Here is a 54,570-nt window from a genome sequence, read left to right on the forward strand (position 1 = left end):
CAGAAGACAAAGGTAACGATCAATAGCCTGGCAAGGAAACAAAAGTTCAGGATCGCCAGTCAACCTCCAGAGTTTGTGAAGCGGTACGTTTACCCAGGTCACATATTCACACGGGACCCTGATCATGCGAAGGAAATTTACAGAAGAATAAAGATGGGTTGGAGTGCTTACGGCAGACATTGTCAGATCCTGACTAGAAGCTTACCACTATCATTGAAAAGAAAGGTGTACGATCAATGCATTCTACCAGTGCTAACATATGAGGCAGAAACTTGGAGGTTGACAACGAAGCTCGAGGACAAGTTAAGGACAACGCAAAGAGCGATGGAATGAAGGATGCTAGGCGTAACGTTAAGAAACAGGAAGCGAGCGGTGTGGACTAGAGAGGAAACGGGGATAGCCGATATTCTAGTTGAAATTAAGATTTAAAAAATGGAGCTCGGCAGGGCATGTAATGCGTCGGACAGATAACCGGTGGACTCTTATAGTTACAGAATGGGTGCCAAGGGTAGCGTAGTCGAAGACGGGAGAAAATAAGGTGGGGGGATGACATTACTAAATTTGCAGGCGCAAGTTGGAACCACGGTAGACGCAGGACAGGTATGATTGGAGATAGTAGCTGTAGGGAGAAGCCTTTGTCCTGCAGTGGACACAAAATATGATGATGATGATGAATTTTTAAATTTTTTTTCAGCTTTATATACAGGTCAACTCTAACTGATACCATACAAAATTTTAAAAGGCACGACCGTGTTCATGACTCCTCTGATTACAATTCTTCCATACCACCTTTCAAAATCTCACCCCTCACTAGAGTTGGTCATTTTAAATAGACAAGCGCAGCGTGTGCAGTCGACCGATTCCTTGTGCCGATCGACTGGCCTAGACTGGCCAATGGGCTGGCGCCTTCTAACGGCGCGAAGCGACCGGATCAGCAAGGGTAGCGTATGCGCACCATGTTCACTCGAAGCGCATGTTTCGTTTTCCTACCTGCACGGCAAAGCGCCTGGCACGATTATTTCGGCGCAAGCTTACCGGCTTATTGGAGATGGCAGGAGTGTGTGCCCCTGGCTCACGTTTTTCTCTTTCTCTAAAAAAAAAAAAAATCTTGCGCTGTTCTAGTGCGCATGCATACGCAGGAAAATAGTGAACAAAATGTGCAAAGCTGCAAGCAACTGTATCATACGTTTCTTGCGCTCTTTGTTGTTTATCATATATGTTAGCATCAGGTTCACGCGCACTTGCTGTCTCCGATGAGCAGGGAAGCTACCAATGAGTTAATCGCGACAGGGCGGGCATAGAGGGCGGCGTCATGCCTGTGGGAAGAGCCTAGTAGACGAAACTTGCGCTTCGAGAGAACTTAGCGCGCATGCGCTTCGCTTCGCGCCGTTAGAAAGCGCTGGCCGGCCGTCGTCTCGTGTGCGTAGTACGTGCTGCTGCCATGGGAAGACCGAAGAAAGTCCGGACACCCGAAGAAGCGGCTTACCAGAAAGAGCGCCGTAAACCCAAGCGAGAAGCGATGCGTCGCCTCCGAGCTGATCCGGAACACCGCGCCGAAGCTGCGACTGAGAAGAGGCGACGCCAAGTCGAGGATACCGAATTTCAGTCCAGGGAACGCGAAAGTCGGTGCCTGAACGCTCGACGTCGCCGAGAAAGCAATCCGGGCCTGCGACTGCTCGAAAGCGTCAAGCCCGCCAAGACAACTTAGCGAAACCTAGCATAACCTCGCAAAACGTAGAAACAACTTAGCCAAGCCTACCACAAGTTCGAAAAACCTAGAAACGACTTAGCCAAGCCTACCAACAACTTGGCAAAACCTGGCAAAACCTAGCATAACCTCACGAAACCTACAAACAACTTAGGCAAACCACGTAAAAGCTAGGTGATCACGAGCTCTGCTGTTGACTCCAGCCTTGCACCGCTAGTGCAAACTTCGCAAGTGTTCTTTTTTTTATTTGTGTAGCACGACACTGTCACGTAGTAGTGACGGTGAAGAAAGCAGCAAAATTGGGAATGACGAAACTAGCGTTTTATTGGGTGAAGTTGTGCCCTCAAAAACAGGCTACACTCAAAGAACGGCGATAGCGGCGAACACAGTCGGCGATCGTCGAAAATCTGATCAGCCGGTCAAGCGCGTCAGCTTTTATACAAGAGCCATCGAACGTTCCAGAGTAACCGCTGGTGCCCGCGGGTCTTAATTCCAGAAAGTTCTACACCATTCGAGTCGCGCATACATGCAATCAGATTACACAAGGTTCGGCGACAACAGACAGCGGATAGAACCATCGACAACATTCAAGAAACTTCCGATACATGCAGGGGCGTCCTGCGCTGAGCAATAACATTCAAGGTTGTAACATTTGTTAGACGGTGAAAAGCGCTCACCCGTAAAAGATAAACAAGTTCGCGTGCCAATACACTGGATGCCGACGCATGGAAAATGTTTCGACACATAGTAATTTTTTGTTTGCCCGCCCCTTCCGCCTTACATAAATATAATGGCACATGTAGCTGGGTCAACTATATATATTTAGAACCAACAATAAAGCAGTTGCGAGTCCGCGCATGTGTTATGTATTTCTATCCTTCCTTGTATACCTCTTTACTCTACACGCAGTAAAAACAAAAAAAATATGGGGTTTGACGTGCCAAAACCACTTTCTGATAATGAGGCGCGCAGTAGTGGAGGACTCGGAATATTTCGACGACCTGGGGTTCTTTAACGTGCACCTAAATCTAAGTACACGGGTGTTTTCGCATTTCGCCCCCATCAAAATGCGGCCGCCGCGGCCGGGATTCGATCCCGCGACCTCGTGCTCAGCAGCCGCAGTAAAAACAAGAATTCGTAATAATTGGCCCGAATTTCAGTCCTTACCCATTCGATTATGTTTTAGGACTGTGCTGCAGTGACTGTATCGATTGGAAGATTAGTGCTAATGGGGCAGTGTCCCATTCTCGAGCTTTCCACGAGATTTGTTTTTGTGTTACCATGACTGTAGGTCCCTGTTATATGGTGTACAACTATCTACATTGTTGTGAATAGTACAGCGCAGCTGTATATGGCTAGATTCCAGAGGGTCGACGTCAGTAGGCCAAAAAACGTGGGCCGATCCCGAAGACAGTGCAATACCGGACCGACTGACGGAGGAGGTGAAGCACGCTTCAAGCAATACGCCTACTTGCAAAAGTAAATTTAATATCTTGGGGCCAAATACAACCCGTATCAGATATTAAGCTGATAAGAAGAGATACAACACTTTGACCCGCGTCGGCCGTGTCTACGTTCGCACCGCCCTCTCTTTGTCGGCGTTCCAAGCGCTTGCATACCTCCTCTCCTTTCCTTCCGCTCTCCCGAGGTGGCGGCCCCGCCGAAACGTCACGTGTGTCTAGTTTCCTCTGGCTCCTCGGGGCGGCGGCCCCACCGTCCACGCGAATGCATATAGCTATCACAGTCAATGAGTCCGTACCTATGTTCAAAATTCTGTGTCACCTCTGTGTCGTATGGTAAACAGTTTCGCTGGTCATCCACCCTCGCGGAGTAGAATGGCTCATGATTTTTTTTATTTAGTATGCCACATACATTTACCTGCAATTGTGTTGCTACTTGTTATATGAGGCGGTAAGAAATTAATTCGAGATACTTTTTTGTTCAATATATTGCTTCAGAGGATTCATATGCAACTAGAAATTTACTGGAAGAGAAACTGAGGTGCCTAATTTTATGTTACCCGCCGTGGTTGCTCAGCGGCTATGGTGTTGGGCTGCTGAGCACGAGGTCGCGGGATCGAATCCCGGCCACGGCGGCCGCATTTCGATGGGGGCGAAAACACCCGTGTGCTTAGATTTAGGTGCACGTAAAGAACCCCAGGTGGTCAAAATTTCCGGAGTCCTCCACTACGGCGTGCCTCAATCAGAAAGTGGTTTTGGCACGTAAAACCCCAAATATTATTATTCATTTTATGTTAATCAAAACCACATGGAGCCAATAAAAAAAAGTTTGGCACGCACCTTCAGGCTCTGGGCACTTGAAAGGATGAATTACAAGTTCAGCGCCTTTGTGCTCTTTGCAGAGGCTATTTTTTATTAGAAGTGGGGAGTCGGTTTTTGTAGCCTACAGTTGCTTTCATCTAGTTATGTATTTTTCCGAATGGCTGTCTCAATGTACTGTTATTCATTCTAGAAAAATCTATTAGGTTTAGGTAACCTGTGTTTTTGCCAAGGATTACAGCCTGCTACTTCTGTACTAGTAGTGACAAATTCTATTGAAAAGCTAAAGGTCTTTGTTGAAGATCAACCTTTCAAGTGTTCTATGAAAACTTGATGGCATTTTTTTTACTTGGTTGTAGTTTACCACACCATATTACTACAAGTTTCTGCTATTATGATTACTTTGAAGCCTTTTTACCTTTTTCTACATTTCCGATCTGCTGTGTTCGAGAACGACTGCGTTCATTTTCACATTGTCAGTGGTATAATAATTACACCGATGTACTGTAAGTGTTGCCAATTTGAAAATAAAATCATACTTCATCAATATCTGTTTGGGGATCTACTTATTACGGTGCAAGAGCTTCCTTTCGCACGTGCTGTTGCAAAGGTTAGGAAAGTGACCGCCGACCTGGGCAACGAAATTGCGATACGTGACGCTGTTGTGCCGGCGTATGCAGATAGCGAGAGTGCTGAGCTCTATCTCCAAGTTTGTTACGCGGCGAAATCAGAATTCATCGACAACGGCGGCCGCGCGATTACGGATATGTATCATAATCTGTTTAGCTCTGGTTCGTACGTTGGACCAGCCATCAAACCAAATAAGTACTTCCAAACCACAAGGGGTAGATCGAACTACCTTGGTGTGCGAAGAGTGGGAACGGCTCGACACGCTCGCTCCTTAGCCATGTGCCGCAATTTCGCTGCTCCAATCACCGGTTACTCGCGCTGATCTTTTTCCGTTTCCATTGTACAAAGAAAGTAAAGCTAGGCCGCAAAAACAAGAGCGAAACACTGAACTGGATTCTTCACGACGGTTCGAAAACCAATTCTGACAGCAGTTTCGGCGAGATTCTTTTGGTATTTGCAAACCCCTTTTCTAGAGGGGGTGTTTAGCGACGTTTTTAAAAATGGATTCAAGCCGGACATTAAGCTAGATATAAGACATTTCTAGAGTATGAGCTTCTATTCCGCGTCTTCTTTGGGCGTTTTCGTTGTCTCGGATGAAAGGTGAAAAAATAACGTAATGTGTCCCTTTTGTGCAACCTGGCTTATTCCAGGTAGCAGCGGGCCATGCTTATCTTCCGTGCCCGTTTGATGAGGCTGCGCTGTCTCTTCGGGTCCAGGTCTGATAGCTTGGCCTCCAACTGCTCTTCTGTTAGTGTTTGGGTGTCTACGGTTTCTTTTTTCCCGACACATCGCCGTACAATATGCAATAGGGTGTCTGGAACATTACAGTACATGCAGAAATATGAATGCTGAGTAGGTGAGATTCGGTGCAATAGGATACCGTGGACGCAGCTGTTGGTTTGCAATTTCCTGAGGGTTACTGCCTCTTCCCTAGTTAGGCTGGGATGAGGTGGCGGGTAAGTTCTACTGTCTAGCCTGTAGTGTTGCGGAATATCACTGTACTTTTGCAGGATCTCCTTGGTGCGTCCTGTGAGAAAGCCCGGTGAACGTGAGCTCGGGCGAAGTTCTCGGCTGCCTCATTCCCCGGCAGGGACTCGTGCGACCGAGTCCAAACGATGTGTATTTCTGGTGGATACTTCTTTGCCGTTTCCGCGAGGATTTGTAGGACCTGCCTAGATTCTCCCTTTCTGAAAATTCCGGCAAGCTGCTTGTGAATCTGTGAGTATTATTGCTCCCTCCCCACAGGTTCAGATGGCTAAGGGTATTGCCTTTTCTTCTGCCGTATCTATTTCTCTTGTTTAGCTGCCGTTCTCTCTTTACCCTTGCTGTCGACGACGCTGATCGCATGAGCCGCAGCTCCTGTACATTTCGCTGCATCGGCGTATCATGTGTCCGGATTTCGGCCATAGGATTTTCGGAGAGACTCTATTCTGGCTTTTCTTTTTCGTTCATGGTGGTTTGATGCATATTTCTTGGAATGGGGGCTGCAGAGATGTACTGTCGAATGTCTCTGGGATTATCTTTTTCTCGTCGAGCAGTTGCATAGCTTCGGCATGTGCTAATCTTCTGACTGTTACCCTTCCTGTTTCAATAAGTTCTCTAAAAGGACAAAAAATTTAAAAAAAAGGCCCGAGGACATCTAAGCACTTACTTGTGAATGCGAAAGCATTAATGTCCAATTGAACGCCGCTGAGCGCCCCTTCGAGTTACTAACTCCGCGGTCAAGCGAGCGCGTTGAGACATACATGCTTGCCACACTTTAATTTGGCCTTAACGAGGCGCAGTTAAACGCTGGCGAGAGCTTGAGCGGACAAAGGACGCGCGGATAACACCGGCTTCCGAGAGCGAGGGTTAAGTTTTACGTGCAAAAACCACGATTTGTTTATGAGGCAGGCCGTAAAGGGGGACTCTGGATTAATTTTAACCACCTGGGGTTCTTTAACGTGCACCTAAATCTAAGTATATTAGTGTTCTTTATATTTCACCCCCCATCGATATGCGGCCGCTGTGGCCGGGATTTGATCCCGGGACTTCGTGCTTAGCAGCGTAACACCAAAGCCACTAAGCAACCACGACGGGTCCGAGATCGAGGGTATAACATGGCGAGGCGGTGAAGCCGTCTTCCCTGACGCAAAACCTGGCGCGCTACCCTTCGCCCGTTCTGCGCCGTCGAGGTGCGCTCGTGCCGTGGCGTCGCAGCCAATGGCAACGGAAGCTTAGGTGCCGTTTCGCTGCTACAGACTCGAGACGCGAGGCTTTTTCACTCAATGAGCCATTTCACCCTTTCGCATCAAAAAGAAAAAAAAATCACGAGTTATACTCGCACTATAGCTGAGTTATTTGCAAAGCCCACGGGACACTTTCCGCATTTGCATGCACGCCGCTGCCTATGAAACCATGTTCATGGCCAAATCCCAAGAACCCTCGCTCTCGGACCCGTCGTGGTTGCTTAGTGGCTTTGGTGTTACGCTGCTAAGCACACTGACTGCATAGAAACCAAATGACCTTTTTTTTTATGCGTCAAGAAAAGCTCTCCAACCCATAATTTCCTTTCAAGTGACGAAGAAACCCACAGAACTTCTGAGGCAACCACCGTGCAATAACGGGAGCCGCACGTACACGCAGTGTCTGCGTCGGTGGAAAAATTGTGGAAAAAGTGACATATTAGGGTGCAACTACTAGCTGCCCTTCCTGCGGCGTGCTTCGGCGTTGTCCCTCGTAACCGAGCGAACGAACACAGCTAAGGATGAGAGCGAACGCGGAGCGCATGGAAAGATGAAAGACGGCGATAGCGAAAAGAGCACGAGGAGAAAATCGGAGGAGGATGCAGCGGAACCATGAGACGGAGGAGGAGTAGGGTATGAGAATAAAAGCATAATGTCATACAAGACGGCCTTTGCGGTGACGATGGCTTCGAAATAACGCCAGAGTAGCGCGCGTCGTCTGTATGGAAACAAAGCGCTGCATGAGCGGAGCCCTGTCTGCGGCGACTGTTGTGAATCGTGCCCACGCGTCACCCACGCATTGCCTCTCGCGATCTCCCGATTAGCGAGGCAGTAGCGTCACACATCGCTCCGTTTGCAACGTGCCGCAAAAGATAGTTTGTCCGCGCCAGCTAATATATCGCGATATGAAAACACCTATATGGCTGTGCTCACATTTCGGATTAGGGAATATTGAATCGTCGGTGTTCTTTTTTTTTCGCAGACAAAGAGGTTTTGGAACTGAACCACTTCGTACAATAAAGTTTTTTTTTTTTTTTCTCTCTCCTGCCGACTCTTCTCGCGGCCAGATCTGCACTCGGCCTACGAGCCTGGGAGCTAGGAGGAGACGAGGGCAAGTTGTGTGTGCACTTCAAAAACGCTTCCCAAGTCACCGTGGACGAAAGTGTGCATGGAGCAAACTTCTGGAATCTTACTTCATCAACAATTGCTTCTGGGCACAAGGGCACAATAGCCTAACCTGCTGGCTAGCTGGCATGCACTCATTATGTACCGTGCAAAGGACGCGAAACATCCCAAGGAAATCGGGGGAGCTATTAGTTGTTATAGTGTGAATGGGACTATGCATGGGAATATCAAAATAGCACACAGGCAGCAGAAAGGGGTTGGAGTTGGGGTATTCATTCATAAAATTAAGTATGATTTTACAAAGGGTCAAACAGGAATGCAAGGAGCACTCATGCCTAAAAGGGAAAGCAAGAAAATGGTAGAATGCATAGCAAGTAACATTAACGAGCTAAGAGAGTGCAAGATAATTAGACCTGGAGACATGAATGCGCACATAGAAGATATGGACAGTTACACAGGCTCAGACAACATGCTGCTGGATATGTGTGGAAGGCATGACTTAGCTGTATGTAACACTACTGAGAAGTGTGAAGGGCGTATAATATGGGAGGTAGGGAGCCTGCAGTCAATGACAGATTATGCACTAACGTCAAATAGGATGCATAAGCAAGGGGTAATGAACATAGATGAATGTGGCTCCAGAAGTCTAGGTAGTGATCACAAGTGTATCAAGCCGAGTTGTAGACGAGAAACGAAAGTAGGAAGGAAACAAGATGAACGACCAGATGAGGATTTTTTACTTGCAAAAGCAACTGTAGATAGCAACCAAATAAATTGAGGAAATAATTCCCGAGGATACTAAAGCAGAAAGAACATGCACAAATTTAATAGGGCTGTTTGAGCTAGATAGCGGTTGCCAAGGTCCAAGTCAAGCCCAAAGGGAAAAAATGCAAACTGAAGAGTTGGTGGATGAGGAGCCCATAAGGAAACATCAGGAAGCCAGATAACACCTAAGGAAGCCTTCAGGGAACCCAGATACTCTAAGCAGAGGGGTGATCCAGAAGCTGATGTTGACAAGAAACAGGATAACTTTTTAAACTGCAGAAGGGAAGCATCCCACTCGATCAATGAGAAGATTAGAAGAAAGGGGACCCAATAGTTGTCAGAAGTAAACAAAAAGAATAGAAATACAGCTATGAAATTTTGGAAACATCTGAACTCCTTGAGTAATAAGACTGGCCTAGAGCAGAGGTTCATAGGTACAGCTCAAGGTGTTCGGCTAGAATGGGATGAGGCAATGGAATATATAAGAACAATGACAGAAAATTTTAAAGAACAAAGAATGTTGCATGTACTTTATCAGATGAGGATAGACCAGTTAGTGCAGTGGCTCCAAGTGAACGATAGTGAGAAAGGGTAGAAAAGAGGGTTCCTAGCAGCACATCGACAGGTCCTGATTGCATCCCAATTGTGTTAACAAAAACATTTGGCCCAAAATCTAAGCAAACATTGAGAGGTAGTGAGCAAAACAATAATGCACAGTAAAACTCCCAATGGGTGGAGACTAAGCACGATGAGCATGATATATAAGAGAAAGCAGTGTATCAAAATAGCAGGAAAGGAACACAGGCCCCTATGGCTAGCATTTCTGGATATCAAGGGAGCCTATGACAGTGCAATCCAAGAGGATTTGTGAGACATACTGGACACACTAGATGTGGAAGCTGGAGTAACTAATCTTTTTAGAGGTATCTATAAAAGTAACGTGCTTATAAAATGGGAAAAAAGGTAACCGAGCCTATATACATATAGCAGGGGCTTAGGCATGGGTGCCCTCTCTCACCCTTGTTGTTCATGTTGTAGCTACAAGGATTACAGACCAAGTTAGAGAGGAGCAAACTTGGCTTCAACCTTACTTTTTTCAAGCAAGGACAATGGATTGAATAGCCATTACCAGGACTCATGTACATGGATGATATAGTACTAATGGATGACAACAAGGAAGATTGGCAGGGCCTGATGGACATCTGCGGTAAAGAGGGAGATAGATAAGGTTTGAAGTTTTTTAACGAAAAATCGGCAGTCATGATTTTCAATGATAATCAGGGCGGCAAGCATAGGATATAGGAGGTAGTGGCTGGAGGTAGTGGACAAGTACAAATATCTTGGCGTGTGGACGAACAATGGGGCTGAGTACCTAATGGAAACTAGAAAAATATGTAACGACTAAATGTAGCAGGAATGCAGCTGTGATGAGAAATAGGGCACTACGGAATTACAATAAGTACAAAGTGATGAGAGGGATTTGGAAAGCGGTGATGGTTTCTAGCCTGACTTTTGGAAATGCAATCCTGTGAATGAGATCAGAGGTTTGAGCAAGGTTGGAAATTAAGCAACATGGAGTAGATAGGCTTGTTTTGGGAGTACATGGAGATACACCAAATCAGGGGGTATAGGGTGACATGGGATGGACATCATTCGATGGCAAGCAAGCTAGCAGCAAGATAGAACTTGAGGAGCGAGAGAGAGAAATGGGGGAAAGTGGTGGGCCAGGAAAGTTTTTAGTTACTTGTACACGAGGTATGTTGACACAAAACGGAGGAAGCAAACCAGAAAATTGTCAAGCAAATATTTGGGCAGAGCAGGTGGGACAAACCAAGTGTCATCGGTTAAGAAACAGGCTAAAGAAATAGAAAGGGGTCTGTGGAAAATAGGGATGCAGACGAAATCAGCACTGAGAACATACAAAACTTTAAAGCAGAAAATTGCCAAAGAAAATATCTTCGATAATTCAAGGGGAAGCACTTACTGTATTTACTCGCATAACGATTGCACTTTTTTGTCCAAAAAAATTGACACAAATTCAGGGGTGCGATCATTACGCAGGTTAAATTTCCCGCAAAAAGAAAAAAAAATTTTTTTCATCTCGCATTTGCTGCAGGATGACAACAGGTCAACAAATAGGCGGCTGCCACTGTATGTAGTGCAGGACACACAAAAAAAAAAGGCGGCCAGCGGAGCAAGCCGAACGCGCCGAATGCAATTTTTTTTTTCTTCTTCTTGTGAGTATATTACGTGCATTGAAACAGTTTTTTTCCGTATCAGTAGCGAATAATATTGTTAATATCAGCAAGTTTGCGGCAAAGCGTAGCCCTGTCCACTTTGAGGGGACAGAAACAGATGGGCACGCTTAGCCGCCAGTGACATAGGAACACATGGCGGGCATGCTGCGGAAACTGCAGCATTTGTCTTCACTACTATCCTAATACGGCACGTTTCCACTAAGGGTGGGTGAATATCTTAGCTGTGTTACAAGCGTCGGCATATGATTAGGGTACACTTCAACATATCAGTGTAAACGTGGCTGCTATCGTTGCCGCTCGCGATTTGTTGCGTGCCCATGAGTGCAGACGAGAAGAATCGAAAGGAGCCTTTTTTGTTGTTGTTGACAACAACCATAACAAAGCCTACACATAATAAAGGCAAGTTTGGTCGTAGCTTTTTTTTTTTTTTTTGTCATGGAAATGCGGAAAGTGATGGAAGGAATGAAATGGGGTATTTGCTGAAGAATGTTTGGTGCATGCAGACCTTTTGGTTTGTCTTGAAGAGTCATTCGCGTAGCATTCGACAGATGGTAAGCGCGATCATTATTAGCTAGACTTGGCACACATCATATCGCTGCGGCAAGTTCAGGGTGCGATCATTCCACAGGAAATTTTAAAAATCGAATTTTGACGACAAAATTTAGGGGTGCGATCATTACGCGAGTGCAATCATTATGCAAGTAAATACGGTAGTTGTATGAAGCCAGGACGGCAGTATTGCAGACCAAAGTGTACCAAGTCAAATACCAAGCGATACACACGTTATGCACCGTGTGTGGCAGACGAGGAGGAAATGGCTAAACACCTTATACTTTCCTGTAAAGGGCCTCACCCTACAGTTCAAAGCAATGGAGCTGATTTTTTTCATAGCATTGGGGTTTAGGGACAGTGGCAGCAAAATAGACTTTAAGTGGGCAGAAATATACCAAATTAAGGTTATCTGACTAGTGGCTCAAATCAAGGAGTGAAATTTCATCCTCTACTAAGTAGTACTTTATTTCATTATATATTACTAGTCACATCTAGGTGGCGTGAGCCGCCACCCAATTGAAAGGGTTCAGCCTTATCCATCTATCGTGAACAGTAGACCAAACAGCCCCTCTTTCATTCTCCCTGTAATTGACTTTCCCCAACATGTCTTCCCGTTGGCTGCACCTTACGTTTCCAGCAGTTGTTCAGGTGTCAGCCGTACCCAGCACTTCCTTCCTTCCTTCCTTTTTCTTTCTTTCTTTCAGCAGCCTTTGCAGCTGTGGTTGTGAACACATGTGCTTGAAGGAATGTCGGGTAGGCGCAGCAACTAGACTGAGCCAAGCTTTGAAATCTGGAGAAAAATCTGTTTTACCAGCTTGGATGGATGGATGCTATGAGCTTTGCAATGTTTAGTGCTGCCACATTTGAGAAATGCCTGAAATGACATGAAACAGCTTTATTTCTTTTTTTCTTTTTGCACAGATGGTGACCATCAAAAAACGGTTGCGTGATTTATTTTCCATCTGAACTTTTTTTGTTTCAAGCACTGCTTCATAAAAATTGCGAGCGATAGTAATAAGTGTATGGCTCTACTAATGGGCAACACTTGTAGCGAATCAGCATGTATACGGAAAATAATGTCCATTTGCACAAACCGAGCCAGCAGAAAAATTTGCTTAATTCACTGCTCCATGTAGGTTCCCCAACAAAGTTAAGACAGCTTTTTTTCTCTTCATAGAATCTGAGAGAAGGGCTTGCTGTTTGATTAAAGAAAATTTCAGGATTTCAACTTGAAGTTTCGTCCCTTCTTCGGGAATGCGTGATTGAGTACAGCCACAAATTGCGAAGTTTAAATAATAATCACTCGTGACCTAATAGTCAGAATTGAAAACAACTTCGCACACATGATTAGTAAACTTTAGCCTAGAATGTAACTAAATACAGTAAAAGCTCGTTAATTCGAACCGCAAGGGGAAGCCGCTTCAGTCCGAATTAACGAAAGTTCGAACTAACGAAAGTGAAGGAGAGCAACCGTACACTGCAATTTGGAAGCAGTAGGGCATGTCAGAAATTTGGCATGTCAGAAAGTGATGGCGTGCGCCGCGGGCACACGCCATCTTCAAGCCGAAGCTCTGGGTCCGACTGTGCCACACCACCGATGTCCACCGAAACGAACGTTAGCCGAGGCTTAACACCATCACAATGAATCGCGACGGCCGATACCTCCTAAGCTGAAAACAGAGGTGCACAACCGATGAAGACTGCCGAGACAAAGACGCTGAACATGTGAAGGTGGCGAAGGCCCTGATTCGTTGGTTCTTGATTGCAAGCGCAGCTGCGACGTACTTGATTCGATGTGTTTTGGAGCTTGCCGGGCCATCTCCGCACAACATTAGGAGCTGTACAAGATTTGCAAAGCCTCCGAGATTCGCAACGGGCAAGAAGTCTCTGAGGTTACGTAAAATGGAGAGGCGGCAGCTGCCGTTGCCTTCTGGCTGACCCCGCGTCGGTTAGATTTTTTTCCGATTTTGCCTTCTCTCGCCGTTCTCTCCGTTTCGGAGGCAATACAGCCTTGTGTGTAGGCAGTAGGCGCGTTTCTCTGGCCGTGTGCCAGGCGAGCGTAGTTCGAATTATCCGTGAGGGAACCTTCTCGCATTCGAATTAACGGACTTTTTTATACATAGACTTCTGTGGAGCTTGGCCGGACCAAATCGTACAGTTCGAATTATCCATAAATTCGAATTAACGAGCTTTCACTGTATTTTAATTCTGCATTGAAAATGAAAAAAGATTCGTTTTAAAACAGTTACTTTACTGCCTATTTTTATTCGGACCTATATCAATTTCTAATCACTTTACACACAATATCTCTCCATAGAAATGTATGACAGTTCATCTAAAGGCATAATAAACCGCTGAACAATTCTGCCATAAACACAGTACAGCTGATGCTACAGTACAGCAAGAATGCCGCTTTGTGCTCATAATGTGTTGATTGCCATCGGGCACCGCTTTCTGCTAGGCGATACTACTAGGTGTCATTCAAAAGCACAGAAAGGAAAGTATCTAATGCAATATAGCTCTATCTGCCTAATGCGAGCCAAAAACACAGTGCATCCACGAACATTGCCTAAAATGCGGAGTGCGTGCCACTGGAGTGGGACCAGCAAGCATCCATAAATTAGTATCACGGTATTTCAGCATAAAATTGTGAAAAGTAATTGAATCAATCCCGCCAATAAAATTTCACTGCCAGTACATGATTACGTACTAGTATTAAAATTTTAGTGACTGCACAGCAAAGCACACAATGCGACGTAACTGTTCCCAGAAATGTCCAAGTTTATTCAAGCAAACCAAAGTTCCACTCAAGTTGGAACCATGGTTAAAAACTTGTATTTATTAACTGAAAATTGTATGTACATGATTTTATTTTAAAAAAAAACCCTACCATGCAAAGTCCTATTCTTGTGCAAGTACAGCAAGGCAGCATTTTTAGATAGCAATCAGCTTGTGTCTTGACATCATGCAGATAAGCTTTCCTCTGGCTCAATTCTTGCAGCTAATCAACAAACAAAAGTGACTGAATCATTCCAGTGGCAGTTGCCAGGGACAAGGTATATTACTCCTGAAAAGAAAAAAGAACGGTGAAGAGATGACAAACTAAAGTAATTCAACTTGCTTTTAGTGATGTTGATGGTGCAAGAAAGCCACAAAAACCATAAACAATTTCAATTACTTTACAGAACACAGTTCTGCAATACTACAGCTTTACATAGACATAGCAATGAGTATGAGTACTAAAAAAAAAAAAAAACTATCTCTCCACAAAAATATGCATAAGGAGTAGAAAATACTTTTCTCTTAATGCAGACATGTGATGTCAACTTTCAAGACAAATCTACACACACATCAAAAGGTACCCTTAAATCTCATATTCGTACTACTAATAGGTCGAGCACTTGCATAGTCAGATAAGGTGTCATTTAGCATGGCAAGACACTACAGACACTGGCCAAGTCGAAATATTACTGACATTTTAGGGTCCATGCATGTCTCATTTACAACAAACTGAACAGACGACTGCAATCAGCAGACATATCTTTAGTCATGAAACCACACCATACATTTTTGTGCAGCACCACTGATAAATTAGCATGTTGTATTCAATGTCTAAAACGTCTGAAAGGAAAGCCAAATGTGATACACAAAAGTGTATCATAAAGTCAGCCAACAGGATGAATTATAACAATATGACTTAGTTGGGTTGTCAACCACACTGTGGAAGAAAAGGATTCCAAGAATATTGGAACTGGACCGTGGAGGAAACTAGGGACATTCCTGGGGCCTAGAAGCGCATAATACCAGCAGCCCCTTGTTTCTTACACTCTATTGTCTTTGATGTTCATCATGTCAACAAACTGTTCAGTTTTGTAAAGCTATGTCACGTTAGTGCCTGGTCTCTCGACTACAGATGCCCGTGGTCAATCTCCTGCGGCCCACCTAGCATCTCATGACAATGGCCACTTCACAGTGCCACGTACGTGTAATCAAACTAATCTTTCTCGCAATGTTCAAAAGACATCACAGAAATTTCACGAGACATACTTTCATGCAACTGACAATAAAAAATAACATGAAAAATTATGCAGAGCTATGCTCTTGATTCGACACTGGATGTCAAAACCTCTTCACCAATAAAACATGTGGAGTGATGCATTTTCATTACCGAACGAATTATGTAGCTTCCACAGCATTGCATATCAAGTAAGAAATGGAGTATAGCAGGTGGTTGCCTGCCCCACCGTATACACTTGTGTGTTTCGCACATTTTTTTCTGGTCTAACTTCACTGAAATTCAACATGCCAACTTACTCGTGTGTGCTGCTATGCAAGCAGTATGTCTACTCAAGACAGTTCGTAAGGTACAGCGCTCAGTGATTCAAATGCGATACTAGGAACGCATGGCTGCCGGCGTTTTATGTGCAATCGGTGCGTGCTGGGTACACCGAGCTGATGCAGTGTGGTATACAATGAAGGCGAGAGCCTTTGTGACCCATCATGACTGCACTTGGCCCACCAATGATCACCCAGCATTGACCGGTGGCACGAAAAGCACTGGCCGCCATGTGGTCAGATTATTGCGTTTGAATTGCTGAGCGCTGTACATAAAAGTGTGCAACATTCAATATGGCATTCAATGCACCAACTTCACCTGTGACCTCGGCAGCTGTGTGACCATGCCAACCGTTCACTTGTATTTCAGGCTAATAATAACAGTTAGGTGTGGCAGCTTTGATTCACCAGTCACCAAGTACATCTGTGGGAATGTGTACAGCTCACACATGGTAGTTATATATTTTGTGCACTCATGAGCTACAGTACCATCATACTAACGAGCTGTGTGACTCGCCTAAAGCTGTGTAGATGACAGCAGTCACATTCCTTAAGTCAAGGATGAGATGCCAGGCAACGACATCCTGTGTATGCATAGGGTTGTTAGCATAATACAATAGACCTATAGCAATCAGGTAGAGAAGAGGAGGAAACTTTGCCCGCTAGTCAAGCCAACAATTAAAATTTCAACCTCCTAACTCAAAAGCTGTGCTATAGAGAGTGAGCAATGAATCCATCAATACAAGCACACCCTTGGAAGAGCTGCTGTAGCTGGCAGAGCATGTGGTACATTTGAGGAGAACAAATCCTATCCCGACAAGAAGTACGGAAAGTGTGAATAAAAAATTATTCGTTTAGTTCAACAACTGTGAGAACTATGATGATAATGATGAGACATGGCAGTAGCAGTGAATACTATTTCAGAGACACAGAAAATACTAACGATGACAACGAGAATACAATGGACTTCAAGAAAAAAGGAAGCCCGATATCATGCACATTTTGACAAACAGATAACAGAATGAAAGCGGACACAGTTAAAAGCAGCAGAGAAGTACTTTCACTGCAGCTCAAGGCATCTGCTGAAGTTGCCAGTTAACCCCTTAAAAGGCCACTTAGCAAATGTTGGCTATACTCTAGAAGTTGTTACGTGCACCCTCCTCCCCCCCCCCCCCCCCTCCGCAAGGAATGTTGTAGTTCTGCAATAATTTTTCAAATTAGCCCATTAATAACAGAGACAGAAATATTTGAAGTGCCATGAACCCATGATTTCAGGAGGCAAGCGTCACCGCCAACATAGACACTTTCCTCACTTGCCCCGTGTAGCCTCCCGAAACGAAATTCCTTCCCTGCATTCTCCCATACTACAGCCGGAGTACCGCGTGACAAATACGTCATGGGCCCTGCCTTTGTTTTCTTTCCTCTCTCTTGCGTTTTTGCAGACTGCACTTTTGGTGACGGTCTCACGCACAAACTGTTCTGTTCGTCTAGTTTCGCACAGCAGACGATTTGACGCACTCTGCACAACAACACCTGATTAGCAGTGCAAGTCAGTGCCACAATCACGAGCACTGAGGCAGATGTGAGAGTATGAAAGAGCATGATGCCGGCATTGGAACATGGTAGAAAATGAAATAGTTTCATTCTCTGCATGCGAGACTGCACGACATAGGAACAAGCAGACGAAACAGAAGTACCTCTTTTTTGCTACGGTAAGAAACAAAACAAAAACATGCACAGATTCGGTTTGTATGTTTCATTATTTCTCTAAACTTTAATTCGTCTATTTGAAGCAACAGATTAAACCAATAACTGATGTTGCCTTGAATAATTATCGAAGTCACGTGTCACTGTGAGTGACGTCACAGAACAACCATGTACATAGGCGTGCAAACTAATGGCGACTCTCCAGCAGGGAGCACTGCGCCTGTGAGGAGAAGGGCAAATGGTGTTTGGTTCAAAATTTCAGCTCTTTCCACGATGCGTAGGGATGTAATACTTAGCAGGCATGATCGTAAGTGCGCATTGTATGCCATGCACCTTTAATGAATACGATTTTTCACACTATATGGCAGCAGTCATTCCTTGTGTGAAGTGTAACTAGTAACTAGAAGTGTAATATAAAGTAACTGTGAGGTTGCCCTGTCTGCATGAGATTTTCCCACGATTTCAAAAAAATATGAAATCATCCATGCAGAACTACAGTATAGTAGATTGCTGACTGTCAGATGACATAATAGTGAAAGAGATGAGGATGTCAATCTTGTGTTTAATTCTTTTAAGTGAAGAACACAGTGACGCCACTCTGAACGATAGAGCCCAAAGAAAGTATGGCAGGTCCCGTGAATGGTGTCATATAGACCTCAACAATGTTCTAGCAAGACATCCATGGTTCTAATTCAAGGATTTATTGGGACTGGCCTTCACTGTAAGCTGTCTCCCACTGCTGCTAGAGCTATTTGAAGCTTACTTTTATAATCTCCTTGATGTTATTGTAGCTAATCCAAATGGGCATGCATCTTGATTTTTTGATGCCAAGGAAGCTGGGCAAGTATTCTCGCTTCCAGAAATGGTCTCCTGTCATGTTTGAAGAATTCCAATTGAACTGAATTTAATTCTGGGGCTTTTACGTACCAAAACCATGTTTTAGTATAAGGCATGCCATAGTGGAAGACTCTGGATGTATTTTGACAAGAGGATATTTAAGGGGGGACAAGACACATTAAATTTCTTTTTTGTTTTCTTAGAACATTAAATTTCTTTTTTGTTTTCTTAAACAATTTTAATGAAATTTGTGCAGTTAATGTATTTTTACCAGCTGAATTCAGAAAAGCAATTTTTTCCTCTATGATAAATATTTTTTATGATATCCAAAAGAGGATGTTATTTGTTTAGGGCCTGATGAGCTAATTAACAGCAACTTGCACAGTAAAATACAACACACTGAATCTATTCTGAATGTTCACAGTGTGTCATAAGCTATAAATCATTGTTTTAGGCCATTTTTGAGCGAAGTTATATGTTGTCAAACTTAGTCATAAAAAAGCCCACCTTGATAATAGAAAAATATAAAGTTGGGCTTTTCTTACGACTAAGTTTGACAACCTATAACTTCCCTTCAAAATGGCCTAAAGAGAAGCCCATAAAATCAAATTTGATAGGCAATAACTATGTGATGTCATCAAATAGACAGGTTGTGCAATATTCAAGAAAAAATGTTGCCTTGTGATCAAAGAAACCGAGAACAACAAGCACAAAGTCATTATTAAAGGAGACTGTTAGATCATATTTACTTGATTGTGATGTCAGCAGCGATATGCAATTGCACATGCTGCTTGAATATGCCTTGTTTCAAAATGTATCTTGTCCATACCTCGTGGCACACATCGAAACTATCGAGATGGGAAAATTCTTATGAAAGTGAGAGACATAATAAAGCTATTTTTAAAAGCATTCAGCTAGTGTTAATACAACAAGAACTGCTTTCAAATTCAATTTATGAAATATTATATAAGAATTAAGTACAGTACATAACTGGTAGTTCAGAAGCAAAGCTTTAGGCAATTGCTAGACGGCTCATCAAGCAATCAGCAGCAATAACCCCCTGCGAAAAAAGTGTAGCAACCAGGCTATTCTGATTCGTGTAAAAAAACATTATGCTTGTACTTAGACACAATGAATTAGTAAAGAAGGGGCACCAACTCCACAACCCTGTTAGCAAGCTTTAGAGACCAACTTCAAGAAGGCACTCAAGCCATATTAAGCTCTTGTAACTTCAGCCAATTAATCTGTTAAAAACAGACTGCAACCAAACATTAAATATCAATGAAATAGTTCATATATAAATGTTGAAGCCCTAATTTGGATGTGCAAATGTAGCACCAACTAAACTGCCTTTACAGAAAAAAGCCTGCTAAGCCAAATCTTCTGAACTCCGGGACTCTTTAGTATAGGATCCCAAGACACATACGCAAATCAAAGGATGTCATGCTTTTTCTCTATGAAACTGCACCATTCCAATCTGGAAGTCTAAATTATGACTGGCAGACAAATGCATGTGCAGCAGAGTGCAGCAAGACCAGGTACAATGTCATCTCCTGTCATCTCATCACACTCACACTGTAATATGTTAGCTGACCTATTCAGCTCAACACAAGCCCCCACTGTAAGAGCTTCCTTGCAGACCACTTGCACAATGTGTCAAACCCACTCTCATGGACTGTTTGCACTTAAGTGCATTACCAATCTCAACAAAACACGTCCATAAATGTCATACCACCAGCCCACAAGTCATTTGGGCATCACCAATCTCAACAAAACACGTCCCTAGATGTCATACCACCGGCCCACAAGCCATTTGGGCATTTGGGCGCACCGAGTCTCCACACTGTGAGGTGTGCAATGTGACTGAGACTATAGGTCATGTGCTTTGTGACTGCCCTAAGTACGTGGAAGAGTGTGAAAGGTTGGACAACGACCTTGTGCGTCTCGACAGCGCACCGTTGTCGGAGGACGTTATTTTAGGCCTTTGGCCAGATGCTCAATCGAGTTTCAAGGCCATACAGGCATTACTGAACTTTTTAAAAATTACGGGCCTGGATTGCAGACTTTGAGCATGCCAAATTGCTTGCCTTCTATCTTCCTTCTATCGTCATCATCACCCATCATGCACCTCTTTCTTCCCTCTTTCTTTCCCTCTTCCCCTTCCCCCAATGCCGAGTAGCTGGCTAGAGGAATATACCTCAGGCCGACCTCTCAGCATTTCGTATCATTAAACTCCTCTCTCTTTCTTGACATGGGACCCATTTCCCAACTTTCATTACGATGTGTCAGAGCAACTGATGGCATCTCTGGGCAATATTAGCCACCTGCTCAATCTCTCCAGCCCTGAAGCTACCATTTCAAGTTCACAGCACACACCGTCCTCTGAATCTTTCACGAACTACCAATGCATTACATAAAAACCATGTGCCTCTTGCAATTTTCTCTTGTGTGGGCACACAATGTTTTCCATCACACTTCAGCTTGTGGACAGTCTTCTCACATATTCTTACAACGAGAATGCCTCATACGTGTTAGCGTGCACAGGGTGATCTAATAAATTTTAACTCCAAGGGCACTGAAATTTGGTTTTTAAAAAGGAAGAGTTCGAACTAGTGAGAGTCCCTTCAATATTAAGCTATGAGGCACTGCTCAAGTTACCACATGATAAATACGTTAAATTCGCTTGAACGCAGGGCAGTAGGAGCCCTGCCACAAATTTCTTGTCTACAAAATGGCTACAATGTTTGCATGGAATCCACTTTTGAAAAACTGCTTAGGTTGGGAATGAAAACAGGAAGTAGCAAGGTGCATAGCATACAGACTGCAGTTTATGAGAATTTAGACCAATGCATGTAAAAGGGCCACCAGAAAGAAGAATGATTGTGTTATGTTACCACAAGCAGGGCAGTACACTGCCAATATACACATGCAAGCATGTTGCTCATGTGCACCCTTTGTGAACCTTGAGCACCACTGGGAGTGAGCTTGGTGGACTGCAAGTGCAAGGAGCAGAATTGGTGCTACATGGACCATGTTGTCTGCTTACGGAGCGGGCGCTTTGGGACTTGCTTAAAATAAAACATGAATTCGACCATTCACAGCAGTGGCAGCTCAACATGTTCACTCTTGATCAATAATAAGATTGCTGTCACTTTTCAAAGGATGATAAGGCATCTGGTCAGAAAAGTAAGCAAGCAATGCAGTTCTGCTGCATGCCTTGAAGCATCTGGCTTTTTAGCAGCAACCAATGATAGCTTTGGCCTACATTCACGTGACTCCAGCTGCTTACAGAGAATTCACAAACTGAAACCTGTAGCAGAGCACGCAAATGCAATGTAAGCAGGACGGTAAATGAAACTTTAGCAATGAAATGATCTTGCAGTACATATCAGGGAGCATGATTCGAGCATGCTCCAGATTGCTGAAGAGCAGTAGTGCTAAATGAATTTTTGTTATTGCACATTTTGAGGAAGTGGTCATTATCTTTTTTTTACAGAGCAAACAACTATGAAGAATGATGGCACTGCTTAACATTTTCTTGCTTTTGCTCCACGTAATAATTTTTTGTTACACAATCTGCAATTTGGCCAATAGTCAGAGTTACCATATAAGCAATGAAAGATGGCCGAGACAAAGTTGCAAGAACGCATGATCGAACTTTAGAGCTGCAAATTTCCTGCTGTGCAAAAGTTCGCAATTAATGGCACAGCTGTCCATAAAAGCATCTTATTGCAACTAATATGGTTTATTTATCAACCGAATGTGTTGCAGAACACCTTTGAAGGTGCCGAAATTATTCGAAACCTCTTGTTTAGATCATGATGAACATAAATCATGACAGATTCAACAAACTCATTTCTACTTACTGAAAGTGCTGCCTGCAAGCATCAAGAAACAGGCAATGTGAAAAGCAGTCATTTGTTCAAGAAGCCCACTTAGCAAGTTCCATCATGTCGGGATCTTCTTCATGCACTTTTGCTGCCTTGGATGGGGCTGCAGCTGTTGAGAAAGAAAAAAGAGAAAGAAATAGTGTCACGAAACATTGCACTGACCACAAATTAGCACAATGTTTTTCATCTAAATGAAGTGGAATGAAATGTAACAAAAAAATTCAACAGAGCACTTTCAATGCAAGTCACACAAGCAGGTCTCTATGACCAAAAATCAGTTGCACTATCTGTGGCAGGCAGCCGAATACTCTTGCTTATCCTTAAAAACAACTTAAACACAATCCCAAGCCTGCCATTCATTCTAAGCTTGTAGCTGCAAAGAACCTTTGAGCAACCAACCATATTGACAAAGGAAGCCAATGCATAAAGAAGGCTTCAGCACAACAGAAGCAAGACTTCAAAAAGAGATGTGCTTTAGTTTCCTTTGTCAATCATACACTACCTTTTACACCATAACATAGCCCTTCACACCAGCCCTCCTTTTCCTTAGCATGATTATAAAATGTATAAGGGGACATTGCACTAGCGCATAAAAAAGGACATGGATAAAATAAGCAAACTGCTCTTGGCGCTAGGTTAGCGAACACAAGAGATAGAAAAGCAGAAAACCAGAAGAATATATGTATACGACGCATGGCAAACAGTTTCACAACATATCATCCTGTCAGACCAACATAGTGAAATGGGGTGTGTAAATATACATCAGAAAAAAAAGCATCAGAAAACACATGCGCACAATCATGCAGGACAGGTTGAAAAAAGAAAAAATGAAGGGAGGGTAGTCGATAAGCCTCGCACATTTATATCACTTCTTTAAGCACTTTTAAAACTGAATCCACGGCATTACAGGCAGCTGCTGCAGGAGACAGTATATTCCATTCCGTAATAGTCTGAAGAAAATATGAATTTCTAAACACTTCAGTTTTGCAATGGTAATCTTTAAACTTTTTAGCATGGCTAGCCTGTAAGAGGAGGTGCCATCCACCTGTAGCAACCCAAAACTGAAACTGAGGTCCCTATCTGTTGCAAGATGAAAAAACGGTGCTATCTTCACAACTATCTTCATCACAACACTACTTGTCTTTCACAAATCAGCTAGCTAATCAGAGGTTCTGAAGTGCTGAATGGCCCATCTTGGAATATATAATAACCAGTGATAGTAGTAGCAGATGAGAGTTGGAGAAGTAAACAAATAGGAAAAGAGGACTATAGCCCTAACCTGAACCATATAAGGTTCTTTACCAAAACTAGGTTTTAGGTTTACCGAGACCTACAGCATCAAGAAAAACCACTCTTCCCCACTTAACAAAGCTAACATCTACTTAAAATCTAAGTGCCATAGCCATGAAAACTTATTTTGTGAGTAAAGAAGCCGCGGCTAGTGGTATCATGTTAATTATTATTATTACTATTAAATCACAGTTGACTAATTACTCATCAAAACACTAGGCCTAAATATGAGGCAGACTGTCCATAGAGCCAAGTATACCTCTGAAACAGGTCTGATGCAATTAAAAGATCAAGCATTGAGAAATTAAGAGAGACCACAAAGGCTCAGGGTAGCACCAACACGACAGAAGTGCTAACAGAAGGCTCACAATCTAGAAAAGATGCGCTTCATGCAGTCAAATCTGTTGAATCTGCCCTCTAGTTTGAACACAAAAGCCACCATGCTCCCAGCTTCTACATGGCATTTTCAAGAGGACATTTCTGATGTTCAATGCAGGTAGTATCTCAACTCAACATAAACAGATGCAGCTGATTAAAATTTTCAATTTTGCAATTCTAACTTCTAATTCAAATCCAGACATGGATTTCAAGGAGAGGGAAATAAACCTTATTCATATACATACACTAAAAAATAGTGAAAGATCCTCCTTCTTAGCTGCGATTTCTGGAGGCATTTCTGGAGCCTAGAGTTCGAAAATGGAGCCATGATGGCTGTGGTGTGAACTAGCAAAACAACAAAATAGTGGCACGGCCTAGCCGCTTAATCTGGCCTTTGTCTTGCTCCACAATGGCAATGGTGATTTAATTAAGCCTGTAGTTGGTAGCTGTGAACAAGCCACATAGTAATTGTTTAGTGATGCCCTTAAAAGAAAATCGCCAGGATGTTTTCCCCATAGACACTGTCCGTAGCACAGCCCCTATACGGATTTTCTTACTTTGAGTGCTCAAAAGTTGCCCCCAACACCAGTATTTAAGGTTTTCAAGGAGCACATTTATTTTCAGGGAGTTTTAAAGACCCTTGAATCTCTCCTTACAAATTCAAGGGTTTTCAAGGATTTCAAGGAGGTGGACAAACCCTGGTGAAAGTATTCCATCACGAAACACATGTGCACTCAGAGCAGGCAAAAGCCTTTTTTTGAAGTACTTCGTGCTGTAAGCAAGATCTTTTTGTAGCAGTGCCTAGAGCTTTTTAAGCAGGCAATATTACATGACCATTCTGTGTTAAATCCGACACTAAACATCCAAAAGCATTTTGCTGTTTCAATAGAGAAGTCAAATAACTTTCCACACAACCCATAAAGTAATGCAGAACTGGTATATGTTGCAGTGGCAACCCAATATGTTATCTGTTTCAGTCACACCTACCAGCACACTGAGGTTCCCAGAGCCTAAACATCTAGAAATTGGTTTTGGAATATTGCTAGCACCAGTGCTTACTACACTATGGCAGCAACCAGACCATTCATGATTTATATATAGGTCTAATGTGTTCAAGGGCAACTACAACGATTTTTTTAGGTCACCAGATCTCAGCGAGATTTGCTGACTATGTTCTTCTGTACACTTCCATCATTTCTTGAAAACATCAGGCTTGAGAGTTGTGCAGATTCTTTACAAATGAATTTCGCTAAGTCCGTCAGACCACCTACCTACCTCGCCTACTCCTCAACTACTGACCACATTGTGTTTTGATGTAAAAGACAGCATACACAGAGCATGCTGGGAAGGAATGGCAGATGACAGGGCCGAGGAGTGAGTTAGTGATAGTGGGGTAGTATTTGGCGCAAGAATTAAGTTGCCATCATGAAAAATTACGTTCTGTGTGGACGGGCAAGAGATGGTTGGCAAGTGGTGCTGCATTGTTAGCTGAACTAAATTCCACCCTTGCTATCCACACACAGTTTGAGTCAATGTCAACCACGTTCAGCCAAGATTAGGCCTTACACAGTCACTGAGTTCATGCGTCTACCACTGGCGAACCTCGAGAGACTGACTTGAAGCTAATTAAGCCATTACGATGAAGGAAACTGCATTTATAGATCAGTTTTGACCCTACTGATTTGAAGTAAACAATTCTTCATTTCGTACAGTGGACATGTAAAATGCTAGAAGTGTTTTATATGTCCACTTCATTCTTTTCATGTCTCCACACTTAATTCTTGAAAGCTGCCAGTCGCACTCGCTGACACTTCCCTAAGTTAAATGTGACTATGTACACAGGAGTACATATTTATGCATTGTTAAGCTGGCTCATTATTTGGCTTCCGAGGTGCACTGTTTGCCTCATAACCTAAATAGGCAGCAAGCGGATGCCCTTTCGATACAGCAGCGCCTCATTCAATTGCCTCGTTCAGCCGCCAGTGGTGTCAATAATGGCATCGGCGTTTCCGCAAGAAAACTGCGCAGTCTATAAATTAATGATCACACGTGCAAAGCCCTAATCTGTCTACTTTTGGAAACATTACTGTAAAATTCTTAATGTCGGCCAAAACTGTCTCCACTTCATGGTGACGGCCTTTCTTTGGCCCGCTAAATGCCATCCTCGTTGCGGCGCACGCAAAAAGCTGCTGTCGTTGTCCCCTTTAACGACGGACGTTTTTCTCATCGACGCCGAAGTCCCGCCCGGCTTGAAGGTTCGACGATGCCTCTGCGGCTATCACAACTTTTCGCTTGAAAGCGGCACTGTAGTGGCATCTCCTGCTTGGTGCCATCGCGATAACACCACGCTGCACACCGATACAGCCGACACAACAAGAGGTCAAAATGGCGACCTCGCCTGTGTACGGTTGGCTACTGGCATGGCTAGTAGTGGCTGCGATACTGACTTTTCTAGATGACGTGAGCTATGCACCATATTTAGCAGTTTCAATTGAAAAACACGTGTTCTTTAATATCCTCGAATCTAAGCCGACCCTAGAGTTTGGAATATGATTATTTGAAGAAAACTATCGGCCTAGATTCAAATAAATACGGTAATTGTGTACACGTTATGCTGACCAGCATGCTGTTATTTATTCAAATCCAACGCACACATTTTTCGCGACAAAACAGGTCCAAAAACTGTGTGCACGTTAGAATTGAGTACAACCATAAATCTGCATAACCATATCACCATCGGCCTTTCAATAAGGTCATCTCGTATGCAATTTGAGCCTAGTTGCCATAGCTTCCTCCATGTGCTGTAGTACATGTGCTTAGGTTGGTCCACAGTTTGTCTTCCCGTTTCTGCATTTGCTCTATCAGCACAGAAGTGCCGACTGCAAAGACAAGCCGAGTTCGTCGTGTTGCCGCAATTAAAAGGAAAGTGATCATGTGAGCGGAGACGGATGAAAATCGGGCAGCATCACCGGCGTTTGGAGTTCCTGAAACTTGCATGCAGGACTGGCGCAAACAGAATGAGAGGCGTTCTACTCTCACAGCTGCTGTGTACGGAGTGGCCACGCGGACCTTAGCTTGAAAGCTATCTGCGATGGGGACAGAGTCCAGAAGTCTAGGCGCACCCCACTCTGTTCTTGTCGCTTAGTTCGCACTGAAGTGAAAGGCAGCACAAAGGTAAATTCGCTCGCTCCTGCTACCACACTTCCTCACTCCAGCATACTGATATCAAGTGGTCATCAAGTGATGTGTTCGTGTTTGCTTGTGCACACGGGACAGCATGCTTCCTAATTGAGTTGGTAAGTGAATGTTTACAAGTTTATATGGATGATAAAATTACTATCCTTACTTCGTATAGCTGTCTATTAATTTGCTATCGCAATCGATGCTTTGCCTTTCGGGCAAGACAAACTTTTTTTCATTCATCGCAACTTTAGTGCTTTGGGAGTAAACCTTTGTTTTTCCAAATGACAGAAGTTGTATTTCTGTATGAAAGCATGAGGTGAGCAGTACTGTAGAGGAGTTTTCTTTTTTTAGCTCACGGCAAACAGGTGCACATTACAATGAGGGTGCTTTAGAATCGAGTAAATACGGTAGGCCCTTTATTACAAGATGCATGCGGTCTTGTCGCAAGAGCCACCAGTTTCCGATTTGATAGCCCAGCAAGCTAAGCCTACCGACTCCTAGTCATCGCCGGCTGTCAATAGAGCCGACACCGCAAAGGTGACCTTGCGGAAACACATCTACGCTGCTCGCATAGTCATGTTTGTATTGGCATCTTCTTTTAAGACGAGAGATCTGTGCAAACACATTTGTTTTCACTTGATTTGCAACGTCATTCCAAGCATCCATGCAGGGGCACCAGTTCTGGGCAGAGCTACACGCCGGACTCCGACTTCGCACATTTGACCAAAATGGGGACTGACGAGAGCCATGGCAATCAGTTCCCGCTTTGGCCATGAAGATACCTGGCTACGGTAAACTATCGGGCCTCGGCAGAAGTACAGCTAAATGCTAAACTTCTTTCTCACTAAACTGTGTCATGTTATGTAATTTAATATGCAATTTCGTAAAAAGTTAACAAAGAAACTGCAGCCAAGTGATCCAGTGAAAATGCATGAAGTGGTGAACAGGCTGAAGAAAGCGAGGGGGCGCTTGTTCAGCAGCTGGTGCCGATTTCAAATCACTCGAAAGTAGAGGGGAAGAACTTGCACGGGTAGGGGCGCTTGCTTAGGATTTTACGGTAATTGCATGCATGAAGAGAGTACAAAGAATGATAAGCAGACAGTATAACATTCCCGTACTATGGTCTCCTGCTCATTATTTTTTCGAAAGTATGTGGTCGATCATATCAACGGAACTTAAGAGTGATGCAACGACGCTTACATGCACAAAATCTGTGTTTTTTTGCTATGTTCTGACATTATTTGATGTTACTTATGCACGGTTACCATTATATTTCAAGCGAACGATGAGCGGTCGCTGTACAGCTGCCAATGTAAACAAATGCACCAGTCAGTGCTTTGGACTGTCAGTGGCGTTGTTTTGGGAGCAGTGCTCCACAACACATTATAGCAAGTATGTGGAGCACTTCCCTGAGAAGGGGTAAAACACTTAAAATAGCAGCAGCACATATAAAATCAATGGTTAGAGCTACTCTTGTTCTTCATGCTGCAGTACGGTACGTTGCACATGCGCAATAGCTTATATGGTGGCGGTTGAATGCGAATGGCAATTCGTAGCCATTGAATTCGCCAGAATTGTAGCAGTCACTGTTTGACAGATCCAAAGAGCTGTTGCAACTGGCACTGTCACCCAAAGGTCTGGCGCAGTCACGAATCAGCTGAAAATCTGCTCCTCGCCACTTTCATTCTTCCCATGGGTGAGACCAGCATGCCTTGCCCACCTTGCCCGCTGGTGTGTCACTCATGACGTCACACGAAGAGGCTCGGTCTGGTTTTGGTTTCGCACTTTCTTGCTTATTTAAATTATTTCCGAATTTTTGGAACAAATCTACTATCAGACACATGACAGGGGGGTCTTGGGAACCTAAGAATTTCATTACCTTGACATGGTCGAAAAATCGTCAAGAGTTGCACTTTAAATCACAAAGTCAATACATGAATACATTGTGGAAGAAATACCACATCTAGAAATTCCAGAAACTTATGGTACAATTCATTTTACCTTATCTAAAAATTGAACTTGAAACACCTTGTGAAAAAATTTTGTGCTGTCAAAATGAAATTTTATGCATCAACTACATGGCAGGGAAAACTATATTACATAATAATGAAGTGCCTCAAATGATGCAGTATGATGCAGTGAAACTACTTCAGCAAACATCACTCAAGTGAATTTTTATTTCAACAAAGCTCTGGAACACTTTACCAAAGCTTTGTTATTGTCCACTGAAATAAATTTCATTTTAATAAACTTCAGTCAGCACAACTTATTGTTGTACAAACCATTTCTACGATGCTACCTCACATATTCCAGGTCATAATTTTTCTTTAATGCACACACTATAATAGTAATGGCAAACCACACAATTCAGCACGGCCTTTGTGGTGGCTGCTAGGCTGGCTTTGAACAGGTGGTTACAATTCCTGTTTTCTAGCCACAGGTACAGTTCAACAGAATGAAATGTTTCAATCTGCATCAAAATCACAGACAAAAGTTAATCCCATGAAGTGGAAGTAACCTCTTACAGCACCATTACTTAGCAGACTACAGTGCTTAAGGAGGCGGACAAGTGAGTCGACACAAAAACCCACCTAGCAAGTGCATGAGTGGCTTGACATAAAAACCCACTTTACACAACACCTAACATACATGGTGCATAGAGCGATACATAACATCACTCAAGGCAAGGTGCTGAATGTCTGTGTGCCTCAGTGAAACCCAAGATAAATCTTTCTGCATGACATGCTGTTCTACTTTTCTTCGTGATGGCAGGTTCTTCATTGTGTACTGCACTTGAAAGACCTTTCACTTTAGTAAACACTTTGCTAAGACCTACTGAAGTTTGTTTAGGCAAGTTTTCATAGCATCATAAAAGTGAACACAAATATTGTTTCCCTGCGAGCGTCTTGTATGTCGTTTTTCAGACCAAGAACATAAACAAAAAAGAGTGACACCATTAACTTACGAGCTTTGGTGGGTTCTGCAGTAGGCACCTCAGGAAGGTCCTCAGCAGCCGGTCCGGCCACATCAATAAGTTTCTGATCAAGTTCCTGTTGCTCTAGGGTCTCCAATTCCTCAAGCAGTTCATCCTACACAAATCAAATGTTACAGAAATCAGACAATCAACTAAATAGGATGCAATTACACAGTAGGCCAAATACTTGTAATGTATATACAGTGTCTGAGCTTCAACAGACTTCAACCAAAATGTACATTTATGAAGCTAGCATTAATCCAAACCTTTCTTAGGCTAGATGTATTAGTTCGCAAAACTACATACTACTGTGAAATACAAAATGGAACTTGAAGACACAAAACTCGCTGCACAATGACATAAATGTCATTAAAATGAGAGTATACTCATAAATCTGTATGGACAAAATATCAGTGAAAAGCTCATGACATTTGCTTATTTCATGAAAAATCTAGTTTGTGAAAAGTTCATGAAAACAAAATACTATAAGATTTCTCAAGTAGTGTTCGTACTTCAATACCTCAATTTCGAATAACAAGCTATTGTTACCACTGGAAGCTGTTCCAACTGCGTAAAAAATGATGTAATGTGGTTAGATGTTCAAAATAGTAGCGTGCTTCAAATCACAACATTTTCAAGAATGTTGCAGACAATCGCAATTTACGTAAATTAATTCCTGAAACTTGTTAGAATCAATTGGAAATAGCCATATGTGAATTGTTACCGAGCTATTGTTACACAATGAGGTACAGTTTGACCACTCACAACACACAATTTCAATGCAAAACTAGACAAAATTAAGAGCAATGTTTGCTCAAAGGCTGCCTACTTTGTCACATATCACACACACATTGCACACATCATATTCCACACAGCAATCAAGCTGTCTTTTTGTCCACTTTCATTTTCACTTCCACTGTCAATTTTACAGTTCAATTAAGCATGACAATTTATTTCTCCTATGCTTTCTCAAGCTTCATAGTCTGTTTCTTCATATGGTTGTGAACTTGATGACTAACAAAAAAATCAAACCGCTCGGATACCCTTTTCTTCTTGCCAATTGAGATATGCATCAAATCCACCTTGCAGATATCCAGTAACAAAAACTTGTAAAAAAATTATGAAAGTTCAGAGATCACCTATTGCCAAGTTATTTTGCAGCCTATTGGCTTGATTTCTTATCCCAAACTCTGGCATCATACAGTTGATTAGGGGCCTGTATGCACCAAATACATACATTCACACCACAAAAGCTCATGCTTGAACAAGCATTCTCAGAAGCAACACACGTAACTGTGTAAACAGGTTGTCCAGTTTCTTCCAACACTCTATAATGAATTAATGAGCAAAGAAGTGAACAATAAACAAAAACTCATAGCATTACTGGTTCCGAAAGAGGATACTTCCGCAATGTCGTTCAGCCACATGTCAACCTTGCAATGCCACAGGATGGTGCATTACATTGAATTACCGACACTATGGTGGTATTCCCATATGGGTGCACAGTTTGTTAGAAGAATAGTTCATGGATAGAATTACAGTGACAAGTGCCTGCATGGCCATGAAGAGGTGGTACGCTAAATTGCTTGCATTTCTATTGCTTAGCCCATAACCTAGTAAAACATACTCAATCAGCATTCCTGCTAGATTTGTGAACGTAAGAACTTCAGGAAGCTGCATATCCCATTTAACCAACTTTCACTACTCACAAAAATATCAGATCCAGTTTAATGAGCTCTTATTGTTTACGTCAAAGTAACTTGTACAGAGCTGATGTGGACTGCATTACCTATCCTAATATGAAGTTTATTCCTAATAAGACAAACTAGACACAAAATACACAAAGGCAGAAAGGAGTCTGTGGTCTCCTCTTCATCTGTCTATTTTCTCACGTTTCAACACAAATATGTACCTACTTGCTCAGTTTACTGTTTTACAAAGGCAAACTTCACTGAACTATGGTATGCCTCATTAACAAGTCAATGCAACAATGAATCCGTTGCCAGCAATCTTTGCAGCAGCATGTAGTGTATCTACAGCGGACTCACCTTAAACGGAACCTTAAGGGATCAGGAAATTGGCTCCATTTACCGAGAGACATTGCGGAGAGCATTGCATGAATACCAAACCAACCAACCATGAGGGTGGTGTTCCGTTTAAGCCATTTCCGTTTATTGAGATTCCACTATAGTAGTAGTGATCTATGCATGAAGACACACTGAGCTCTGGTTAGCCTCACATATTTTGTTTTGCTAGAGCCACTTTTTAGTCCAGCTGCCGGTCATCCCAGCTTTCATGCTTCTATTGCAAATTAAGCCTTCAAGCAACATTGGCACTGATCCTCAAAACTTACCTCATCGACGTCTGTGCCAAATGCAACAGGATTAGATATGGCTTCTGAAATCTCATTGGCAATCTCCTGCTGTTCTTGTACTTCATCCATAAGGTCATGCACCTTGTCAACATCCCTGAGAAAGAAAATAACATCACAAAAATGCACCTAACTGCAACACAACTGTGTAGCACAATGGAGACATTGCATACTTAACTGATAAAGCTATCTTTGAGGTAAGCTGTTATGATGAAAAGTTATTCCTTTAAATGCATCCACGCTTCACAAGCTCAAGGTATGCGTCACTATATATGCACCTGACCAGTCCCACTGCGAGTCATTTCCACCTTAACCCTTTAAACGTTCTATTACCACATTTGCACAATTCTACCGAGCCCCCGATTGTAACGCGCAGTTATATAACCAACCAAATATGTAAAAAATAACTTGGTGCTAGTTCTGTTGTGCACATCAAGTAACGAAACCTGAGTCAACGCATACCGAGTTGAAACGATCTTATGAAACATACAAAGACACACAGACTGAATCTTAGCAGCTAGTCGCTATCGGAATGCGGCAACACATCCCTTTTGCTGCCTACCAACCACAGAACATCACCTTCAGTTCTATCTAATGCATTAGAAATGTCACACTTCCTGAAGGCTCGAGCAAACATTGTCTGCAAGACGGCATTCAATGCACCATGGACCACCTTGCAATGTCTCTGAGCAACTGCAAACACCAAGTCATAAAAAACAAAAAAAAACGTCCGTTCAATGGCAGTATGGCTAGCTACCTTGTATTGAGATTTTTTTTTTTTAGTTAGAATCGGTTTCGTTTTTGATTTTGCATAGAATTAGTCACCACTGTAACGCATAGCCAAATTTGAACGCACTTTTTATTCAGAAAAGTGCGCATTAGAATCGTGCAAACATGGTATTTTGACCGAAAGTGACCATATTTCACTTTTTTTTTTCATTGCTTATTTTATAGTGTTTCAACATCAACTATTCTGCGAAGCAAAGTTTTATACTGCAGCAAGTTTTCTGTGCATTATAGCACTTCTAAGGTAGGTCAGAGTAAAGCAGCGGCTTTCTTTTCCGCGCACGACTCACACGCGAGCTGTCAGTGGCACACGCCATCATTCCAAACCTGCCAAAAAGGCGTGCGATTCCAAACAAACACTGTCTTCAAGCACTAAGAAAGTTCTACCATCTATGCAACAGAAAACAAAGACTGCAATAAATGCATTCCTCCATTGCTGATGAAATGGCTGCCATCTATGTTGTAGAACACGAAGATTAAATTGATGCGGCCTTCGAGCCGCTGAAAAAGCGCTGACATTTATGTAATAAAACAAAAAAGAGTGAAATAACTGTGGATGTCAAATTCTGGCACTGCAGCCGTATATGTAGTACATGTAGAAGAAAAATTGAGTGGACATGCTGAATTTCTCCAAATCACTTTGAAAACAGGATCATTGTCATTGACAGGCTGAGCTTGTGCAAAGCAAAATTAAGCAGGATTGTGCTGACAAGCTCAGCTCATCCAAAACACTTAATTAAGGGCAACTCCGGGGATTTTTTGAGGTCCACTGATCTTAATAAAATTTTGAATATATGTTCTCTTTTGCACTCTGGTTACCTGTGGCAAACTATATGGCTGCAAGTCATTTCGTATTACTGAAAATTAATTTTTAAATTTAAAAACTCGTGACTTTCTAATGGCCACCCTGTGTTTGTGACATCGGAGACTACACTGCCACTGAAATCGGCGCTTAATCACCGCTGCCTAATTCAGAAACTCTGTAAAAGCTTCCTGTGTCGTCAGGAGACATCATCAGCGTTAGCACCAAACGTACTGCTTGCTTGTTTAGCCCACATTCTGCGCGTTCACATTATGGTAACGTAGGATCTGACGTCATCAACTCATGGTGCCGTCACGCGCATCAGCTACCCGTTTCGGTTTCGGTATCTTGTTTATTGGTTATTTAAAATTATTGATAAATTTCTAAGCAAATTGAGTCACCCTACTGGTGACAGGACTGTCAATGCCATTTGAAAATGACAATATCCTAATATGATTTTAAAAATCGCCGGAGTTGCCCTTTAAGGGGTTTAAGCTGGGCCACAGTGAGGTAGATGGGGGCATAAGCACTTAAGCCATTGAACTAAGGATGTGAGGGTGTCTGCTTTCACAGGTCTCAACAGACAAAAAACCAATAGGAGCACTCTATGGCAGGTGTGCCAAAAAACACCAAGCTAATTTGACTGAACCACCACAATGTGGCTAGCTTCTCAATTAATAATATTCAATGTTGCCTTGAACCTATGCACATAGGGGACGCTGCAAGACCTATGGCATCCCAGTACTGGCAGAACCTATGCATGTGCAGCTGCAAACATGGTGAGACCAGTGTATTTTATGAAACCCAAAAGCTCTCACTTGGTTATGCTATAGTGCGAGTTGGTTTTTTTTTTTTTCAAGTTCAAAGGTTTCAGTGTCCAAGAAATTACTAGAAAGACAAATTAATGTGAACCGAAGTGGTGCATCACCTCACACCCTCCTGGTGCTCCTGAATCAAATACCTATTCTCTCCCTCACTTTTTCTATGTGATTTACAGTGATAAAAGATGAACAGGTTTAACGAGCAAAACCATAGCAAGAGTAATTGAAAAACAAAAGTGAAATGTGGCCTTTGACCAACTCACATGTTTTCATGGGCATTCTTGAGAGCCTTTGCAGCAAGGGACATAATCTTGAGAACTTCTGTGTTGGTGTTGGCATTTTCAAGTGCCTCTCGCTGATACTCAATGGTGGTGAGAGTGCCATCAATCTGGGCAAGCTGCTTTTCATACCTACGCTTCCGCTTCAGAGCAGCAAGGGCAGCTGAAAATAAAGAATAGTAAGAGCACACATCAGGATCCTTCACTTACACTGTGAATAAAACATATTGTTGAACGCCTAGTAGTGTGTCTGAAAACTGCATGCTCAAGGCTACCAGAAAACCTGGACAATTGAGAATAGGCTTTATATTTCTAGTTTTTATCTTATTAATTGAAGAAAGAATGCTCTTAGGTCAGTGGAAGCAGTTTTGTATATGTTATTCCTTATTCACTTCTCTTGCCAATAACAGCAACAACGTTTATAACAACTGTTATGCACAGCACAAAGCACTGCAGACCTCCTGCATGCATAATGTGACTGTGTGTTCAAGTACCTTTACTGTAACCAAAAATACTGAATGATGTTTTAAAATGGTGGGAAGCAGGTTCGTACATCTCGCTTTGCAAGAAATGCTTTTCTTTATACATGGTCCTGCAAACTTCAGTCTTTTCTCTGACTTCCATGCAGTAACTGCAGTAATGTGATTTTATTCTATGCTGTGTACAAGGGTATTTTGTGTATTGGGTTTGAATGTTTACTGAAAGCCTTGCATGTATAGGGACATAGCAACATCCATAATTTTTGCAGAGTGTATGACTGGACTTGCATGTATGGCAAGTATATATTGTGCACCCTTGCTATGCAGCGTGTGTTGCACAATGTTAAGCTAGGCTTGACCTGTGTTATGCTGTTTTGCTTCAGACATTTTTCTTTTATACCTCTGTCGTTTTTGTTTATTCACATTCGTCACTTAGGCTTATTTCTTCTTTTTGTGGCATAGTTAGCCATTCATTGGTCTATTTCACGGACGACACTTACCTATGCACAATTATATCTTAACGTCACAGTCACAATTATCATGTCACAAATCGCAGCGCTAGCGTAAATTCACAAAAACAGAGAGATACCACCAGGCCACTAAGTTTATATTAAATTATCTTTGCGAGAAATATCAAATTACATGTCTTTATACTTGCGGGAAACGCAACACTTTAACAGCTGTTACCGCAGCGAAACCGCTTTGAAGTTGACGGAAGTCGAGTTGGTCATTTGAGGCGAGCGTGCTTCCCGTTAGGACGTAACTTTAGCTTAGGGCTCAACTCAGCATCGAGTGACTCCGAAAGCACTAATACTTGAAGTAGCACAGCTTGCGGAAATTTTTCCTAAATTTTATGGTTTCACTTTAGGAATTACGAAATTTCATAGTCTATATCGATAACAAATGAAGCGCTAACGTTTGGTTCTTGTGATATGTGCGCACAGCCGCAAAATCTACGAATTTATAGAAACAACATATTCCGACAGCAATGTCCATATTGATAATGAAACACTGTCAGCTTCATTCGGCCACGGCGCAATCAGCAGGGTCCAGCGCGAGATGAATGAGATGAACACTGAGATGAGTGACCTCAGCATGCACTGGCTCCTCCTTTATACGGCTTCGCCCATAGTAACAGCTGTGAACGCAACATGAAAAAACTACCCGGTAGTAATAAAGAGAAACCGCTCTTCAATAGCGCATTAGCAGGAGCAGGCAACTAGCTTGACACACGTAGGAACACTGCTGACCGCATAAACCTGTTTCCGTATCGGAGGTCGTGAGTCATATGCAGTTTGAGTTACTGTTCAGATGCAAGGAAGCGCTCAACCGTGCAACGCTACGTCGTACAAGACCTACAGGAGGTCGTTCGTATTATTTGGCTTGTGATATAACATAAACGCTCTGAAGTACACATTGACACTCCCAATACGAATTAGCGGCGGGTGGCAACTGCGTGCCAAGCATCTTGACAACGCGATGACACAACACCAGCGATACCCCCATCCCATGCAAATGTGAAATCACAGATCAGGGCCCGCTTTACTCACCTCGCTTATTCTTCGTTCCATGCTTTTTGGCGGCTTCTAGTTCTAATTTGACTTTCGACTCGAGAAAATCCTGCTTCTTATTAAGCATTTCTTCGATCTCGCGCAATCTTTGAATCGCCTCGCCTGGCGAAGGTGCTTTCTCGCCACCTTTCCCGCCACCAAAAAATTTCGCAAAGAAACTCATCGTGGAGTTAGTGTAGTCTTTCTGCTCGGGGATACAAGTGATGACACGGTAATAGTAAAGACAAGTAAATCGACAAGTTTAGCGAAACTGCAAGCCTAGAAGAGGCTACCGTACCGCCCAAGGACTCTTCCTACGCTACACCATGCTACACCTAACTGCAGCCGGTTTATTAGCGAAAGTGTCGTATTCGTATGATGGGTATTTCATCATTGCGAGAAATCACACATCAAAACCAAACAATTAATTAAGCAGTCATAATTAATTACACTCATAATATTTATTTGTAGTTACAACTGAGACGTTGTCTCCTTAATGTTGACATACTTAAATATTTGTACTGTATTAAGCAGTCATTCTTAATATACCGTTCTCACCACAACATAGATATACTAAATTTATTGGTACGTTTTTATTTAGCTTTAAACGATCTGCAGCATCACATCATGTGTCGCAGTAAAAGCCGGTGCACGCTGATTTAAAAGTTTCGTAACATAAGTCGATCTCCGCGCATGTCGTGGCGCATGTTGAGCAGGCGCGCACGCAAGGTAATTTTAAGTTACGAGGTTACGACTTGAACATATATGACATTACGCCGGTCTTAGCGGCCTGCTGATACTGCAAGACTCGTGATCTAAGCGTTTTGTGTTGATGTCATGATGGATGCATTTGACGCAGTTCTCTTCAAACAAGGAGCAGAAGCAAGGGTGTACAAAGGCACATATTTTGGAAAACCTGCTGTTTTCAAGGAGAGATTTGAAAAAAAGTACAGGCACCCCGACTTGGACAGGCTGCTGACTCTTGAGCGCATGCGAGCTGAAGCCCGTGCTTTGCGAAAGACCAGAGCTGCTGGTGTGCCGGTTCCGCCTGTGTACTTTATTGACTTGACGTCGCGAATCATTGTGACGGGATACATCGAAAATGCCGAGACAGTCCGTGAAAGGATTGTTTCTCTGCAATCGGAAGAAGCGGCGGGCCGCGCGAGAAGCTTGGAGTTTCTTATGGACAAAATCGGCGAGGTTGTTGCACTTCTGCATAAGAACCATATAGTCCACGGTGACCTCACCACTTCCAACTTAATGGTGCAGCATCGCGAAGCAGCATCTCCTCTAATCTATGCCATCGATTTCGGCTTGAGTTTTATTAGCGAGACAGCTGAAGACAAAGGCGTCGACTTGTACGTTCTAGAAAGGGCATTCCTGAGTGCTCACCCAGGGATCGAAAGCTTCTTTCAAAGATTCCTGGATAGCTACTCAAGAAACTACCCACAAAAAGCTGCGAGCATCAGGAAGAAATTCGAAGATGTGAAACAGCGTGGAAGGAAGCGAACGATGGTCGGTTGACCGTGGACATGCATGTTAAAAGGAAATGTGCCAGTAAAGGTGATTTAAAGTTTTGATTTAGGAAGTTTTTCGCCTAGTTCTTATGTGGGTACATTCCCACGCTCAAGTGTACATGTATTGTGCTTAAAGGTGTGCTTTAAAAAAAAAACGACAATGTTATCAGCCATTTACAGTTCACTGTAATTAACAGTTAGACTGAACAGTTATAGCAGAAATTTTTCTTGGAGATAAAAACTGTTTACTGCCACCTTTACAAAGGCAGTGCACACTATGCATTATCTGCATGCTCTATGCCCTCCTTCTCATGTACCTTTATTTAACACGTTTTCCTAAAACGAAACCAACTCAGCTGAGCCACACTACCATTCACCTTTGCAACTACCAGTGCAAAGGAAATTGGTAGTACACTTTGTGGAAATGGGACTTGTAAAAATTGCACAGCACTGTGTCTCCTATCCGAGTCCCGTTTGCAATGTACTGTTCGACAAACTGATCCATAGTATAGGCCTTTCGTGCTGCATCTTTGAGGCAAACTTGTGGGACCACCTGTCAACAGTAGTGGCGAAAATCAGCTGGCCCCAATGTAGAGTCACACAGCAGTTAGCCATGATGCATCATACTAAAATGCCTCATAGAAGAGAAGGCAAAGGTGTATGCTTGACACAAAAGTGCTACAAAAGCTCTAGTGCAGTTGGGAACACTTTGAATGAGGGTAATTCTTTCAGTTGAAGCTGTACAACAGGCCATAGCACTTGGTCAGAACTGCTGTTGCATACCTATCCATTTATATTCGGGTGGCATCTCTTAGGTACAAAAATGTGCACAAACATGCAGAGTCAATGAGCAACCTAGCCAAAGGGATGTATCCTTTGTGCACACCAACTTTGATGTCTACCTTGTGGAGGTTATTTAAGTTGGAAACGTCTTGATGTTTTTTTTTTCTTTTTTCTTTCTTTACGAATAACGGACAGTTTTGCAAATGTCTTCCTTTCAGGGGACAAAATAGCTCTCGGCTTGATCATTTGACACAGTATTAATTCTTTGCTTAGTGGAATTCTAATTTTTTTCTGCAGTGCCATCTGAGGCATGTCACTATACTGTGTCCCTGGGTAATTTCAATATGTTCACATTCCATGATGTGCCTTGATAGGCAGTGATCATCCAAGAATTGGCTATGAATGACATAATAGGGTGTATCTGTAGATGCGCTATACTAGCACCTGTGTGATCTTGAACTTATTCTTAATCTCTTCTTTTCTTTGTTAAAAATTTGAAGAACACTTCAGCTTCCTCTTTAAAAGTGGAACACGATAGCATTCAAAGATCCCTGACTGCTTCTCGTGCTTCCCGGCAACTGCAGCTTATGTAACCTGAAAGGGACTGACAACTGGCCAGAATGTGTTGTGATATGTTGATAGAAATGAAATGACCATGCTGGTTTATAGTGATAGAATCCAGCACGCTGTTGGCGATTTAAGTAGGAATTATAATTTTAAATTTGCAAAGAAAGTCTCAAAAACCAGTAAGTGGCAAGGCCTGGTGGTGAAATAGTTGTAATTCGGATGTAGTCTATGAGATTACTGTATGTAAGTTGACTGTTATTAAGTACAGCATAAGTATTGCTTAAAATTGCAGTTGGTATATTATTAGAAACTTGCACTTCTATGCTTCAGAAATCAAAAGCGCACACATGGCTGCGGCAACACACTGAACTACCTATCACATGTAAAAGCATTGTTTCATTTTCAATACGATTGGTTTCGTTTTGACTCATTAAATACCAAAGCAGTTGGACAGGAAACCACGAAAACACATAGAAATATTTTAACACTTAAGAAAACATGAATCGCAGGAACATCAACTTGATAAAGTAATTAATATTTTCTCACAGTTACGGCTGTACTTGTCTTTTGCGTCCCACTAATACTGGCATATAGTCACTATTGCGCTCGCCTATCATCGTTTTCAGCATGCTTTCAGTGAACGACTGCATCCTCACTACAGATAGGAAATTTCGAATAAAAAATGTTTTACGGTGTTTTCCACATTACCGCTTCATGATTAGACACTCTGACCATTAAGTTTTCCATTGCACTATAAAAATGGGTACCATGAAAATTGGTTATCAGTCCTTTTAATGTTTACTGGAAAACGTTGGCGGCGAATGCTATGCATGAAGGCAAGCTTTCTGGTAGAAACATGGCCTCTTGCATGGGCCAATCCCAGAGCTAGTGCACAGCTGCACTAAAAAAATTACACCATTTTCAGGTTTCTATTGTTTAGCACCTTTAATATTTCAGTCTGAGAAGACTTAACATAAAAGACATGCACGGTCGGTGTTTTGTTTCGTGACATTTGTTTGTGGGCTGCCATTCTCAAAATTCGAAGGAATAACGTCAAGAATGTAAGAAGAGGTAGGAGCAACTTTAGTGATAGAATGGTGGGGCAATATAAACCACATACACCGCATGTCATGTAGCAAGGCGTGGCATATACATATACCTAAATATATATGGGAATTTTCGTTCACGGGGACACTGGTGCCGAATGCCGACACCAGATTTTCTGCGACACGGGGCCCTTAACGCTCTCATGTTAAAATCTTTTGCTACTACGTAAATTACAGTCAGCCCCTGTGCTTACTTAATGAGGATGCTATGAGCTGGCACATGTAAAAAATTTATGTATTCATAGTGCTATTGCATGATAGGCATCTGCTGGCAAATAATATTGGCCATGCTTACTTGAAGATTATGACTTGATATTGAAGCAGCGCACTTGCATATGACACATACACGTACACATAGAAAGGACATACACAGGTGCCTTCTATGTGTACAAGTCAGATGTAAGTGCGCTACTTTAATATCGTAGCTCCCTAACTAGCCCATCAGTATCTTTTAGAATCATTACTTGTCAGGTAATCATATGTTTTACCTCAGTTGCCTTGGCAGCTGCTTCCAAATCGCACACCATAAGGTTCTGCATCACATGATGTCGGGCATAATGCCAAGCAACCTTGCTGCAATATAATTTCATGTTCTACAACATATTTATTGTTCTATTTGCTGCTTGCACTGTGCATCTTTTGTTGTGCCCATAATGTTTTTAAATAAGAGATCAACAAGGCATGTGTTATCTGCAAAAGGAAAAAAAGAAGTTGGAGGGTGATTAAACCTCCATTTCAAGTCTATGAAAGTCAAAGTCTTCCTGAGCAAGTTTGGGGTGATGTAGGGGCAGGGTCAATGCGCATGGGACAGTATTGCATTAGCCCTTATGTGAGGGGAGTAAAAGGATTGTCAGACTTTTAAATTGTTTGACTGCACTGCCTTCAGAGTCTGCTGACATTTTAAGACTGTACTATCTTTGGCACCGGCTTACATGTTTATACTGCACTATTTTCGCGATCAGCCCACATCTTGACGCATGATATGTTAAGGAATTTTAAATATTTTCCAGAGGTTTACATGCCAGAACTGGAGGAGAACCATCTGTGGCATGACGGTAGGAGTATCAGGCTTCTGTACTAGAGGCCTATTGTTCGAATCCAGTCGTCGGACAACTTAATTGATTGCTTTATCTTAAAAACTGGCAGTTGAAGTAGCAATGGCGAGGATAAGCCTTTTGCTTGGACTTCCTCGAACGGTGTTCAAAGTGTACGCTGGTGCGAATATATATATATTCGGAACATCAAGGTGACTACTGGTCCCAAGGTATCCCAGGGGCACATACCTAATAGGGACGTTTAGCGTGTCCGGTATCCGGGAAAGCGCGGGCGGTTTTCCGGTTTAGCGGGGGCGTAAAGGTGAGCGGCCCGATCGGTGGCGCCAGCTGGTGCCGCAAAGCTCAACCACACAACCACAGAGCTAATTACTGTATTCTGCTTAGCTGCTGGGGTAAATATTCGACAGTGGCGTAATCGTGTTCACAATTACGCCGCTGCCAAAAATTTGCACGAGTGGCGAAGCAGGATATGGTGAGTTACTGCAGTTTTAGCTATGCGTTTGTCTGGTTGAGCTCTACAACACCAGGCGGCTTCACCGCTCACGTTTACGCCCCGACCATCCGGTAACCTGCCCAAACCGCTCCCGTTTACCGGATTAGCATACAAGCTAAACGTCTCTAATAGCACATATCCCACATTTTAGGCTGCACTATATGCGGGATCAGCCCATGAAGGAGGCTAGAAACATACCCAATACGGAAAAGTGCTGGTGCCTCGCTGAGAAAGGCTTTGACTTTAAAACTGCTGCTTGCTTCAGTGCATCATCGTTATTAATGTGCACCAGGTATTTTCTGGTGGCATCATAATGTACTGTGGCGCACAGCATTGCCTTTTGTATGGGTGACAGGCCCGTGACCAACTTGGCGAACCGTCATCCTCGCGTTTATTCCTAAGAGCAAGCGTAATGGTGATTACAGCGCCCAGCCTAGCCAAGTACGAAAGTGCATTCTTGTTCACCTGTGGCTGGGCTCACATGCACGTACACAGCACTGATGATTGTGGCTGATGACTACTCGTGGTGATGAAGATGATGCTACGTTTTTCTTTTCACTGTGGATGGAGCCATAGCATGCTGATGACAGGCACATGGTGTTTAGATGGTCCTTTGGTGTGCTCGCTGATGTTACTCCTGAAACCTTTGAAGCAGCAGACATTGCACCAGTTCACTACCATTAGCATGCTGCATGCCTAGAAAGGCCTTACTGGAATGTGCCAAACTTGGCCACAGGTAGTGCAATATGTCGTGGAATGGTTGCATCACTATTCAAACACACTAGGCATATAGAAAGGATTCTGTGCTGCTGAGTAGCTGTCCATTGTTGGCTCACCATCCTATTCACTAAAGCGGTTTCTTTCGCAGCCTGCCAGGGTCATTGCAGAGATTCTGGTGCCTCAGTAAGCTGCCCATTGGACCAGCCTATACATTAGCATATGTGGCCGTTTAAGATAAAGCGTGCCTCTTTGCCACTCTGCATGCACTATAACTTTGGAGTGAATGTGGCTAATTCCGTTTAGGCCAATTGTGTCTGAGCGAGGGTGTTGGCAGGTTATGGTCTCTGAGTTCCTACAAAATATGTTAAATTCCTTAGAAGTACAGGATCTGTACTTATTGAAAAACTCGGAAGGCCTTGTGAATTTTCTGGCATCAGATAAGACAAGTTGCAGCTGGGGATTCAGCATAGATGTTCAAGATCTCTACTACTACTTACCGCATGGGCCCCTAATGTGCAGTGTAAAAGATTGCATAACTAATGATAATGATGAAGTGTCTTTCCGCAACACGTGCAGCATGGCCATTGAATCCTTTCTTGAACTTCTGCACTTTTATTTAGCGAATACACATGTAGGATTCTGTGGTGAAACGTATATACAGGCAAAGGGTGTGTGCATCGGGTCAAAGGTAGCTCCCATGCTAAGTAGCATTTTTTTGGGAAGCATAGACAAGAGAGTTGGCCAAAGATTTAGAAGGTGTAGTAAATAAGGTATAGAGATATGTCGATGACTGCTTGATTTTAGGCTGTCAAGTAGACAAGAGTGCTTTCAGGAATAGGGTTGTAGAAGCCTTCAATTCTCAGGGCAAGGGTTTAACGTTTACTTCTGAAGTATCGGTAGATAATAAGCTACAATTTCTTGATGTCAAGTTAGAATTCCTACCGGAACATGTATGTTGGTCATTTTCACCCCGAGCTGGAAAACCGCTAATGAATTATGCCTCAAACCATTGCAGGCTTGTGAAGAATGACATAGTCATTTCGTGTTTCCGGTCAGTGTTGTTGAATTCATGTCACCACACCGTAAAGAATGCATTTTTTGAGCAAGTTGATAGGTTGAGAAAGGCTGGGTACCCACTCGCTGTGATGTTGGCGTCGTGCGATCGGCTAATGAAAAAACTTAAACAGGATAAAGGAAAATGCACAAAGAATCAAAGGCAAAAGGATGTAGCTTCCAAGATTTCAGTGATTCCGTATGTGCACGGCCTTTCACACAGACTTAAAGAGGTGGCTGGTAGTTACGCAGTAAAAGTGGCATTTTCAGCGAAAAACAAAATAGGTAGTGTGTGCTCTAAGGTTAAAAACAAGTTCGAAGGAAAGGATGATGCAAAGAAAGAATGTAGTGTCAAACATCCGCGCAAGACCCAGTTTGTTGATTGCGCGATGAACGTTGTATATCAGATCCCTATGACGTGTGGTCATGTGTACGTAGGGCAGACTGCGAGATGCATTAACACCAGGTAAAGGGAACACTTGTCCAGTTTGAAAGGTTGCCCTAGCACGCATTTGGCAATACATTGCCAAGAACATGATTGCTCCCCCTGTCTTAGTAGCACCAACATTTTGTATAGGAATAGGAATCAAACCGCGAGGGAAATTGTGGAAGCACACTGGATTGAAAAACAAAAAGAAAAATGCATCAGCCATCCATCGGTTTCATTGTTAGATAAAAACAAATTCACTTCTATCATCACATCTTTAACGCATTTTATCGTAAGTGGATGTTTCATGCACCTTGCTGTTCTTATGTTGACCGGGTGGCTTTGGTCCACGTCTTTGTTTTTTATCACAAGCGGTATATATACTGCAGATGTGCTCTCTAGACTTATTCGCGCAGATCTGTGTGTATTATATGCGCTATAGGCGTGCTCTGGATGACTAGATCGCGCAGATCTGTGGGTATATAAGCAGGTGGATCTTCAAAAATAAAACCAGTTGTTAGAAAGCGCTCATCCTTGTGTTTCTTCTATTCTTCGTCCCTGTTTGTTGCACACAATAAGTTTCAAGAATAATTTACTTTTATTTTTAATTTTTTGGATGGAGCCTTATTGTAGAGTTTGTTGCAATGCACATGTACCATTCAAGAGCTCCACCAAGGGAACAATACATAAATCAAGGTTGAATCTGTGGGCAATTTAAATGTTAGACATTCATCATTTGTGACTGTCTTGTTGAAGAATGGAAGAGCTCATGCCATTGCTGCAAATCAAACCTACAAACTGCTTGGTGTCACATGCAGTACAACATACTGAGATTGAAAGATTTGGCACAAAAATACTAACAGATGAGGTTGAGATACAAAGGATGAGCATTCTCATGCATAACCAGTTCACTCAACAAAAAGTTTTGCTGGTGCACTATGCACCAAGATAGGCAGTAGCTGTCCTCCTGCCCTCTTTCATTAGAATTTGAATGTTTCTGGGCCTAGCCTTGAGGATGTTGGCCAGCACTGCTTATGACCATTGCGACAGAAGTGAAACAGCTTCTTAAATCAAGGACACTATATAAAACATAGCTTTAGGAGCAGGTGATTAGTTAATATACCTAATTTTTGTTATCTTTGCTTTGCGTTCATAAGACTTTCATTCAGCTGATGTGTCTTGCAACACTACAAAACATGAAAGTTCAGCTTGCTAACATATTTCGTTATTTGCTAGAGAAGTAAAAACCTGAGGCACTCATGTTTACTTTCTCAGTTAACTAAAAATAACTAAAGTATGTATGTATTTTTTTGGGACCTGTAGCCTCAGTGCAGGTATTGATGGTCCCTCCTGGAAATTTTCAGTACCCACTGAAGATTTAAAGAATGAATCAGCATTCTTACTGCCACAGTAATTTTTCATAAATATTTAGTGATAGTGAAGAAGCAAAGGAATGTTGTAAGGTCATAGTGCAAGGAGGTTGGCCTCCCTCCCTCAGGCTGCAGAACTTCTCGACCAGCAAAATTCCTCTCCTGCTTTCGCCAATATCACTTCCACGAGTCTGCCACATTTACATAATGAGGTTCATCTCCTTTTCACTTTTATTCCCTCCTTTGCTCTCCAGCACATTTCTGGCCGCAGTTTCGCACACCCTGTGTTCATATGTTGCTGGCTGTGTGTGTGTTATACCACACCTGATCTGTGATGTTGCAGGGAGGACCTGTGGCATGGTAGTAAAGGCATTGAGGCATTGTATCTTCTTGTGAGGCATGACAAGGACACACGAAGCACTATCTGACATGTCTTTTATCTGTGTAGCTATCGTGTCCTGCTGTCACATTGTGCGGTACATATGTGGAAGCAAATTTACTGTCTTTGGCACATCGAGACAAGCGAGATAAAACTTTATTGTATCATTGTAAGTTGTATAGGGATGTGCAAATAGTGATTTTTGAGACCGAATACGAATCAAATAGCGCTAGAAGCAAAGCGAATCAAATAGTTTTTGAATAATGAACAGCTGTTATCACAATTACAAAGCGATGTTCACATCCTGGTATTCCTAAAGTTAGCAAGTTTCTGTCATTTCATAGTTATGTAGTGTTGTTTATTAAAACCACAAATGGTACATTAGGAGCAAACAAGTAGTTTCTTTGCATGCGATTCATTGCTGTGTAGCCTGTAAAGTATGGCTACCTAAGCAGTGTAGCCTGCTCTGCTACGAACGTTATCATATTTTATGTCTATACTATGCTCACGGGGGTGGAACTTTACCATAATTTTGCTGCAATATTATGTTTAAATGGGCACAGTTGACATTTTGAGTTATTCGAAAAGTATTCGAAAAAATATTCGCATTTACGAATAGTTGCTATTCGATGCAGTCTATGAATCGAATAGAACACTACTTAATTGATTCGTTATTCGAAAGTTTCAAATATTCACACAACACTCGAGCTGTACTGTTGCTCAGCATTTGATGAGCAGGTGGCATCAGTTTAGGCCTTTTCTATGAGCACACTTCAAAGCAGGTATTATGTACACTACCACACGATTTTCGTGCTGAAGTGTTGTGGTCAGAGTCAGCCACTGAGGGCTAGAGGGATAGGGACAGGGATGGATGGATGGAAAAACTTTATTTTCGTCAGAATGCATGTGCGGACGATTCCGTGCTAGATGGCCATCAGCTCATGGCTGACGGCGACCTGGGTGGCCCACTCCACGGCCCTGGTCTGGACGACCGGGTCTGAGCTGGCCAACACGGCCTCCCACTGCTCGAGAGAAGGATCACGCATAATATCCGCCGGTGGCGGCGCTATGCTACAGCTCCATAATATGTGGTCATAGGTGGCCAGTTCCTGGCACCATTTGCATTCCGGCTGAACGTCCGGGTAGATTTTGTTTAACACGTATGGGTTACAGAAAGATCTCGTCTGCAATCTTCGCCAGACGCTTTCCTGCGCCTTCACCAATTGCTTGTCCGGTGGAGGGTAAATTCTCCGCTCAAGTTTGTAATGGTTAGTAATGTCGTGAAAGGACACCAGCCCATCTCTCGTGGACCTCCCTGGAACGTCCGGCTCACCTGCTCGGCTGACGAAACCTCGAGCATTTATGTGAGCTGCCTCGTTCCCAGGGTTCCCAGAGTGGGCCGGTACCCAGACAATTTCCACCTCCGTAGTCCCTCGCCCCGTGGCCCGATTTAGTAATCCTGCCGCTGTGACAGAGATTCTGCCCCTCGCCAAATTTCGGATGGCTGTTTTAGAGTCGCTGAAAATCAGGTCAGCTTCAGTATTACCTATAGCTAGCGCTATCGCCGCCTCCTCTGCAGTTTCTGAGGAGCGGGTTTTGACTGATCCAGAGGTGATTAAGCGTCCCCGCCCATCCACCACCGCAACTGCAAATGCGTCATTGTTCTTATACTCGGCGACATCTACGTAGACTGCCCCGTTGTACTTCCCGTACTTAGCATGTAAAGCTCTGGCTCTTGCCTTCCTACGGTTCTCGTGATGTATCGGATGCATATTTTTAGGTAAAGGTTTTATGTACAAGCCCTTGTGCATTTCTCGCTTCACCTGAATTTTCATGTCCCCAGCTGGAGGATCAACTCCAATGCCGATCCCTTCCAATATATCCCTCCCTACTATCGTTTTGGAAAGTCTACTGAGTTGCATCGCCAAGTGTGCCTCCCGCAGTTCTTCCAAGGTGTTGTGCACCCCTAATCCCAGCAGCCTTTCGGTGGAAGTATTGTTAGGCAACCCAAGGGCCGCCTTATACGCCTGTCTAATCATAGCCTCCACCTTGCCTTTCTCCGTCGCGTCCATCTTCATATAAGGCGTCGCATACACTATTCTACTGAGCACAAACGCCTGTACCAGCTTACACAAGTCCTTTTCCTTGACGCCTTGTTTACGATTGGCGATTCTCCTGATAAGTCTCACGGTAGCATTGACTGTATTTTTGAGCCTTTCCAAGGCCTCCCTATTCTTCCTGTTAGTCTGCAGATACAGACCCAGGATCCTGATCGTTTGGACCTCAGCGACCGGTGCACCCCCCACTTTCACCTTCAGCGGTGGTGGCGGCACATAGTGCCTCGCATGTATCCCTCTTGGTTTATCCCTAAGCACAAAAGCTCGGACTTGGGCTGAGAGCACGAGAGTCCTGCCTCCCCCGCTAGCTCCTCCACAATATCCACTGCCTGTTGTAAAGTTTCCTCCAATTGTGCGTCGCTTCCCTTTGTTACCCATAGAGTAATGTCATCCGCATAAAATGTATGTTTAAGTCCCGATATCATTGCCAGCCTGGGCGGTATCTTGATCAAGGCGAGATTAAACAAGAACGGCGATAAAACCGACCCTTGTGGTGTCCCCCTGCCCCCCAACGGGAAAGGATGCGATTTAAATTCTCCGACTACAATCTCCGCAGTCCTATCCTCCAGAAATGATCTGATGTATCGGAAGGTTCTCCCCCCCGGTCCTATGTCCGATAGGTTCCTTAATATTGCCTCATGGGTGACATTGTCAAAGGCCTTTGTGAGGTCGAGCCCCAAGATAGCCTTCGTGCTCGTGCCGTACCCAGGATCAACCACGTCCTTTTTGAGCTGTATCATGACGTCCTGCGTTGATAAATTAGCCCTGAAGCCAATCATCGTTTTAGGTATCAACTCCTTGTCCTCCACATAACCCTGAAGCCTGTTGAGGACCACATGCTCCATCAATTTGGCCAAGCAGGACGTCAGTGAGATGGGTCGAAGATTCTCAATACAGATCTTCTTCCCTGGTTTAGGAATAAATGTAATCCTAGCATGCTTCCACTCTGCCGGGATCTCCCCGGCCGCCCAATATTTGTTCATCAAGTCCGTGAGCGCCTCCACTGACTTGAAATCCAGGTTCCTCAGCATTTTATTAGTAACCCCATCTGGACCCGCTGCCGACGTAGTACGAAGCTGCCCCATTGCAAACTCCACCTCCGCCACCGTAAAGTCCGCATCTAATTCGAGGTTTTCCTCTCCCGAGTAATCCGGCAAGAAACCGCCCGCCTCGCCATTTATGTAACGACTTCGGAGTTCTTGAATGAACTCCCCAGTCGTGCCTTGATACTGATGAACTAACCTAGCCATTTGACCCTTCTGCGCCGATTTGGTTGCCGCCGGATCTAAAAGGTGCCTCAACAACTGCCATGTTTTTTTGCATCCGAATTGCCCATTCATCCTGTCACAAATTTGACCCCATTGTTTGCACTGCAAGTCCAACGTGTAGGTTTCGATTTCTCGTTCTAGCTTGGCCACCTTCCTACGGAGGACCCCATTATGCTTTTGTTTCTTCCATCTCCGAAGGAGGCTCGCATGCGCTTCCCACATGTGTAACAGTCTAGAGTCCGCCGTAAAACCTTCCTCCACCGTCGGAAGCTCTGCTGTGGTACCCTTCACGTCCTGCTTGAGCGCCTCAACCCAGGCTCCCAAGTCCTCGATTTCCCCGCTCACTGTGTCTTTCCTGACTTTCCGAAATCTGTCCCAATCCGTCACTCTAGTTCCTTTTACCCTGTCTTTGTGCTTAGCAGCACTAAATACCGTGGAAAGGATGTAGTGATCACTGCCCAGTGGCTGTCCCGTGTTTACCCACTTTGCATCCCTAATACCTTTAACAAATGTGAGGTCCGGAGAGGTGTCTGCGCTAACGCTGTTGCCTATCCTCGTATGATCTAGCGGGTTGTTCAAGGTTGTCCATTGTAGGTCCTGAGCTACCCGCCAAAGCCTATTTCCCTTTGGAGTGGCTCGGATATAGCCCCACTCCGGATGAGGCGCATTGAAATCTCCAACCACAATGAGTTGAGCCCTAGCCGCTAGCCGTTGCGTCTTTATCAAGAGGTCTGGCAAGCCCAGCCCTTTATCTTTAGGAGAAGAATATACATTAAGTACAAAGAGACTCTTATCGTCCTTTCTTTTGGGCAGAACCTCTAGCAGGACGTAGTCCTCTCTGCTGCTATCTATGGTATGCTGAATCGCCGTGGCGTTGCGATGGACTAGCATGGCCGTGAAGACGCTCGATACACCCCCCCGATCAATCTCTGGCGGTGTAAATGCCTTAAATCCCGGTAATTTCACCCAGCCACTAGCCTCTTGCAAAGCTATAATGTCAGGCTTACTGTCCAGATTTTGTATGTGCAATTGCAGGTTCCCCCGCTTGCGACGGAAGCCCCTGCAGTTCCACTGCCAAACCTCAATTTGCTGGCGAGGGGCCATGATTAGGCACTAGGTTTACTAACATCGGCGCTTGGCCGACTACGGGAGGCAATCTAGCCTGTAGCGTAGCATTGAGCTGTTGAAACATGCCCATAACCTGTGTTTGGAAAGCCCGCATGTCATTGGTGAAGGCGTCAAGACGCTCCTCAATCTTGTCTAGTCTGGCTTCGATCCTGTCGACCCGAGCTTCCAACCTATCCTGTCTTTCCTCCAGTTTTCCTATTCTGTCCGCAAGGGCAGACATTTCCCCCCTAAGACTAGTGACTTTAACGACTGGCTGCGGCGTGTCCGCCGTTGAAGTTTCTGCCACTCTTTTTGCATTAGCTCCCTCATCCGCCGATGGCGGCCTCTTAAGCTTCCCCCGATTCTCCACCTCCATAGCTGTGCTCTCGCTCTCGCGAGAAGCAGTCGCCTGTGCCGCTTTCAGTGGGGCCTGGACCACCGGCGTCTGTACCCTTTGTCCTTTGTCGCTTTTAAGCGCGCGTTCCATCTCTGCCATCCTGACTTCCATCTTTTTAATCGTCTCAGCCTGCTGCTGCACCTGCCTTTGTAGCTCCTTCTCTCGAGCAGTCTCACTCTGGGAGGCCACGTAGGGCCAGCTCACCTTTTTTCTCGTGGCACTGGGACTTCTTCCATGACTGGAACCCTGTTCTCCTTTGCCACGCTCGGTTCCGGGCAGTGGTGGGAAGGAAGTGGACCGGTCCCTGCTCTTGTTATCGTCTCTCGCACCGCTGGATGACCGCTTCCTGGGCCTCGAGCGCCGCTCCTCCTTGTCAGTTAGGCCGTTGTCCTCACTGCCCTGCTGCAGGCCCGTCGGCTGCTTACGGGCTAGACGAAACTTGCAGTTCCGGCTCCCCGTGTTGTGCGCCCCATGGCACACGATGTAGTCTGGAGTGCAGGTCAGCGGCTCTCCTTCCGGTGGTGCAGGATGATCCTTTCCGCAACGGCGACAGAGATTAGTCTTCGGACGATAACAAACGTCCGCCCGATGTCCCACTCGTCTGCAGTTATAGCAGGTCTCGACTAACTCTCTGTACGGAATCACCGCGTACAAACAGTTCCAGTAAATAACCTGCCAGGGAACATGCTTCCCCCCGAACGTTATCTGAATCGCCTTCGACTTCCCCAAAGGTCTGGCATCCAAAATTTCTATGCCGTCATTCCTCTTCAGGAATCCCGCCCGAACTTCTGCCAGTGGGCATCCGTTGTATGCGTTGTAAATGACTCCGCGCACAGAGTTCTCCGGCGCCGCCACGTACGCCGAAATCTCAAGGTCATGATTACCCAGCTTGAGTGTCTTCACATTCGCATATGCCCCACAGCGATGCATACACGGCGTGCTCACCGTCATCGTGTTATTCGTCTCGTTGACCCGCACCAGGTCTTCCTCCGCCGCAGTCGCATTCGTCAGCTCCGCTGCCGCTCTCAAGGCATATCCGAGTTCCCTCGACGTTACCATACTCAAGTCCCAATTCTTGGGTCGGCACACAACCTTGAAGTCCTTCGCTGGCATCTTCAGAAACGGTCCCCGTTTCTTCCACACCGGCGCTTTCCCGCGCTTGACTTGTTCTGCTCCGTGCGTCTGGCGCCCGTCGCTGCCTGCCTGCTTCTCGCTAGGCTTACTCTCGGGATGGTTCCCGTATACAGATTTCTTGAATCTATCTTGAGCCCGCAAAACCCAGGCCCATTCTCCCGCCTCGAACTCTTCGGGCGTTATAGTCTCTCCCGCAACGGAGTACTCCATGGTCTTCAGCCTCACAGAGGCCCACAACCACAAGTCACCGCCCCGGAGCCCGGTGCCGTCGGCGGCGGCTCGGCCTAATGATGAGGCCTAACTTTGCCGCGCAGTGGTTGAGCACGAAAAGCGTGGAAAAACCCCTAAAAAGGGGGCAAACTTGCCGAAATTAGGTGTCCGCAGGGAGAGGGCAACTTCCTGTGGAGAGTCACACCAAAAGCAAGTCCACAGCACAGGGAGTTCCACCGAAAAACGGTTTCAAAGCGGGAGCCCATGGGAAGCACATCCGCAATCTTCGACTTCGTCGTCTTCGCCCCAGGGACAGGGAGGTTTAATGGACTTGGTCCTCTCCCATGGGTCAGCACTGAATCTGCAATAACTCTACAGAAATGAGCAGACATTGGAAGCGGATTCATTAGCAGCAGCGAGAGCACAAGAAGCACTGTCTGACACTTGTCCTCCGTCTGCGTAACTACGATGTCCTGCTATCGCATCACACAGGACATGTGGAAGCACATTTACTGCCTTTGGCACATCAAGACAAATATTGTGCTTAGACCATTGGTGCTCCAGAGCACTACATCTGCAGGAACTATCTATAGAAATGAGCGGACGTTGACAACAGTCACTGTTAGCAGAGACAGTGCAAGAAGCACTGTTTGACAGATTTCTTATGTTGTGTAGATTAGTTTTCTGACCTTGCTGTTGCTGCCATGATGGTTGTGTCTCTTTGGCTCAGTGTTATTCTAGTTTGGCTTTGCGAAACCAGTTGTAAAATAATACCTGCTAATGCAGTACTTGCAAAGAAGCTTTATCTACCGTGTTTGAGGCTGGTCATGTTATCAGTCTGTAAGACAAAATTTTGAGCAACTTCATGTGTAAAGCTGATGCTTCCAGACTGAATGTTGTTGACATGAAAAAAAAATTTATAGCTTGAACTTAAGTCTCTGACTGGCGAAGTCGAGAAACTCTGCAGTGAAAATTCCATGCTGATTACAAATTGTCTACCATGTAATTGAACTGGAGCAGTATTCACTGCTGAACAGGCACGTCCTGATTACAAAATGTGACAGACTGTGCAGCGGTCATGCAGGCTGTTGGGGAGAAAATCGGCTGCCCTCTTGTGCCCACTGATCATAACCTTGTCCAACGTGTTCCTACCAAAACAGAAGGAATGGAAGACCTTATGGTCTGTCTTTGTTCCTGAGCAAAAAAAGCTGAATTCATCAACAGTCTTTTTAATGCTCTGACTAATGAGAGCCGGTGTTCTCTATAGCATAAAGGGCACCTAAACCACCTCTAAAATTTTTTTACACATTTTAAGTAAACACACACAGCATCTACAGTATATACCAGGATGATCATCTTTCATAAACATGGTAGCACTGCACGCAGCAGGGACACCACAAATTAAAAAAACAATCCCGTGCTCCTCTCCAGGCTTCTTCTGTCATTTCGCATGTCGTGATGCCAACAGGGTCCTGCATGTGGCTTCACCAGAGTAAAACCAGTTGATTGGTCAGCTGATGCAGGACAGCAGCGCTAACGTGATGAGAGCCGGCTGTGTATTCTGATTCTGTGTATTCTGTGTATTCTGAGCTCACCCATTGTGTGTCAATTATCTTTTTATGAAGCTTAGATTCAGTCAGCATC

At 43.8% G+C, this 54,570-nt stretch overlaps 2 protein-coding genes and 2 pseudogenes across 2 annotated transcripts; 2 read left to right on the plus strand and 2 right to left on the minus strand.

The window, feature by feature from the left end:
* Positions 1 to 3,096: 3,096 nt before the first annotated feature.
* On the minus strand, positions 3,097 to 3,278 carry LOC139055028 (U2 spliceosomal RNA; annotated as a pseudogene).
* A 6,615-nt stretch (positions 3,279 to 9,893) lies between these two features.
* LOC139061344 (uncharacterized) lies at positions 9,894 to 12,001 on the plus strand (annotated as a pseudogene).
* A 2,302-nt stretch (positions 12,002 to 14,303) lies between these two features.
* shrb (charged multivesicular body protein shrub) lies at positions 14,304 to 37,567 on the minus strand. Its single transcript, XM_070530852.1, has 6 exons — positions 37,224 to 37,567; positions 35,180 to 35,357; positions 32,490 to 32,604; positions 30,128 to 30,251; positions 22,288 to 22,420; positions 14,304 to 14,609 (listed from the first exon to the last, which is right to left on the minus strand). Exons 1-5 carry the CDS (start codon positions 37,405 to 37,407, stop codon positions 22,344 to 22,346), a joined length of 678 nt encoding a protein of 225 aa, XP_070386953.1. The 5' UTR covers positions 37,408 to 37,567; the 3' UTR covers positions 14,304 to 14,609; positions 22,288 to 22,343.
* Positions 37,568 to 37,847: 280 nt separating this feature from the next.
* On the plus strand, positions 37,848 to 38,803 carry Tcs5 (TP53 regulating kinase). Its single transcript, XM_070534569.1, has one exon. It carries the CDS (start codon positions 38,061 to 38,063, stop codon positions 38,745 to 38,747), a length of 687 nt encoding a protein of 228 aa, XP_070390670.1. The 5' UTR covers positions 37,848 to 38,060; the 3' UTR covers positions 38,748 to 38,803.
* The last annotated feature ends 15,767 nt before the right edge of the window (positions 38,804 to 54,570 follow it).

This window comes from Dermacentor albipictus, chromosome 1, assembly GCF_038994185.2.
Source record: "Dermacentor albipictus isolate Rhodes 1998 colony chromosome 1, USDA_Dalb.pri_finalv2, whole genome shotgun sequence".
In the NCBI taxonomy this organism is placed as follows: Eukaryota; Metazoa; Arthropoda; class Arachnida; order Ixodida; family Ixodidae; genus Dermacentor; species Dermacentor albipictus.

Excerpts from the sequence above, each read along its gene's own strand:
- shrb (XM_070530852.1), bottom strand. The coding sequence starts at position 37,407 with ATGAGTTTCTTTGCGAAATTTTTTGGTGGCGGGAAAGGTGGCGAGAAA. Across the intron at positions 32,605-35,179 it reads AAGAATGCCCATGAAAACAT|GGATGTTGACAAGGTGCATG; the intron begins GTGAGTTGGTCA and ends TTTCTTTCTCAG. Across the intron at positions 30,252-32,489 it reads TTGGCACAGACGTCGATGAG|GATGAACTGCTTGAGGAATT; the intron begins GTAAGTTTTGAG and ends TGATTTGTGTAG.
- Tcs5 (XM_070534569.1), top strand. The coding sequence starts at position 38,061 with ATGATGGATGCATTTGACGCAGTTCTCTTCAAACAAGGAGCAGAAGCA.